Source organism: Ambystoma mexicanum, chromosome 1q (assembly GCF_040938575.1).
Source record: "Ambystoma mexicanum isolate Mex_15411 chromosome 1q, UKY_AmexF1_1, whole genome shotgun sequence".
In the NCBI taxonomy this organism is placed as follows: domain Eukaryota; kingdom Metazoa; phylum Chordata; class Amphibia; order Caudata; family Ambystomatidae; genus Ambystoma; species Ambystoma mexicanum.
The window spans coordinates 434,966,187-435,038,275 of NC_090922.1; the positions used below are offsets into that span (position 1 = coordinate 434,966,187).

The 72,089-nt window shown below is 48.8% G+C and overlaps 1 long non-coding RNA gene across 1 annotated transcript; it reads right to left on the minus strand.

Annotated features, from left to right (window-relative positions):
* Positions 1 to 20,859: 20,859 nt before the first annotated feature.
* On the minus strand, positions 20,860 to 24,005 carry LOC138528354 (uncharacterized). Its single transcript, XR_011284126.1, has 2 exons — positions 22,976 to 24,005; positions 20,860 to 22,120 (listed from the first exon to the last, which is right to left on the minus strand). It is a non-coding gene; the product is annotated as an uncharacterized lncRNA (long non-coding RNA).
* Between the last annotated feature and the right edge of the window lie 48,084 nt (positions 24,006 to 72,089).

Below are 72,089 nucleotides of genomic sequence, written 5' to 3' on the forward strand. Positions count from 1 at the left end.
CATGGTTGCCTCGATTTCATTGCCATCTGTATGCCCCCCTTTATGTACCTGTTTACTCTTTCAACCAGCCCATTGGCTTTGGGATTATACAAAGCAGTTCTTGTGTGTTTTATACTGTATCCTGCAAGGAACTTCTTCATTGCTCCAGACACAAATTGCACCCCATTATCAGACACAATTTCTATCGGCACCCCCTCCTTAAGAAATACCTTTTCCAAGAATCCAATCAACTCTTTTGCTGTGACTTCCCTTACCGCTTCCCACTCAAACCATTTGGAATGAAAATCCACTACCACAAACACAAACTTCAAACCATCTCCCAGACCCGCCACAGGACCCATTATGTCCACTGCTAACTTACTCCACGGTTGGTCCGGTACCACATTGGAAATCATCGGAGCCTCTCTCACCACTCTGCACTTGTCACTTGTTTGACAAATTATACAATCCTTGACACACCTTTCTGCACACCTGTCAATTCCCGGCCACCAATAATTTTGCCTCAATTTCCTCTTCATAGCCGCTTCTCCAGGATGCCCCTGATGAGCCAGTTCAACTAATACTGACCTAAGAGAATGAGGAGGAACAATGCACCTTCCCCTCCTTAACATGTCCTCACATAGGTTTAACTCATTTTTTACTTCCCACCAAATATTGAATTTATCATCTAAATTTTTTTTTTCTGGCCACCCAGTCACCGTCCAACCTTTGACTAGTTTGAGATCAGTATCAGAATTCTCTTCTTTCTCCCATTCCTCTTTACTGACCGCACTTCTCACCTCTGCTACAACAGACTCCTCCTCTATCTCTCTGTCTTCCCTAGATTCCCCACTAAGAGGTAGTCTTGAAAGACAGTCTGCCACAACATTCCGCTTCCCCGGTAAATAACTCACTTCAAAATTAAAGTTTTGGAGTCCCAGACCCCACCTGCTTATCCTAGGAGAACCCATGGCCCACCTCCCACTCTCAAACATCTGAACCATGGGCTTGTGGTCCGACCTGACTACAAATTTTCTACCCCACAAGAAGAACTTAAAGTGGTTTACTGCCCAAAACATAGCCAACGTTTCTCTTTCAATGACTGAATATTTGCTCTCTGCCCCTCTCAGTGTCCTAGACGCAAATGCTATCACTCTCTCATTGTTGTCCTTGTTGTACTGTACTAACGTTGCCCCCAATCCTAACATGCTTGCATCCACTACCAAGACCGTTTTGTCTTTAGGGTCAAACCTACCTATGGATGGTGCTTCGCCCACCGCTTGTTTAATGCACTCAAAAGCAACATTGCACTCCGTAGACCATTCAAATCTCACTCCTTTTTTAAGTAACATTCTGAGAGGCACTGATACTTTAGCAAAATCCTGTACAAACCTATGATAATATTCAGCTAAACCTAGGAAAGATTTCACCTGCTCTTTATCTTTCGGTACAGGTGCACACCTTACTGCTTTAACCAAATTCTTTTTAGGCCTTACCCCTTGCTCATCTATCTCATGCCCCAAATATTCCACACTATGTACCGAAATCTTACATTTGCTCCGCTTCACTGTCAAACCTGCCTCACTCAATCTACTTAACACTTTTCTTAACACTTCATCATGTTCTTCAGTAGAATTGGCATAGATCAACACATCGTCCTGGAACACTATAATGTTCTGTACTCCACTCAACACCGTCTCCATGACCCTTTGAAATACGGCTGCCGCAGATGCCAGCCCAAATGGCATCCTGCAGTATTTAAATGAGCCAAACACCGTGATAAATGCTGTCAGGTGTTGACAATCCTCCTTTAACGGAATCTGATGATAAGCTTGTGAGAGATCGATAACCGAAAACACTTTAGCATTGTTCAGTACTGAGAGCTGGTCTCCTATTATTGGTAGTGGATGCCTATCCACTAATATATTTCTGTTCAGATCTCTTAAATCCACACATAACCTAATGTCTCCATTGGCCTTAGCTGCTACTACCACCGGGGACAGCCATTCTGAACTTTCGCTCTTCTCTATTATTCCTCTTTGGAGTAACAACTCCACTTCATCCTTGAGTTTCTCATTTAGTCCTTGTGGTACAGGTCTCACCCTATGCACTTTTGGACTAGCCCCTGCCTTCAATTTAATTTCATGTTCAAAATCCTTCAACATTCCTAGTTCTTCCCGAAACACCATGGGATACTCCTTTTCCCATTTATCCTTCACTTCAGCTACATCAACTGGTCTCTCCGCGTTCGCTTGTATTCTAATCCCCAATTTCCACTGTTCCTCCCATCCTAGGAGTGAAGAACCTTCTTGGGTAACATATACTTCTGCTTCACAGCTTCTCCCTTTATACTTGATGGAAGCGTGGAACATCCCTATAATTCCAATTCTAACATTTCCATATGCATATGGTTCTATATTATGCTTCTTCAAATTCGTCACATCTCCTTGCATACAACTCAAGAATGTCGCTTTCGACATCAATGTCCATGGTGAGCAACTGTCCACTTTCATTGTCACCACCCTTCCATCAACCATGAATACATCTGTAGGTGCACCTCCCTTGCACGAGACTTCTGTTACTTCCAGTACATGCTTTGTTTGGTTGCATTTTTCCATCTCCAACTCTTCACTTTGTTCCGACAATCTTCTTCCTGCTTCTATGTTCTGCACCATCCCAGACTCACGACAAACTCTCGCAAAATGCCCTTTCTTTTTGCATTTTAAACACGAGATATTTCTGGCTGGGCAAAACATGCTTGTGGAAATATGCCGATTACTCCCGCACTTGTAGCACTTAATTTCTCTATTGAAGCCAGCCTTGCGAATACCTTTCACCGCCGCTACTTCTCCTTCCGACTTATCTCCCTTCATAGTGGTCATATATTTATGGGTCTGCTCCATACTTCTTGCCATGTCTATGGCCAACTCCAGTGATGCATCTTTAGATAGTAACCTCTCTTGTATCTTTATGTTATTTGTGCATCGAACCAGTTGGTCCCTTATAAGAGAGTCAGTGAGTAGCCCAAATTCACATGTATGACTAAGAGATCTCAATGCTGCAATGAAATTCTCCACCGGCTCTTGAGGCTCTTGTACTCTTTGGAAAAACTTGTGCCTTTCAAATGTTATATTTTTCTTGGCTTCGAAATGAATCTCTAACTTCCTTTCTGCCATGGAATACTGGTCCTCTTCTCCCTGGCCTTGTTGTGGGATATCAGGTAATCCATCATAAACACTTCTGCCTTCAGTTCCTAGATTGTGCAACAAGATTGCCTCTTTTCTCGCTGCTGCAAACTTATCTCCTCCAATTGCAATCAGGTACGTGTCAAACAGCTTTTTCCACCTATCCCACCTTATGGGTGGGGCACCAGGTTCTGACAGGAACGGTGGTGGAGGTGACATACTAGCCGCAGCCATTTTCTTGTACCAGTGTTTATTTCACCAATTTTCCTTTGGTGTTTCTGTGTCCTTATCTCCAAAGTTTTTTCCACTTTTATTATATTTTCTATTATTTGCTGGCTACACTTGCTTTCCCTCTTATGCAACTTTTCCATATGAATATGACATATTCACTGTATCTCCGTATTCCTTTTCTATCCAGTACTGTGTAATGTCTATGCAGTTACTTCACTTCTGTAATGTTTATCTTGATACACTGCAATATCTTAATTGTCCACTAGGAGTCACCGTTGTACGGCTTCACTACACTTGTAAAACCTTCTTCTTAATTTAGCTTTTTCCTCGGCTGAATCTCCTCCCTGGGTGTGCCCCCAACCTCCCCCTTCTCCCTGCTCCTCACCTTCTTATCCAATGAGAGGGGGAATGGGCGGCACCCACCAGGAGAAACAGTCCTTCTTCTTCTGGCAGCTCGATAGTGCGTGGGGAGAGCGTCCCCCTGCAGCGCCACGCTCCCAGGCGCCGCGGAGACAGACCCTCTACAGGGCCCCACCTCTTCACAGGTCTCTCAACGTGTCCGGATCTGCTCCCCCAACTGCCAACGACGTGTTCCTAGTCCAGGGAACCGTCACTGGGCTCCTCGGCAAGCTCCGTGTGCTCTCCTCGTCGCCATTTGAAAGGATGAGCCACACCGGAGAATTTGTAAGTTCTTTTATTACGGAGCTCGCCGGTCGCCCCTTTCCCTCACCAGCTTCAACGTTTCTTTCCTTTCGACCGCCGTCTCTCGCTGCGGTCACGCGACTCACGTTCTAAAAGCAAACACGAGAGCGCGCGCGACCGCCGCGAGACACTATCTATTCTCTACACACTTCTCTGTTCTAGCAAGCGTTTCTTTTCCTGGAGGTGCCATGAGCACGCTGCGTGCATTACGTCGGTCACGTAAGCAGTGGTCTCGTGCGTGGCGAGGAAGTACAACCATGGAATCTGGGGTTTATGGTGTGCCCTGCGCTGACGTTCATTCGGACGCCATGGGAGCTTCCAGAGAAGCCAGGAGCGGCGCCTGTCTCTCCACGGGAGTATTCACTGTTGCCCATGTTTGTGCGTGAGTGTTCGCCAGTGCCTGTAATGATATATTGGTTCGGTAGGTCCTGACCGGCTTCTTCTTGTCCTCCCCTTCCAGGGAGGCCCTTTTCTCTGTCTCTGAGCCCACATGCACTTGCAAGCTAAAGCTCAACGCGGCTGTAAACTGGGCCAAATAGTGAATGGTGAAAAGTGAAAACCCAGAGTTTCCACCAAGAGGCTGGTAATTTGAGGTTGTCTTTTATTGTCGAAAGCAACTGCCTGTCTCAGGGTCCAGCTCTATTCCAACAAGCGCCAATCGCAGCCTCGCCAATGGTATGCGATTGTCTCTTACCTGAGGGGACTGCAACTACAACACCCACGGGGGATATGGGGGGGTGAGCTACAACTCCAGAGCATCTCGGAACATAAACACAACAAAGCTATAGTTTGTGGATTAGCAAAATAGAAAGGTTTTAATTTCTTAAAGATGGAGTGGTCTGCAATATTGGGAAGGTCTACTGGCAGGATGGTCCATAGTTCTGCAGCTTGGATGGCACCCGAGCCACCCAGTACTCGGGTCTGATGATAATTAGCAACATTCCTCTTGTATTTGTATGAAAGCCTAAGAGGCCAGAAGGAAGTTTGCCATTTTAAATATTACGTTAGGTAGAGAGAGGCTTAACCGAATAATGCTTTCTGTGTTATGGCTAGTAATTTAAAAGAGATTCTAGCTTTAATGGGTAGCCAAGGAAGAGCCCTGAGAATAGGCAAAATATGGGCAAATCTTTTGGTAAATCCATGACAATACATGCTGCGGTTTTTGCAACAGTTGCATGCAATGAGTCATTGAGTCGATGGCACTTGCACAGAGAGCATTGCAATAGTCCAACCTCAAGTCCACAATAGCCCTAGCTAATGTGCAAAACTATGTGATTCAGACGATAGTGGTCTAATCTGACACAGCAACACGAGATGGAAGTTGGTTGACTAACGTCTATGAACAAGATGAGGAAAAATTAGTGTCTTTATTGCATGTTTGGGTTTCATCAGGTGTCCCGCCAGACAAATTCTGGTAGGTCTCCAATATGGGGCACAATAAAGGTGTGCTAGTCCCTCTGCTCCAATCTGTCTCTACTGCTTTAACTTATCGATGCTGCAACACATGGGGCCTCATTACACAGACGGCGGTAAGGGTTAACGGTCACCGTTAATGGCAACGGTGACCGTTAACCCTTACCGCCGTACTACGAGGTCCCTTTGCGGGTTGGAGGAATTAACGCCTGCTTCTTGCAGGCGTTAAGTACCAACCCGCTAAGGGACCTCGGAGCTAATTACGGCACCGCAAAATTGCGGTGCCGTAATTAGCGCCTTCCCCATTCCCATAGAGCCCTATGGGGCAGAAATGGGAATGGGGAAGGGCAATGGCGGAAGGGGGATTTACCGCCCCTCCAACCTTGGAATGGGGCGGTAAATCCCCTTTCCGCCAAGGCGGTGCCGGTAATTTACCGGCATGGTCCAGGGTGCTAATAGCACCCTGGATTACCGCCTTCCGTGTAATGAGGCCCATGGTCTTACTTCCACCCCATCCAGGCTCACCCTTGTCAGGCAGTGGGTTTGCCCCTTCCTGATCCTGCACTACTTCTCTTTGTATCAGTAATTCCTTATCTTCACCCCCACCCTGACAGTCTCTTTTCCACATAACTACCGAATGATATCTCTTCCCTGTCTCCTTGATGTTCCATCTCCTGCTGAATGCCTCTTCCGATCTCCTTGCTCCCTCCTCCAACTCTTTCTTCCTCCTTCCAACTGCCTTTTATGATGTCCTCCCAACCTCCATTGTAGCGCTCTCCCTTTCTTCCAATCTCATTCTCCCTCCAACCAGCTAGCTTCACGCTCCTTCCACTGCGCTCATCTGCTCTGCCGGTTCTATGTGATCATCTCGAATCTAAAGACCAGATCGGCAGAGTATTAAGTGACAAATTACACAGTAGGCGGTAACCATGGCGCTATTAGCGCCATGGTTGCCGCTGGTACCGTACCGAGTCCGCCTTGGTGGATGGCGGAATTACCACCCTACTCCAAGGTGAGCGGGGGCGGTAATTCCCCATTCACCAAGGCCCTTCCCCATTCCCATTTTTGCCCCCATAGGGCATAATGGGAATGGGGAAGGTGCTAATTACGGTACCGCAAACTGCGGTACCGTAATTAGCTCCGAGGTCCCTTTGCGGGTCCCGTCCTTAACGCCTGGAAAAACCAGGCGTTAAGGGAGGACCCGCAAAGGGACCTCATAGTAAGGCGGTAAGGGTTTACCGGTACCGGTAAACCCTTACCGCACAACGTGTAATGAGGCCCATTGTATTTTTTATTTTCCCGAAAATGAAAACGACCAATTTAGAAAGAACGCTCTGAGAACACCCAGAGCGGTCTTTCTAAATCTTAACTGTCACGCCCTTGCCGCACACGAGTGCACGCAGGGTCTGATCAGCTGACCGAGACGGGTAGGGGAAGACTGGTTTCAGGTGTTTGCTCTGGGGAGGGGCTGGGGATGAGGAGTGTCTGCGGCTGTTGGGGTCATTACGACCCAGGCGGTAAGTACACCAACTTTACCACCATGGTGTAAACTATGTTTACACCATGGTGGATGGCGGATTTACCGCCCCATTCCAAGGTGAGTGGGGCGGTAAATCTCCATTTCCCATTTACCCTTCCCCATTCCCATTTTTGCCCCATAGGGCATAATGGGAGTGGGGAAGGCGCTAATTACGGCACCGTAAATTACGGTGCCGTAATTAGCACCAAGGTGGTTTAGCGCCATGGATTTTAACGGCTGCTAAAAGCAGCCGTTAAAATTGGAATCAGGCGTTAAGGGGTTAACCCTTAACGCCTGATTACAAGGTCCCTTAGCGCCATGGTGATTTTAACGCCTGCTTTTTGCAGGCGTTAAAATCCATGGCGCTAAGGGACCATGGTGCTAATTACGCCACCGTAATTTACGGTGGCGTAATTAGCGCCTTCCCCACTCCCATTATGCCCTATGGGGCAAAAATGGGAATGGGGAAGGGTAAAATGGGAAATGGGGATTTACCGCCCCACTCACCTTGGAATGGGGCGGTAAATCCGCCATCCACCATGGTGTAAACGTAGTTTACACCATGGTGGTATGGGTACGACCCAGGCGGTAACTTACCGCCTGGGTCGTAATGAGGCCCAGTGTTTGTATGTGAGGCGGGGCGGGAAAAGGTGTGTGAGTACCGGTAATATATCGGTACCGGTAAATCCTTACCGCCTTAATACGAGGTCCCTTTGCGGGTTGGGGGATTTAACGCCTGCTTTTTGCAGGGGTTAAAAACCAACCCGCAAAGGGACCCAGGGAGCTAATTACGGTACCGCAATTTGCGGTACCGTAATTAGCGCCTTCCCCATTCCCATTGAGCCCTATGGGCCAAAAATGGGAATGGGGAAGGGCAATGGTGGAAGGGGGAATTACCGCCCCGCCAACCTTGGAATGGGGCGGTAATCCCCTTTCCGCCAAGGCGGTGCCGGTATTTTACCGGCATGAACCATGGCGCTAATAGCGCCATGGTTCTCCGCCATCCGTGTAATGAGGCCCTATGTGTATGTGAGGTGGAGGCGGGGCAGAGGTTGAAAGGGTTCGTGCGTGAAAACCCCGATATCAAAGGGCAGGAGGTTAGGGAGGAGGGGGAATTGATGTATTTCGAATATTAAAGTCGCACAAAATCAGCTGGAAGAAAAAAAAATCGGTCTTTTTTTGTGCAGCCTTTAATATTCGCGATTATCACACAGAACCGGAACGGTCTTTCTAAATCAGTCTTTTTCATTTATGGGAAGATGAAAAAGAAATGTTCCCTTAGTACCGTGCCTCCACCCCCTTCTCTCTCGCTCCCTCTCCAGAAACCTTCAATACTGATTGCCAACTCCATACACTCTTTCTCATACCAAATCGCCTGTTCCTCTTATAGGGTCCTAGCACCCCCAACTCCACTGGCCCAGCCTACTCCGAAGCACGGACACCTCGCATGCTTGTTCTTTTGATGGGATTGGAGAAACGGCTCTGCTGGATTGGATTCACCAGCTTGTAAAGAGTCTCTTTCAAGATGCGAGGCAACACAGACCAAGCTGATGTCAAGCTCCCTTTGATGGCATGTGTGCTTTTCAGATCCCACTCATTTGCCCACCATCATGCTCTCTCTCTCCAGGTCTGGCAATGACCGCATTTGCTCTTCAACAGATGTCATTGGCATACAGTGTACCTCAGTTTGGTTACGAGTTGCAGACTGCTGGTGTATCATCATCAATGCACCCCACTGATAGGCACAGGTTGAAATGTCAGCAAAAACCAATGGAGACACTGAAATCACCCTCCAGCTCTGCCCTGGGGTAAATGTCATGGGGAACTGGCATGGCGCTTTCTGTTCTTCTCACCTAGTGGAATCGTGTAGGTGTGCTAAGAGGTCTATCCTCCTCAGGGGTTTGTCCATGGATTTCAATCCAGTATGACCAACATGAGGAGGTGAGGAGGGAGTCCCCAGGCAGGGACACAACAACACAGAGTGAAGGCCCCTACTCCTGAATTTCTCCCCAGGGCGAGGCTGTAAGCTTTGGCAAGATAAATGGCTCAAAGTAGTTCTCTCTTGCTAGGTAGCTCTTGTTGCCCTGGTACCCATTCGTTTGTTTGCATGGCCCTTCATGTGGCCCTTGTCCAGGGGAGTATCCAGCATTGCAAGAGTGGGGGAGGAGGGGAAAATGACAGACTAGGCAAGTAATACCACATACCATACTTGGTTGATCATGAATGCCCAGAAGAAATTTCATATAACAGTAAGAAAGGGCTAGACTGGCTGACCCAGGCCCGGCTGAAGATGAGTGGGGGCCCATTTCAAAGTGATGGTTGGGGGCCTGCTGCTAAGAGCAAAAACAGTCTGAGGCACCCGTGAGGTGTGAACATTACAATGGTGACAAAGATAAGGTGAAGAGCCGCCAATTATCACTAGACGGCCAGCTAACCTGGAGCATAAATACTAAATGCCCACTGAAGAGCTCTAAATCCTATTGTCAGCAAGTGGCTGATGTGGAGGAACCAGTTTTAGAAGACACTGATCTGATAACACTTCTGTATATACAGTGGAAAGAGAAAATGCAGCTTGTAATGCCTGCACTTTAAAGTCCATATTTTAAGCCCCAGAAGGAAAATAGAGAAATTAATATATTGCCATGTGTTAGGAAAGATTTCGTAATTGTGGGTAATTTTCCTTCCATGTGGCAACCCCTAAACTTTTTGATGTTGTTTTTCACCATGATCTAGACTTTGCCAGAGAAGTGCAGCCTTCTGCTGCACTCCTCTGGGCTTTCGCTCCATTCTTACGGGGAAACTGACATGCCCTTAAGACAGTCAGTACCGGGAAACGCTGTTTTCCGTAGTTTCTTTTATCATGTTGCGGCTTTCGTGCAACATGACACAAGAGGGCACTGTAAGCTAAGTTACTGCTCTCTTGGGTCTCCAGCCTTCTACAGGCCCTAGATACTCTTTTTGGATTGTAACTGATCGGTGCAAGTGAATCACGGACGGGAATGGTGGCAGCGATCGTTTCTTGTGTTTTGAGCTCCTTTTGGCGTTTTAAGCGCGTTTCTCGCGCTTAGCCCAAAATGGTGGCATGGCTTCCAAAATGGCCAGACCACGAGGCTCCTTTGTCCTGTCCGCTGACCGTCTTGCTCCCTTCACCTTCCCCAGGTCGAGCCGACCCGGGGCCTTCCTTATTTGGGCATGTACTTTCCCGCGAAACACGGATGTTTTCGCGGGCTTCTACAGGCCTTGTGTGTGCCTCCAGGATGTGGGCTGGGATGTCTGGTCCCAATACACATCCTGGGTGCCAGAGAGTCTAGGGTGGTGTGAATGCCTGGGACCACCGTGGTCCGTGATAGGTCCACGTATGGTGTGAGTGTTGATGAGCGGATCTCCCATTGGGTCCCCTCCGTTTTGGCACGAAGGGAACCGTGGATAAGAGGGGGCTGGAAACGCCACTACTATGTCGATCTCCTGAGTTCTCACGAACGAAGGAATACAGGAGCCAAGTATCCTGCAACCACGAGGCTGAACCGAGGAATCGCTGGTGACCTGCTGAAGGACTGCTCCTCTGCACTGCTGTCGCCTTGTGAAACCCTTTTTACCTCTGATCGAACGAGAAGGCCTGTACTGGTACTTCGACCCTTGGAATAGCGGGGACAGCTATTCTCGGCATCTTCACCATCTCCTGTTCGTAAGCCTTCGGAAGTGTCTCTGGGCCATCCAGAAGACTGACCAGCCTACACAGGAGTCTTGCTCTGTAACCGCCGCCAGGTTGTGTAGTATTTTGAGTCCTTGTCACTCTCACACGATTCGTACACTTGGCGTTCCCAGGTCTGAAGTGAGTAGTGTACATTTGGCTGAGATACACACGGCCGCTCAGTTGCCCTGCTGTGGTAACAAACTGTGCGGGTTCACTTCGTTTGGGACATCTTTAACTCAACTCTGCTGATGCAGAATCTACACGACGACGAGACGTCCCCTGCTCTCCTGAACCTGCCAGTGACTGAAACTGACGCGGAGAAGCCTGTGTCTGCTTGCATCTGGGACCGGTGAGTAGCATAGCTAGGAACTGGTCGCCCTCCTGCAGGAGCCCATAGCTTTTCCCCGCTGTGTCAAAACAGCACGCCTTTCCATACTCGCGCTCTGCTTCTGCCCACAGTGGAGGCTGCGCTTGAGTCGCGGAACTCTGTTCTTCTTCATTTGTGCACTAAACTGAACTGCCTGATTCCCTCGAAGAGACTCCCCTTTTTGCCCGTTGGCATCAGCGTGTGCAGGTACTTTTGAGCACAAGGCTCCACTCTTCGTAGGGCTCGGACTTCTTTTTAGTTAGGTGCCTCTGAAGGCGGACTGGGTCTAAGCATTATTTCGCACTGCCTGTTTTCCTTCCCTTTTAGGTGGACTACACATTTCGTGCTTCTAATGCTTGAGACTTGTTTGTATTCGTATATATATTGTATTGGTATGTATGTGTTGGTTTACTAGAGTTGTATTGTGATTTCTCACTACGGTCATTGTTTTAAAGGCCTTGGAATAAATGTGTGTATATTTTTAATATAACACCTGTTTGGAGTAGTTTGTAAGTGTCCTTGCTTTGTGTGCTCATTGCGGGCTTTCAGTCACCCTCACCCCTCTTGAGACCTAGTCTTGACCGCCGCGATCGCTACCCTGATTGGTCTGGCTTGTCCAGAGGTTACCCTGTTCCAAGTAATTAGGTTGGCCTTCTGAACTTCTGCGCCGCCAGGACAGAGTTCAGAAATCCGTTTTAACAAATTGGTGTACAGCAGTGGGATACGACTGAAGGTATCCAGTGTTGCGCACGAACTAAGGCATTTCAAGTTATTCCTACCAGGACATGTAGTGAATTGTTATAGTTTAACTTTAAAAAGGCCATAGTCCTATCTAACAGTATGGAAACAAATACCTTGTTAACTTTAAATGCTTCCAAATCAGAAACATTGAAAAAGATGTGTGCGGAGAGAGGTGTTTCCTCTCAAGGCACGAAATTGGATATGATCCAAAGAATCGTGGCGTGGCAAGAAGCGCAGCTTGACGCTATAACTTCTGAGGACAGTGCGGAAGGAGGTGGGGCTGCTCTCACTGGTAGAAACGACGGTTCTGCCGCTGCACTGATCCACCGCGACCACGAGGACAGGGAGGATGTGATGTCTAATGTTTCCTCTGCCAGTGCTGATGGGGAGGCTATGCTTGAATTCAAGAAGCAAGAGCTGCGGTTTAGGCAGAAGGAGCTTGAATTCAGCATAGCCAAACTAAAAATCGAACAGGCAGAAAAACAGAAATACAGGGATCACCAGTTGGAACTGGCCAAGCTTCAGGTTGCAAATGGGTCCAAGGTCCTGGACATGGGTCTGGGGCCTCCTCTCATCCACGGTTTCCGAAAGATCTGCTCAGTGTGTATGAGGAAAGAATGACATTATGGACTGGCTGAATACGTTTGAGTATGCATGTGAAGTTCAAGAAGTTGACAATGCTGATAAGATTGCCTGGTTACTCAGCAGACTGCCCCATTCTGGCTGTAGTGCCATTATGGAAATGTCGAAGGCTGAGCGAGCTGATTTCGCAATGTTAAAGCAAACTCTCATTTTAAAGTTTGGAAAGACTCCGGCCCAATATTTGAAACGATTCAGAGAGTATAAGAAAAAAGAAGGTGGTACTTGGGTATCTTATGTAACTGAATCCTTAAAAAACTTAACTGGCTGGGTCGAAGGTTATAAGGTTTCTACCTTTGAAGGCATGATAAATCTTGTCATGCTGGAACACATTTTTGCATCTTCTTCCCCGGAGCTTAAGCAGCATTTGGCCGATTCGAAGGAGATAGATCCTAAAAAGCTGGCCATTGCAGCAGACTTATGGGTGTCACATCGAGTGTCCCATAAGGACAAAACTCATCCTGGTAAGCAGGAGGAAGGGAAAAAGCCCAAAGATAAGGAGGGTGGAGAATCTGATAAATCTTCTTCTCAAAAGGGCCACAAAAAGAAAAATAAGGGTAAGACACAAGAGAACTCACAGGGTAGTGGAGGTCAGCCTCCGAAACAGAACTCTGGTTACAATAAGCCTCCCTATGTAAACAGACCCAATGGATCTTGTTTTGCTTGTGGAGCAACTGACCACCTGAAGGGGGATCCCCATGTAAGGTTAAACCTTTGGGGGTCCACTCCGCTTATCTGGCCTTCTCCTCCTACGAGGAAGAAGAGATTACAGGAGCATCCTTCTCCTCAGACTTATTTCCCAGCGGGATAGAAGCTGAGGTAGTTTTAGTTTCCCTGGGTTCCTGGGAGCCTAAAGTCGCAGAGGCTTATGCTAGGATTCCAGATAATACCAAGCACTACTTTAAAGACAGCGTGCTGATCAATGGAGTAGATACTCCAGCTCTTAGGGATAGTGGGTGCAGTCGAACTGTAGTGGATTCTACCTTGGTAGACTCAGAGGAAGTTGCCAGAGCTACTCTGATGCCCACTAAATTGGCTGACGGCCCACTCCATATGTTCCCAGTAATATCTGTAAATCTTACTTTAAATGGTACAGCAGTCAGGATTCCAGTGAGCATTCAGAGAAACGTCCCAGGAAAGGTCTTGTTAGGTAATGATCTCAGAGCTTTAGGGCTCGTAGGAGACACTGCCGAAAGACCCTACACACGGTCTCAAGCACGGGCAGCATTGGCCAAGACCAATACGCCGCCCCAGCCGAAGGGGAAACCCAAGGCGAAAGGAGTAAACAAGTCAAGTCGAGGGAAAGAGAATATTCCCCCGAGCTCGCCTACCACTGCGATGGAGGAAGTTGGTCAATCGCCCGGGCCTGACGAGGAGGTGGCGATGCCTGAAGTATTTGACCCCAGCGACCATCCTGAACTAAAAGACTTGTTAGTAGAAGGTGGTCCTGATAGGGACGAATTCAGTAAAGGCCAACGTGAGTGCCCATCTCTGTAAGGCCTAAGGAGACAGGCCTGCTCCCAGCTTGAGGGTGAACCTCCATGGACCCATCGGATTTATTGGGAAGGTGGACTCCTGTATAGTGAGCCCACAGAGTCTACAGAAGGAGACCATAGGAGGTTGGTGGTTCCCCTTGCTGTTAGGCCCTTCCTCCTGCAGTTGGCGCATGAAGTGCCCCTTGCTGGTCACCTTGGTATTAAGAGGACCAAGCAAAGGTTATCCATGCACTTCTACTGGCCCAAGATGGGGGTGCAAGTAGAAAGTCACTGCAGGAGTTGTGCCTCCTGCCAGTTATCTGGTATGGTTGGCTCGACAATCCAAGCTCCATTGGTACCACTCCCAGTTGTGGGAATACCATTCGAAAGGGTAGGGATCAACATTGTTGGTCCCCTTGACCCGCAAACATCCTCAGGCAATAAGTTTATCCTGATGCTGGTCGACCATGCAACCAGATATCCTGAGGCCATTCCATTGAAAACTGTAACTGCCAAGTCAGTTGCAAAAGCGTTACTTGGCATATTTACTAGGGTTGGCTTCCCTAAAGAAGTTGTGTCGGATCGTGGCAGCAACTTTATGTCAAAGTATATGCAGGCTATGTGGAAAGAATGTGGGGTCACCTACAAGTTCTCTTCTGCATACCACCCCCAGACCAATGGTCTGGTGGAACATTTCAACAGAACGTTAAAGAGCATGATTGGTGCTCTGGAAGAACCTCAGAGAAGAAAATGGGATCTTCTTTTACCATGCTTACTGTTTGCCTACCGAGAGGTACCACAGGAGGGGGTTGGCTTCAGCCCCTTCGAACTTCTGTTCGGTCATCCTGTACGGGGACCCTTAGCCATAGTCAAAGAGGGATGGGAGATGCCCACTCCCCCTGTTACTACCAATGTAGTAGATTATGTGCTGGGGCTCAGAAAATGGATGGTACTTCTGATGGGCTTGGCTAGTGATAAATTGAAGGCAGGACAAGCGCTGGTGAAACATTGGTACGACCAGAAAGCTTCCCTCATCAACTTTACACCTGGTCAGCAAGTCCTGATCATGAATCCCATAAGGCCTCGAGCTTTACAGGACAAATGGTCAGGCCCTTACACAGTGGTGGAGCCCCTGGGTGAGGTTAACTATTTAGTGGATCTTGGAAGGCCTGGACAGGCTCCAAACGTGTTTCAGGTAAATAGGCTGAAGGCTTTCGTCCCAAGAGTCGAAATCGCAGCACTGCTACTGGCTTCAGATGTTGAGGAAGAGGAGTCTGAACCTCTCCCCGACCTGTTCCAAAGCGGTCCTTCAGATAGCTCCTTTGAGGGTGTCCGAGTGGCCCCTCACCTGACTTCTGATCAGCAGGCTGAGGTGAAAAGTTTGCTTAGGCAGTTTTCCCCCCTGTTTTCACAGTCGCCTGGTTTGACACCTTGGTGCAAACATTACATAGACACAGGAGACAGTGTACCTACCAAAAGTAGGGGATACAGGATGTCAGACAAAGTACGGTCTTATATTAAGACCGAGGTGAACAAGATGTTAGACCTTGGGGTGATTGAACCCTCTAGTAGTCCTTGGTCCAGCCCTGTGGTTTTGGTTCCAAAGGCAGGCACTTCTGAATTGAGGTTCTGCGTGGATTACAGGGCTCTGAATGCTGTCACCAAGACAGATGCACACCCCTTGCCTCGAACAGATGAGCTGGTGGATACTTTGGGTGCCTCCAAGTACCTCAGCACGTTTGACCTCAGTGCTGGCTATTGGCAAATAGCTTTAGCAGAACATGCCAAGGAGAAGACAGCGTTTTCTACTCCAGACGGCCTTTACCAATTCAGGGTAATGCGGTTCGGGTTGAAAAATGCACCTGCCACTTTCCAGAGGCTTGTGAATCATGTTTTGAATGGGTTGGACGAATTCTGTCTTGCATATCTGGACGATATAGCAGTTTTCAGTGCCACTTGGGAAGACCATGTGAAACACCTCGGGATTGTGCTCCAGGCTCTTCAGAAAGCACACTTGACCATAAAGGCTAGTAAATGCCAGATTGGACAAGGCTCAGTGGTTTACCTTGGACATGAAATAGGTGGAGGGAGGATACAGCCTCTTCCCAGTAAAGTACAAGCAGTACAAGACTGGCCTACCCCCACTACACAGACCCAAGTGAGAGCCTTCTTAGGCCTCACGAGGTATTACCGAAACTTCGTGGCAGACTATGGCATCATAGCTGCCCCTCTGACTGCCCTCACCACTTCGAAGAAACCCAAGAAGGTAACTTGGACCGACGAGTGTGAGAAGGCCTTCAACGGCTTAAAAGACTCCTTGTGCCAGGCCCCTGTCCTCAGGGCCCCTGATTATCAAAGACCTTTTATCGTGCAGACAGACGCCTCTGACACTGGGATAGGAGCTGTACTATCGCAAGTAGATGAGAAGGGTAAGGAACACCCTATTGGTTTTATTAGTCGCCAGCTTAAGGACAGAGAGCTCAGATGGTCCACGGTAGAGAAAGAATGTTTCTCTGTTGTGTGGGCCCTACGGAAGCTGAGGCCCTACCTCTATGGGACCCACTTCACTGTGCAAACTGACCATAAGCCCTTAAAGTGGCTAATGAACATGAAGGGGGAGAATCCAAAGTTGCTCAGGTGGTCCATAAGTCTACAAGGCTTCGACTTCACTATTGAGCATAGGCCAGGTGTCCAACATAGCAATGCTGATGGGTTGTCCAGAATGTTTAACCGACCTGAACAAGAGACTCATCCAGGGGTGGATTAGTTGCCCCTGTCCATAGTCTGGGAAGGGCGAGTGTTAGGAAAGATTTCGTAATTGTGGGTAATTTTCCTTCCATGTGGCAACCCCTAAACTTTTTGATGTTGTTTTTCACCATGATCTAGACTTTGCCACAGAAGTGCAGCCTTCTGCCGCACTCCTCTGGGCTTTCGCTCCATTCTTACGGGGAAACTGACATGCCCTTAAGACAGTCAGTACCGGGAAACGCTGTTTTCCGTAGTTTCTTTTATCATGTTTCGGCTTTCGTGCAACATGACACAAGAGGTCACTGTAAGCTAAGTTAGTGCTCTCTTGGGTCTCTAGCCTTCTACAGGCCCTAGATACTCTTTTTGGATTGTAACTGATCGGTGCAAGTGAATCACGGACGGGAATGCTGGCAGGGATCGTTTCTTGTGTTTTGAGCTCCTTTTGGCGTTTTAAGCGCGCTTCTCGCGCTTAGCCCAAAATGGTGGCCTGGCTCCCAAAATGGCCAGACCCCGAGGCTCCTTTGTCCTGTCCGCTGACCGTCTTGCTCCCTTCACCTTCCCCAGGTCGAGCCGACCCGGGCCTTCCTTATTTGGGCATGTACTTTCCCGCGAAACACGGATGCTTTCGCTGGCTTCTACAGGCCTTGTGTGTGCCTCCAGGATGTGGGCTGGGATGTCTGGTCCCAATACACATCCTGGGTGCCAGAGAGTCTAGGGTGGTGTGAATGCCTGGGACCACCGTGGTCCATGATAGGTCCACGTATGGTCTGAGTGTTGATGAGCGGATCTCTGGCACGAAGGGAACCGTGGATAAGAGGGGGCTGGAAACGCCACTACCATGTCGATCTCCTGAGTTCTCACGAACAAAGGAATACAGGAGCCAAGTATCCTGCAACCACGAGGCTGAACCGAGGAATCGTTGGTGACCCGCTGAAGGACTGCTCTTCTGCACTGCTATCGCCTTGTGAAACTCTTTTTACCTCTGATCGAACGAGAAGGCCTGTACTGGTACTTCGACCCTTGGAATAGCGGGGACAGCTATTCTCGGCATCTTCACCATCTCCTGTTCGTAAGCCTTTGGAAGTGTCTCTGGGCCATCCAGCAGACTGACCAGCCTACACAGGAATCTTGCTCTGTAACTGCCGCCAGGTTGTGTCGTATTTCGAGTCCTTGTCACTCTCACACGATTCGTACACTTGGCGTTCCCAGGTCTGAAGTGAGTAGTGTACATTTGGCTGAGGTACACACGGCCGCTCAGTTGCCCTGCTGTGGTAACAAACTGTGCGGGTTCACTTCGTTTGGGACATATTTAACTCAACTCTGCTGCTGCAGAATCTACACGACGACGAGACGTCCCCTGCTCTCCTGAACCTGCCAGCGACTGAAACTGACGCGGAGAAGCCTGGGTCTGCTTGCATCGGGGACCGGTGAGTAGCATAACTAGGAACTGGTCGCCCTCCTGCAGGAGCCCATAGCTTTTCCCCGCTGTGTCAAAACAGCACGCCTTTCCGTACTCGCGCTCTGCTTCTGCCCACAGTGGAGGCTGCGCTTGAGTCGCGGAACTCTGTTCTTCTTCATTTGTGCACTAAACTGAACTGCCTGATTCCCTCGAAGAGACTCCCCTTTTTGCCCGTTGGCACCAGCGTGTGCAGGTACTTTTGAGCACCAGGCTCCATTCTTCGTAGGGCTCGGACTTCCTTTTAGTTAGGTGCCTCTGAAGGCGGACTGGGTCTAAGCATTATTTCGCACTGCCTGTTTTCCTTCCCTTTTAGGTGGACTACACATTTCGTGCATCTTACGCTTGAGACTTGTTTGTATTTGTATATATAATGTATTGGTATGTGTTGGTTTACTAGAGTTGTATTGTGATTTCTCGCTACAGTCATTGTTTTAAAGGCCTTGGAATAAATGTGTATATATTTTTAATATAACACCTGTTTGGAGTAGTTTGTAAGTGTCCTTGCTTTGTGTGCTCATTGCGGGCTTTCAGTCCCCCTCACCCGTCTTGAGACCTAGTCTTGACCGCTGCGATCGCTACCCTGATTGGTCTGGCTTGTCCAGAGGTTACCCTGTTCCAAGTAATTAGGTTGGCCTTCTGAACTTCTGCGCCGCCAGGACAGAGTTCAGAAATCCGTCTTAACACCATGTTACAAGACTATTTGACTGGCAATATGGGGGCAGTTGCTGGGGACCCCCCTGAGGCTCGAGGCCCATTTCATTTGAAAAAATTGAGAGGCCCGGACGCTGTCCCTGAAATGCCCCCAAATTCAGTCTAGCCAAGAAATAACACAAATCATACTTGGTCTGGCATTTGGGGGCAGCCAGTCTAGCCCTTTCTTAATGTGGCATTACAACGCATCTGTGCATGTATGATAGATGCCCAGAAAAGTACGTCACCAGACAGTGCTCCTATGTGCAGAAAGAAATGATCTGACTTCTTTCTGAAGTCGGACTAGTAGTGAATGTGCTCGGACTGGAACTGGAGGGGCACACAGGAGCACTGGTGTCCGTGTCCTGCTCCAGCTGCTGCAGTGACTTCGAGCGGGTTGGGACACATACACCTGTTTCACGTGTGGTGTGCTCCTGCTCAGCACCGTCCTTGTCCTGGCAGCGGGACACCTTTGTTTTGGCAGCCATATTGTCAAGGAGGATTGCAGAACAGGAGGTGTCCTGCTGCCAGGCACAATCATTCATTGTCCTCCTAGAAGCCGGACACCTTTTCCGTGTATCACCCGCATTAAGGTGCCGGCCAGCCCAAATGTCCCGGTCTGGCTACTGAAAGAGCCACTGGGGAGTGGGCAAGCTGCCCCCCCCCCCACCCTTCGCTCGGCACGCCACATCTGTAAAACCCACCATGCGCGCTGCCTGCAGACAGAGAAAAGCGACTAAGCTAGCAAACCTGGTAGCACGGTGCAAAAAACAATAGTGCTCACCTCAGTGCCTTAGTGAGAACCACGTGCAAAAGGCTGGAAAAGAGAGAAAGGCTTGCAAAGAATGCAGTCAGCACAGGGTCCCTGCTCGGAGCACTACGTGGCCCAACATAAGTAAAACATAGGGAACATGTATGCTCTGCTCTAACGGAAATAGGTTAGGATGCAAAAAATAGGAGGAGCATAGGGATACCCAAGTCAAAAAGGAAGATCATCCTGGAATCATTCTGGAGTCATCCGATGACTCCATTCTAGAGTCATCCATGGATAGTTCAGGAAGATCATCCGAAGTATTCCAACAGGCCAAAATATGTAATGAGATGATGACTCTAGAGTTATCACAGAAACTACTACAGGATGAGTTTGGATTACTTCCAGTGATGATCTTGGATTACTCCAGGATGACTCCATGTCAACTTCAGGATGAGTGGGGATTACTCCTGGATGACTTTGGATGACTCTAGGATGACTCCATGACAACTTCAGGATGAGTTGGGATTACTCCAGGATGACTTCCGATTACTCTAGGATGACTCCATGACAACTTCAGGATGGGTGGGGATTACTCCACGATGATTTTGGATTACTCTAGGATGACTCCATGACAACTTCAGGATGGGTGGGGATTACTTCAGGATGGTTGCATGAGAACTTTAGGATGGGTTTTGAATTGTGAATGATTCTTGCAGACCACTCCATGATGAGTTTAAAAGATTTCAAGATGCTTCCAAAACATTTAGGAAAAGGGGTTTGATTACCCAAGGATGTATTCCTTTTGAGTAAGATTGGTGGCATTACTTTAGAATGACTCGTTAGACTTATGGATAGTTTACTGGAAATAAATCTAATGAATTTTGCAGCTGTCACTGTCCATCTTTGCTAGAGCACCCAAATGTTTTTAACCAAGTTCACCGATTTAGTGCACAAAACTACAACCGCCCCCTCCCATGTCACGAACCAACCTGTAAACTCCCTAATTTCAATTCTCACCTCTAGCCAACAGGGCCTCACACCCAAAATTACAAAGCACTGCATTGAAACACACACTTCCAGTGACCTAAACAGAATCTGTTAAAGGTCTACCTGCATGACAAACTGCCGCCAGTCACTTCACCCAATATCACTGAGAGCAGCCAACATTATTATGATAGTAAAATACTGCAGCTATACATTGTTGATATTTTATTATAGTATTGCTGTGGCTATAAGATGTCTTCAATCAAACATAGGCTCAGAAAGTGTTCAAAAAATGTTTTATTTAACAAATGCAGTTTAACGGCATAGCTGTATTCTATAAGAATAAATCAGTTTGCAAAAATACAAATGAATAATCATTGATCCTGCATTTCGAAAGGCGGTGTCTTCTTTAGGCCTCTTCTGGCATTGCAGATTTTGGTGGCAAGCTTCCTTCTCATCACCTGGCCGTCCATAGTAGGCCAACCGTTAGCCTTGCAGACAGATCTCAAACATTCTACAAAAACAAGAAAGGATATATGAATATAAATGGACATCAGAAGAGGCATTGTTAAATTACTTATTGTAGAATAAATACAGGATTAACAAATGTTAAAATGTCAACCTACAAATGTGTCACTACATTTAAATGCATTTGTACACAACGGTTGAAACAGGCTTAAAAGAGATTTGAACTGAAAATGAATCATGGTTTTCTATGGCTGCATTCAGAAGATTTATGGTCTTTAATGGTCAAAGGGGTTAAAATGTCTTTGAGGAGATGTTGAGCCAGGCACTGAGTCGGTGGGGATGGGAGACAGGACAATCATGCAGAAACAAGATTGACAGATTCATTGTGTAGATACAACAGTTTGACTTTTAAATTAGAAACTATCACACAGTTAGAAATAGAAAGCATAAGTGGATGTGGGGAAATAGTCTTTTAAACCCTTTGCTAATTAACATAACCAGAAGGTCCGGAAACACATGACCCCAGATATACCAAAGCACACCTTGCTTACATGGGTGACCCAACGCCTCCTGCCTGAAAACCATGCATCACTGATTTGTTACATACTCGAATGGACTAACAAATATACAACTCTCCAAAGATAATACCCACTCCCTGCCTTTAATTACCCCTATTATGCGTGGAAACCAGGAATGGCCAATGTGCAATGAATGTGAGGGACAGGTTTTAAAATGTATTAGAAACAAATGACTTATTAGTCTAGAATAGAATTTGTTCATGCAGTAGCGAATTGATACACCAACAGCTCTCGCGTAACGGCCACCATCTATATATGGTGTCCACTCAATGCGGAAAAGGTACTCTCAAAAATAAGTTAACTACAGTTTTTAAATTGGGAATGGTTCTGTTATGAGGGGAATATCACCTTCTGTTGTGTGGATGATCCAGTGTCCATTCCCAACGACTTCTCCACTGATTCTGGTAATGAATCGGTCCTGGTAAGCGCCGCCAGTGATGCCTGCAAATGATGTATTGCCAACTGATTGTGTCTTTGCGTGGCTTGTAACTGTTCTACAATTTAAAAAAAAACAAAAAACAAAAGTTAAAGGCACCTACTTTCTGGCCATCAGACTAACTAACAGCGTAGACAAGAACAATAAGGCAAATTGCGCAGGATATCACACTGCGGTAACAGTGGGAGAAGACACAATTACAACTTGGTCCACTGCCCCTACCAGTGAGCAATGGTGTCAGGTGGAGATCCAGCCCAGGGAGTAACAGGGAAGGAGAACCTGAGAACCAGCCAGGAAGTCAGATGGGCGCCCTGACCCTGCCCAGAGAGTCAGTTGAGGGCTATCGGGTGTCACTGAAACTACTGGAATAGAGTACAGCTAGGGGGGAATGTCATAAAAGGAGGGACACAAAGCATGCAGATGTTTGGTTATTTGCCCACTTATTGACTGGCCATGGCCATGCTAATCCCTATAGCCATTTACACCCAGATCCTGCGCTTGCCCCAAAATACCTTCTCATGGGAACTCTTTGAGCTCGTATTAATCAAGCCATCCCAACAAACGGTGCATTTTTTTTCAAAACAGTCTTCTGAGCGTTAATAACTTAATTGGAGTAGTAAACCCACTACTGGTGTAATAGAAATGTCTTAACCAGGTCTGCCTTCAGCCACTCGATTTAGAACTGGTGCAGCAAACTTGCTGCTTCAGCTAGTTCACACTGAGACAAGTTGTGAGGTGAATAGCCAGTGCTGTGACCAGTGTAGTGCGGAACAGAGCTCCAACACTGGGCTCTTCGCTTATGTCTTGCTAGTCTCAGTTGGCAAGAGTGAACCCCCATGTGTCAGTGCGCTCTCACCGTTCCTGCCCTTGCCATTACGCTCACAGTACTCCAATCCCAACAGGCCCAACTCACCTTCACAATATATATGAGATGATTGTAGCAGTTTTCCAGGAGTTTGAAGAAAAGTTTCTTGAGAAAGAGCCGGACGTTCAGTGCAGAGTGCCTTTCTCTCGTCGTCGCCTTGGCCTCTTGCTTTTTCTTTGGGGCCCTTTGAACATCCATCTCATGGCTGTAGTTCTTAAACTGAATGACCCAGATTCAGAAAAACAGTAATCTTCAGTTTTGAAAACAGTGATCAGACATTCTAATCCCTCGAGACCAAAGTAAAACTTCCGCTTTTCGGTGCCTTCCTGTTAAGGACAGACAGCCCTGAGGAATGAGCAATCCCCCGAAAAAGCCACTAGGACAATCTTCTTGTGCTCGTAACACCATTAAAAGAGATGTCCTTTGCCAAGAAAATGTTTTTAATCAGTGTATATGTGTATTTTAGCACCATACGCCCCCCCCCTTTGTGTGGTGAATGAGTAACTGTATTAAAATATGTATTAAAATATTTAAGTGCTGCACTCATTCCCAGCAACAATAAAAGCATTCAAGCCTGTGTGTGTACTACATATTGGCTTGTTTATTTGAGCGGTTTTACTCCACACTAGTTGACCTAAGATGGAAGTTCAAATTGAAATATAAAGACACTGAAACTGTGCACCATCTCTCCCAACATACTCCCCATCTCCCTTCACCCCCAAATGGCCTCTCCTCCTCGACTGCCCCACCAGCCGCTTCCCCGTCAACTACTCCCATCCACTCTTTGCCCCTTAACTGTGAAATGCCCCACCTCATTCATCCCCTACCTGCTCCCTCTCCCCCAAGTGCATCCTTTTCCATCAACTACCCCACCACCCCCCAACTGCCCCTTTCTCCCTCAACAGCTGCACCACCCCCTTCTCAAACTGCCTCCTTCTCCATCAACTACTCCCAGCCACCATTCACCCCAACTACCCCCTTATCCATCAAATGCTCCACCCTCAACTGCCCACAGGACCCTACTGCCTTTTCCCCCTCTACTGGCCCCACATCTCATTCTCCAACTAATGTTTGGGGAGAAGGGTGGCGGGTGCAGGTAAGGGAGAACCCTTACCTGCACCCGCCACCCTTATCCCCAAACTGCCCCACACACCTTCTCCCTTCAAATGCCCCACCACTTCTCCAACTGCCACATCCTCTGCTCCCTATCTGCCCCCATCCTGTTTTCCCCATTTTGCACAAATACCCGAAACCGCTCCACCCCTTCAACTGCCCCCAGGCTCTTCGGCCTCAATTGCTCCCCACCCCTTCTCCATAAAATTCCCCCTTTTCCTTTAACTGCCCACTTCTCCCATCGGACTCATACACCTTTCTATCACACACCACGTCTCTCCCAACTACCCCCATCCCCCTTCACTGCAGTTACTCCATTAACTGCCCCGCCCCTTCAACTGTTCCATTCCATTCCCCCCAATTGTCCCTTCTCCCTCAATTGCTCCCCACCCCATTTCCTTTCATTACTGTCTTCTCTCCCAACTGCCCTGCCCCTTCTCCCACAACTGCCCCTTCTACCTCAACTGCCCGATTTCGCCTCCAACAGATCCCACCCCCTCTCACTCAAATGCCCCAACCCCATTCAACTGCCCCAGCCCCTTCTCTCCAAGTGCCCAACTTCCTCAACTGCCCCACCACATCCTTCTTCAATTGCCCCTTATCCGTCAACTGCCGAACCATCCCATCTCCTCCTACTGCCCCACCCCCTTCTCTCCAACTGCCCCTTCTCTCTCAACAGCCCCCTCCTCCCCCAACTGCGCAATATCTCTCCTAACAGCTAAGACGCAGACCCAGTCCCAGGCGCAAAGGGGAGGGATACAGGTCAATGGAGCAAGAGAGTCAGAGTGGGGAGAACACAAAGCCATGCGTGGGAGTAAGGGGGAGGAGGGGACCCAACCGGAACGCAGGTAGCAAAATGGCCGGGGAGAGGGGGTTAGAATAAGCCCAGGCAGCAATTCATAATGCAATAACTGAATGTTTCGAAAAATAAGAAAGATTTTGCATTCCTTAAATTGCAAGGAGACGCGCATGAAAAGAGAAGTCGGGTGCCTTCACCTCACACTCAGCCAAAAATGCTCTCCGGCAAGCCAGTGACCACCCCAGGCCTCATGCCTTATGCAGAGACCCCCCCCCACCACCCACCACTTAGACACTAAGGCATGGACTTTGCAAACTGCAACAATACCTCAGAGAAGGCCTTTTCGTTCAGCATCCAGGCCCCCCTGAACAGCACAAACAGCACCAAGGAACAACCCCACACACACTCGCCCCTACATTCCCACACATTCAGACCTACCCAGAGACACACCCAGACCCCTAAAACATCTCCACACACTCATCACCAGTCCCCCAAACACACAGCCCCCACAAACACAGCACCACCTCACCCCCACACAGCACACCCTACACACACAGCAGTAGGCCCCCCACACTCAGACCCACCACTCACACTCAGCACCCAGCAATCACCCACACTCTGCATCCACCCTCCACTATTCTTCTCTAACTGTCCCCCTTTTTCCTGAAATTGCCCTCATCCCTCTTGTCCTCCAACTGCACCCCGCCCCTAACCCCCAGAACCTCCATTAACCCACTGCCCCCCATCAAGGACTTCCCCCGCCCTTAGCCCTCCCCCTCAAGGACTCCCCACACTTAGCCCTCCTTCCCCTAAAGCCTCTGCCCAGCCTCTTCTCTCAAAAGACTTTGACTGCATTAACACACCTACCCTCCAATGACACCCCAAACCTTAACGCCCCCCCATGTCTCTCCTGCCCTTAAACATCCCCAAACGCACGCCTGCCCCTATCCACACCCAAACTACTCCTGTGCCCTTAACCCAAGACTCCCCCACCACCCACGTTTTGTTATACCCGTTCTACCCGTGAACCCCCTCTTAATCCTGTCACAATTCTTCCAAACTCTTAACCCGCAACCCAAAAGACACCCTCCCCATGTTTAACCCTCTCCGCTCCAAAGACTTCCACCCAGCTCTTATGCCCCAGACCCCAAAGATTTCCACTGAACTTAACTCATGTCCCCGCCAAAGACTTACACCAAACTCTTAATCCCCCACACCAAGCACTTCTACCCACTCATAACCATCACCCCAAGGTCTCCCCTCACCCCCTTATCCCTTAGTCAAAGAATTCACTCCCCTTTAATGGAACCGCCCTTGGACTTACCACCTTAACCCCATACCCAAGGTCTGTTTCCCCACACTCAGCCTCAGGTGCACCCCCAACCACCCCACCCAGCCCAAAGGACGGCTGCCCCCTCGCTACACTTGGCCCCAAGGATGCCCCCATCACTACACTGTACCCCAAGGATGCCCACCATCACTACACTCGGCCCAAGGACACCCCCCAACACTACACTCGGCCCAAGGACACCCCCCATCACCACAATCAGCCCCAAGGATGGGCCCCCATCACCACAATCAGCCCCAAGGAAGCCCCCTCACTATACACTTGGCCCCAAGGATGCCCCCCCATCACTACACTCTACACCAAGGACACCCCCCATCACTACACTCGGCCCCAAGGATGCCCCCCCCATCACCACATTCAGCCCCAAGGATGCCCCCTAAAAACACTTGGTCCCAAGGACGCCCCCCATCACTACACTTGGCCCCAAGGACGCCCCCATCACTACACTCGGCCCCAAGGATGCCCACCATCACTACACTCGGCCCAAGGACACCCCCCAACACTACACTCGGCCCAAGGACACCCCCCATCACCACAATCAGCCCCAAGGATGGGCCCCCATCACCACAATCAGCCCCAAGGAAGCCCCCTCACTATACACTTGGCCCCAAGGATGTCCCCCCATCACTACACTCTACACCAAGGACACCCCCCATCACTACACTCGGCCCCAAGGATGCCCCCCCATCACCACATTCAGCCCCAAGGATGCCCCCTAAAAACACTTGGTCCCAAGGACGCCCCCCATCACTACACTTGGCCCCAAGGACGCCCCCATCACTACACTCGGCCCCAAGGATGCCCCCCATCACCACATTCAGTCCCAAGGATGCCCCCTCACAACACTTGGCCCCAAGGACGCCCCCCATCACTACACTCGGCCCCAAGGATGCCCCCCCATCACCACATTCAGCCCCAAAGATGCCCCCTCACAACACTTGGCCCCAAGGACACCCCCCCATCACTACACTTGGCCCCAAGGACACCCCCCCCATCACTACACTTGGCCCCAAGGACACCCCCCCCATCACTACACTTGGCCCCAAGGACACCCCCCCATCACTACACTTGGCCCCAAGGACACCCCCCCATCACTCTGCCCCAAGGATGCCCCCTATCACAACAATATTGAAGAGACAATTCATCGGCCCAGAAGTATCGCCATGATATGATATGATATGATATGGCATCTATAACGCGCCTGTACACAAGTGTTTTAGGCGCGACAAGGCAAGGAGGGGGAACAGAGCGAGGGCAGGGAGGACAAACCAACGATTTTACTAGGCCGTGTGTCATTCAGATTGGGCAAGTGCAGGGAATTGGAAGGGGAGGAGTGCTGAGCTGCTGGGGTTTGGGGGCGAGGGAGAAGTGCAGGTAAGTGCAGTTTAAGGACTTAAACCGGTGCCAGTACATTTAATGCACAGGTCTCACTTCCAACATTATTTTACCAGATCCCTGCCCAAACTAAAAATCACAGAATAGAAAGATATTAGAACATAGGTGTTTACTACATATGATTCATCCTTTATTAGTGGATGCAAGAGCATCTTCAGCTCAGTCCTGGAAGGGGTGTACTCCTCTGATTAAGCAGGAATGGCTGTGGGAAGGGGAGGAGCTATACTATACGGAACAAGCATTGGCAATCCCAACAGTTTAGGCTTTTGTGTAGGCATGGCAAAGGCATTTGCCAGGCACCGCCGTAGTGATATTACCTGGCTAATGGTACCAGCTGCAAAATGGCGTGTGTAGCTGGGTCTAGAATAGCAGTGCTTGCAAATGCCTATTACATACACAGAAGCCAAATGTGTTGGCCTTGCCACTGTTGGTTTTGAACAGGAGTTCAGTGAAGGACATGCATAGTGCTTATAAATCGAGTAGCTGAAGGCAGACCTGGTTAAAACATTTGTATTACACCAGTAGTTCGTCTACAGCTCTAATTATGTAATTAACTCTCAAAATACTGCTTTGAAATAACACTGACAGGCATTTTGAGCACCAAGTTTGATGGCAAGGCTTGAAAAGGGTAACTCAAATAGATCCCAGAGAGATGTGCTTTGGCAGGGATGGGCAGGAATTGAATGAGAATGGCCATAGGGTTTATTTAGCATGGCCATGGGTAGTCAGTGGGTGGGTAAATAGTCAAACAACATCTAAAAGCTGTGTGCCCCGTCTCATGTGCCAATTTTCCTTAGCTGTACTCTAATGCAACAGTTGCCCCATATAGGTGGCACTTTAGCGCCACCTAATAGCCAAAACAAAAAGTGGGCACGCTGCTTATAAAAATCTGGCCAAAACATAGTGATGGAATGGTACCCTGTGTGTGTGAAATATGGAATAGATGGCATGGGTCAAAGCACGGGCTCATGGGAATATGAGGGAGTGGGAGAATGGAAGATGGGAGAGAGGGGTAGTCGAAAGTTAAATACTCATAATACCAAAAACACAGGCTTAGGAAGTTCCCGCTTAGTCGTGGTATTGACCTATGATTATGGAGGTGAGATGCTGTCCAATAAAGGATGCAAGCTACTCTCAGATGGAGTGGGAGGGAACAGGGGGTCAGTGGGGGTGAGGGGGTTAATGTAGATAATAATTAAGAAATGTTGATGAATATGTGCATGGACACAATTATACTGATGTTTAACACATTTTCGTATTGTAATATGCAGGTTTAAAACAATCTAATAAAGAATGAAATTGCTAAAAAGATGCTATTAATGTACCGAGGCTACTAAATCTTCTCGGAACAAATTGTAAACATTTCCCATCGCTGTCATCGCCGCCCCAACACTGGAATCGCGTTCTACAGATTGGCCTCGGCTTCAGCAGAGCCGGTGTTCTGTAATATTTGGTATCGCATACCGATCCGGTATCCCCTGGTCCTCCGGCCTTAGGGGGTCGGGCCGGGCGGCCGCCAGGGGCGCCATTGGCCCCCAACACGCCACCAGCTCGGGGAGTCTTCGGGGAGTCTTTCAAGGGCTCCCCGAGCTGGCGTTGTGGGAGAAGGCGCAGTAGGCGCCTGCCTTTTACTGTGAAATGTGGCCGCGGCGGTGCCGGGTGCATTTAAATGCGCCCCTCCGCCACGGGCACTTTTCATAAGAAAAGGCGCCATTAGCCCCCCATCACGCCAGCTCGGGGGAGTCTTTCAAGGGCTCACGCGAGGTGGCAGAAGGCGTGGCAACACCCGTAGCAGCGGGCACATTCAATGGCAATGGGGTGCTAACGCGCCCTATTTAACCTAAAACGCGCCCTATTTAACCTAAAAAAAGAAAAAAGAAAAAAAAAAGCAAGTTGCCCATCCTGGCCCCTGTTAACCAAGGGCGCTCAGTGGCCGAGGAGGTGAGGGGGGGGGGGCGCCATTTCGCCCAGGGCCCTGGCTGTAAGGTATGTATGTCCGAGACGAGTGACTGACATGCATGTAATAGTGTGTGCCCTGATGTGCGAGTTTGTGCTGGGAGCTATTGTGTGTTTCCTTAATTCTATATAGTTTCCCTGCCCCTAGCAGCTGATCAAATTCTTATTACCGAGAAAACAATGTCATATGTATCCACAGATAATTCATTTATTTAGATGCTTTTGACACCCATTCAGTTAGATGATGACTTCAAGGGAAATTATCAAGATCTGCAATGCGCTTAGTCCAGGTTTTAAGTGATCACGGGTCTTAAATGGTTCCAGTGAAAATTGAAGCACGCTTTTCTACACCTGCTGTTGCCTAAGAATGTCCCTTCATGCACACAGTAGTTAGGCGGAACGGAGACTGCATTCCTGGGCTCCAGGTCGATCCTATTTAATGTGCAGGCTGGCACGGAGCCCCGATGTTGCTGTCTGACTGTTGGTTCCTTCTCTGTGGTACCAAAATGGGACCCACTCAGTGACACAGGGAACAGGCCTTAATTTCCTTGTTGGTTTTTATCTGTCTCTAGTTCACATACATCTCGCGAATGGTAATTCAGAAGAGGAATGAAATGGTCAGCACTGACTTATTTCAATGAATGCCAACAAATGCAGACGAATCATGGGATGGTGACGCCACCAGGGATCAGTGAGGAACTCTACACCATGCTGGGGAGCAGAGTGCTTGGACAGTTGAAAATAAATGGGAGTCCTGCTAGAGGTGCATCATTTAGGGTCCGAATGAATGAAACGCTTTGTTCAGCAGTTCATTACCTCGCATTGGACCATCACGCCGTCAATGCCCCGCCACAAGACCAATGGCACACATTGTATTGACTTAGTTAGCCCTACAGATAATGGGTGTATCAGCCACTTTACTCCCAAAAATAAAAATATGAACCAAAAATACTCCCAATCACAAAAATAGACACATAGGAACCTAGCCCCCTGCTTTCACCCACACCGCTCCATGTATGTTTTTGGATGACTAGTACACACAGAGCCACAGGAAGAAACTCTTTATTATTGCAGCAGGATCTAAAAAACATAAACCCGTATCTTTTAATGTGTATGAATAACTAGGTGCAAATAAATATTATGAACCCATTTCTATTTTACAGTCATAACACGTTTTTACTTGCTTATAAAATACTCCCATTGGGAATGGAACTTACTTTTTTATCCCCAAATTAAATCATGAGGTAGTGAAGTAATTCTAATTCAAAATCTTAACTGGAAGGCAGGACTGATATATGATTTTCACAATTGTTTGGAGTAATTGCAAGAGTATATGGCAGTAATGGCTTCAGGATTACTTTTTTATTTGGCAGACACCATGTATGAATTAATACGGGGAAAAAGCAGCGTGGCAAGTCTTGCTTTTTAGATCCCTGTGATGACCCCTTTTAAAAAATCTGACATGTGGTGTCAGAAGGGGATGCAAAAGCTAGGAGAAGGGTATTCATTCCCTAAATCAAAGTAGGTAATTTATGGGATAATCCTGTTCTTGTCCTATCCCAGGCATTGCTGCTGGTCTTCACAGGACACGCTCCTACCCATGACATTAGAAACACCAGGTACTGATAATCCGAGTTCTGATTCTCGGTCTTCCCATCCCCTGGATCACTCTGCTCGGCTGGGCTGGACCAAGGTCATGATTCACTTGTTTTGCTGCATCCACCCTGTCCAGTGGCTGCAGACAGATGGATAATGGCCCTGTCCTGGAGGGTGCAGAGGCTGGAGCCCGCAGGGGTTGCAGGGTGGGTGGAAATGGCTGGTGCCCCAGTGTTAGTGAGCAGGGAGGAGAGGGCTAGGGAGGGCGGATTTGGTCAGATTGAAACAGGGAGTGACATTTTCAGAATTCAAAGTAGTGATATACTGACGTTGGGAAGGGGTTACCTCGTTTTTTCCACTATCAGTGACAACTGCTCTGGGAGAGAATGATGAGGTGCTGAGTAGACTTGCTAGGATTCAAACCTGTGACGATTAGGTCTAACACAGATCCCTGTAGTTGTGGGTGCATTAGTTCACAGATTCAGAGACCCGATCTTGGGCCTTAGAATTACCAAGCCGTTTTCAGCAATGTGGATGGAGACTTGCTGGTGGGTGTCCACTGAACACGCAAAAACAAAGAGGTGATGGCTGGAAGGTTTAGAATGAATCTTAACCACTGGCATTGCTCTGGGCAACCCTCCAGACCACTGTTCTTCGCCTGCCAAGCCATTACAGAAGGGGAAAGACCATATGCAAATCAGGCTTTGCCCCACCCCAAAAGGGGCAGTCCAGCCCGAACTGCTAGGCCACATCCCTTCTGCACGAGACCACAAGCATCCCCAAACATGTTTCGCCCTTGTTGGGGCTCATCAGTGAGGAGTAGCTTGGGTCTCTAGGCCCAGCAGGCACGGGACCCACGTCTGGGCATACCCGTCCCACTCGGGGTGACAAAGCAAAAACAAAGAGGTGATGGCTGGAAGGTTTAGAATGAATCTTAACCACTGGCATTGCTCTGGGCAACCCTCCAGACCACTGTTCTTCGCCTGCCAAGCCATTACAGAAGGGGAAAGACCATATGCAAATCAGGCTTTGCCCCACCCCAAAAGGGGCAGTCCAGCCCGAACTGCTAGGCCACATCCCTTCTGCACGAGACCACAAGCATCCCCAAACATGTTTCGCCCTTGTTGGGGCTCATCAGTGAGGAGTAGCTTGGGTCTCTAGGCCCAGCAGACACGGGACCCACGTCTGGGCATACCCGTCCCACTCGGGGTGACAAAGCAAAAACAAAGAGGTGATGGCTGGAAGGTTTAGAATGAATCTTAACCACTGGCATTGCTCTGGGCAACCCTCCAGACCACTGTTCTTCGCCTGCCAAGCCATTACAGAAGGGGAAAGACCATATGCAAATCAGGTTTGGCCCCACCCCAAAAGGGGCAGTCCAGCCCGAACTGCTAGGCCACATCCCTTCTGCACGAGACCACAAGCATCCCCAAACATGTTTCGCCCTTGTTGGGGCTCGTCAGTGAGGAGTAGCTTGGGTCTCTAGGCCCAGCAGGCACGGGACCCACGTCTGGGCATACCCGTCCCACTCGGGGTGACAAAGCAAAAACAAAGAGGTGATGGCTGGAAGGTTTAGAATGAATCTTAACCACTGGCATTGCTCTGGGCAACCCTCCAGACCACTCTTCTTCGCCTGCCAAGCCATTACAGAAGGGGAAAGACCATATGCAAATCAGGCTTGGCCCCACCCCAAAAGGGGCAGTCCAGCCCGAACTGCTAGGCCACATCCTTTCTGCATGAGACCACAAGCATCCCCAAACATGTTTCGCCCTTGTTGGGGCTCATCAGTGAGGAGTAGCTTGGGTCTCTAGAACCAGTAGGCACGGGACCCACGTTTGGGCATACCCGTCCCACTCGGGGTGCCAAAGCAAAAACAAAGAGGTGATGGCTGGAAGGTTTAGAATGTATCTTAACCACTGGCATTGCTCTGGGCAACCCTCCAGACCACTGTTCTTCGCCTGCCAAGCCATTACAGAAGGGGAAAGACCATATGCAAATCAGGCTTGGCCCCACCCCAAAAGGGGCAGTCCAGCCCGAACTGCTAGGCCACATCCCTTCTGCACAAGACCACAAGCATCCCCAAACATGTTTCGCCCTTGTTGGGGCTCGTCAGTGAGGAGTAGCTTGGGTCTCTAGGCCCAGCAGGCACGGGACCCACATCTGGGCATACCCGTCCCACTCGGGGTGACAAAGCAAAAACAAAGAGGTAATGGCTGGAAGGTTTAGAATGAATCTTAACCACTGGCATTGCTCTGGGCAACCCTCCAGACCACTGTTCTTCGCCTGCCAAGCCATTACAGAAGGGGAAAGACCATATGCAAATCAGGCTTTGCCCCACCCCAAAAGGGGAAGTCCAGCCCGAACTGCTAGGCCACATCCCTTCTGCACGAGACCACAAGCATCCCAAACATGTTTCGCCCTTGTTGGGGCTCATCAGTGAGGAGTAGCTTGGGTCTCTAGGCCCAGCAGGCACGGGACCCACGTCTGGGCATACCCGTCCCACTCGGGGTGACAAAGCAAAAACAAAGAGGTGATGGCTGGAAGGTTTAGAATGAATCTTAACCACTGGCATTGCTCTGGGCAACCCTCCAGACCACTGTTCTTCGCCTGCCAAGCCATTACAGAAGGGGAAAGACCATATGCAAATCAGGTTTGGCCCCACCCCAAAAGGGGCAGTCCAGCCCGAACTGCTAGGCCACATCCCTTCTGCACGAGACCACAAGCATCCCCAAACATGTTTCGCCCTTGTTGGGGCTCGTCAGTGAGGAGTAGCTTGGGTCTCTAGGCCCAGCAGGCACGGGACCCACGTCTGGGCATACCCGTCCCACTCGGGGTGACAAAGCAAAAACAAAGAGGTGATGGCTGGAAGGTTTAGAATGAATCTTAACCACTGGCATTGCTCTGGGCAACCCTCCAGACCACTCTTCTTCGCCTGCCAAGCCATTACAGAAGGGGAAAGACCATATGCAAATCAGGCTTGGCCCCACCCCAAAAGGGGCAGTCCAGCCCGAACTGCTAGGCCACATCCTTTCTGCATGAGACCACAAGCATCCCCAAACATGTTTCGCCCTTGTTGGGGCTCATCAGTGAGGAGTAGCTTGGGTCTCTATGTCATGCCCCGCATTCCTGCACACGGACGACTAGGGCCGTCCGTTTCCATGTGGAAGTTGCCTTGGCGACTAAATCCAAGCCGCGGGACGCGCTGCACTACATTTCCCAGCATTCCCACTTTTTACGATCACGTGACACGCCGGCAACGCGTGTCACGTCCTAGGAAAGTGAATCGTATTTAACTACGCTTGTCCATGCAATAGGTGCTCCTAAAACTAAGCAGTTAGTTTAAGCGCCCGATTCAAGTTATCCTGTTTCCTGAACCTCCTAGACCCGGCTCGTGTTTAAAGGATTATTCTATACGTCTCAGCCCTTACTATTTCTGAAGCCAAAACCCCCTTCTGATTTCCCTTTGGCAGTCGAACTCCTGGCTTTGTATAACGGATTGCTCTCTCCTACTCCTGTTTGTTGCGACGTTTTCGGATTTGCTTCTCACCACTGAATTTCCAGATAAAAGCTTCCATTTGTCCCCCCTGAACACTATCCTCACGGACTTCCTAATTCCCCTTCTTCTTCCACGCATCGACGTGACTATATGAACGCTCTCCTGATTTTCCTGGTCACTATTGGATCGCTCACCTTCACTTCAAGGACGCTTTGCTGAACTCACCTTTCACTTCAAGGACGCTTTGCTGAACTCACCTTCATTTCAAGGACGCTTTGCTGAATGGAATAAAGGATTGCCTTTGGACATTAGCTGCGCCCTCGTGCCGTTCGGGTTAGGTGAAACTCTACGCTAACTCCTACCAACTGGAACCTTCTTCCTGCACCACCTGGTTGTCGTAGAGTGCTTTGGACTCACAATAGGTTGTGGGATTTCTCTCTAGCTAAGCAGGTAAGAGAGGGTATTGTGGGTGGCTGGTCGCTGCACATTTGGGTACAATTAGTTGCTCTCTTAAACCATTGTTTTTTCTTGTTTGTTCCCTTAGCTCTGTTGTCGCTGCTCCTGCCTTTTCGCCCAAGCCCCTGGCCTGTTAGTTATTATTAAATCCCTACAGGCTACGCTCTTGGGGGGGGAAGTCTTGTTTAGCATCACGCGCAAGGTGTCCCGGAGGAATCTGGTTCGCTGCACGTTCAAGATACCCGAAAACGGAAGGGCTCCCCGAAAGTGTATACTGACTGTATCCTTTACACGGCTGTATCCTTTATAAAATTTGTCTAATCTGTGACAGATTTAGGAGCCTATTTTTTCTTGCCTGTCGGTCATGGAAACCGGAGCCGATCAAATGGCTGCCTTGCTGCAAGCCTTTGCGGCTTTACGTACCGACATGGCATCAGCACATGCGACCCTCCATCAGCGCATGGATGTGCTACAGAGTTTCGTGCAGCCACTACCACCCGATGAGGAGTTTGGTGATGCTATTGCAGCAGCCCCTCCTACGTCCCAAGTTCCATCTCCTGCTTCAGCCCCCATTGTCCTTCCGGGACCTTTCCCTTTGGCCCCTCCGGAACGCTTTTTTGGAGATCCAAAAACATATCGGACCTTCATTAATCAGTGCCGTCTGCATTTTCTGTGTCGGCCGCTGGCATTTCCTGACGCTGTTACTAAAGCGGCGTTCCTTCTTTCCCATTTGGGAGGTACGGCAGCGGCTTGGGCTAACCCGTTGCTCGAAGCCAACGACCCAGCCTTATATGATTTCGATACCCTTATTCAATCCATGAATAGTGTATTCAATATGCGTTACAAAGCACAGACTTCTGATCTCGAGTTCCTTGCTATCAGCCAGGGCAAATCGGACCTTATATCCTACCTCGCCCGCTTTAATCAGTTGGCAGCGGAAACTACCTGGCCCGAACAAAAGAAAGCGGCCGTCTTCTATAAGGGGCTTTCGGAAGAATTAAAAGACGCTTTATCAGTGGTACCGGCTCTACCGTCCGGTTTTCCGGAACTGGTGGACTTGGTTTTACAGGTCGATGCTAGGTTACGGCAGAGAAGGGGCGAACGGCGTGTCCCTGATCTTCGTCTTTCAGCCAAGGCAGAAAGCCCCCCTTCTGCCACTTCAGGAGAAGTCGAACCAATGCAAATAGGGGCTATCAGAGGTCCATTAACCAAAGCAGAACGTGAACGGCGTATGGTTAATAATTTATGTTTCTATTGTGGCCAGTCAGGTCACTTCATCCGTGTCTGCCCCAGGCGACCTGTCAAGACGGCGGGAAACGCCAAGACTCGTCCTTAAGCCGAGCCCTAAGGATGGGTCACCAAATGGATGGCTCGGAACAATGTCCTCCCTCCTCACACATCTATCTGGCAATGTATTTTGTGATTCCCGGTGTTGAGCCTTTCACCAAACCAGTCATGATTGATTCGGGGGCTAACGGTAACTACATGGATATACAGTTAGCTCAATGCCATGGTGTAATGGTAGTCCCTAAAGCTAGACCTGAGGAGGTGCATGCTGTAGACGGTTCTCGTCTGATATCCGGATGGGTAACGAAACAGACAATCCCGCTTTGCATGTCCACCCAAGAAGGCCACACTGAACATATAGTGTTTGACCTTATTTCGGCCCCTCAATTTGGGATCATTCTTGGTCTTCCCTGGCTTCGGACTCACAACCCTGTAATTGACTGGGTCCAACGGACGGTGCAGTTTTCTTCCGTGTTTTGTATCCAACATGGTCCTCAAAACCCGGATATGTCGCCTGCTTCTCCTTGTTTGGCATTGTTGTCTAATGTCCCCTACATTAATGCCACGCTAAAGGATCCAACACCCGAACTGCCGATGGTATACAAAGAATTTTCCGATATCTTTGACAAAGGACTATCAGAGATATTGCCCCCACACCGTTGTTACGACTGCCCCATTGACTTGGTACCTGGGGCAGTGGTGCCTCACGGTCGTGTCTATTCCTTAACCGTCAAAGAAGAAGAACATCTGAAAGGGTATGTGGATAAAGCATTGCGTCTGGGTCATATTCGACCTTCCCGTTCCCCTGCTGCCTCTCCCATATTCTTTGTGCCAAAAAAGGAGGGGGACCTGCGTCCTTGCGTAGATTACAGGGCCTTGAACAATATAACGATCAAGAACCAGTACCCGCTACCTCTCATAACGGAACTACTTGATAAGATGACATCTTCCACCATTTTTACCAAATTAGATCTCAGAGGGGCATATAATTTGGTCAGAATGCGAAGCGGTGATGAATGGAAAACCGCTTTTAAAACGAAGTTTGGGCTCTACGAGTACTGTGTCATGCCCTTTGGGCTTTGTAACGCCCCAGCCACCTTTCAGCACTTCGTTAATGACATCTTTGGAGACATGCTGGATTGTTATGTGGTGATCTACTTAGACGATATCCTGATATTCTCGGATTCACTCGCTCAACACATCCAACATGTCCGCTCCGTATTGCGGCGTTTGCGGACTCACTCCCTCTATGCTAAACTAGAGAAATGTGTGTTCCACGCCACCTCAGTCGAATTCTTAGGTTTTCAGATTTCGGCAAAAGGGGTGCTCATGTGTACTTCCAAAGTCAAGGCTGTAATGGACTGGCCGGTTCCGGACTCAGTAAAAGCGCTCCAGTCTTTTCTGGGTTTTTCAAACTTCTACAGACGTTTTATCGCCTCCTTCTCTGAAATAGTGGCACCTCTTACCCGTCTCACTAGTCCCAAGGTCCCCTTTGTTTGGGACAACGAAGCCCAGTCGGCCTTTGAGGCATTAAAAAAGGCCTTCACTACAGCTCCTGTTCTACAACACCCGAACTCCTCTCTCCCTTTCATAGTGGAGGCTGATGCCTCCGCGATAGCGGTGGGGGCCATCTTGTCTCAGATCTGCCCTGCTACACAGCGGTTACATCCGGTGGCCTATTTCTCCCGAAAACTATCTCCGGCTGAACGCAACTACACCGTCATGGAGAGGGAGTTTCTGGCAATTCGAGCGGCTTTCAAGGAGTGGAGACACCATCTCCTGGGTGCTCGACACACCATCACGGTGTACTCTGACCATCGGAACCTTCAAGCTCTTTCGCATGCAAAATGTACCAATGCCCGTCAAATACGTTGGCATTTGTTCTTCACACTCTTCGATTTCACAGTTACTTATCGCCCCGGCCTTCTACATGGGAAGGCGGATGCCTTATCCCGTGTCGGTACTGATTTTAACACCCAGGCCTCGGTGTCACCTATATTGCCCCCAGGTTCTGTAGTATGTGTCTGTTCGGTCTCCACCTCATTCCTTGACCATGTACGACAGTGGACCAAAGATCATGTTTCCTTTCTCAATACCCTAGATGCCCATATTGTTACGGGTCTTCCTTATGTTCACGGGCTTTTGTACTTACCTGACGACCAAACCAGACGGAAGGCCTTGGAATGGGCACATGATACCCCGTTGGCTGCGCACCCTGGTCAGCTTAAGACATATGACCTTTTACACCGATGGTGCTGGTGGCCGGGTATGAAGAAGGATTCTGATTCGTACGTATCCAAGTGTGCGGTGTGTATTCAATGCAAAAGACAACCTGGGAAACCTTTCGGTCTATTGATGAAAATGCCTCTCCCACCACATCCATGGCATACGGTCACTCTCGATTCCGTGGTGGAACTCCCTTCGGTCAGGGGGATGTCAACTGTACTTGTGGTTGTGGATGTTTTCACAAAAATGGCACGGTTTATACCATGTTCTGGACAACCTACTGCTCCATCGTTGGCTAAACTATTCTTTGATCATGTGGTGCGTTTTTTTGGTCTTCCCACAATCATGATTTCCGATCGGGGCACCCAGTTTACCTCACGGTTCTGGAAAGCCCTTACCCATTCCTTGGGCATAGATGCACGGCTCTCGTCATCCTACCACCCCCAAACGGACGGACAAACCGAACGCACCAATGGCACCATGGAACAGTACCTTCGTTGTCTGTGCTTACAACATCAGACCGACTGGTTGTCCGTTCTGGGAACCGCGGAATTTGCTTACAATAACTCTCGGCACTCTTCAACAGGTTGTTCTCCGTTTTACGCATTGTATGGTGTACACCCAAGGATTCTTCCACATGTCCTACCTTCACTGGACCAGATCCCTGCTGCAAAATCTACAAGAGACACATTGGTTGCCATACGCGACTCGATTGTGTCTCATCTATTGGCTGCGCAGTCCCGGACAAAAACACAAGCGGATAAGCATCGTTCACCTGCCCCCTCCTATGCACCGGGTGATCGTGCCTGGCTCTCGACCAAGCATCTTAACATTCGGGGTAAGCGAAAACTATTGCCTCGCTATGTAGGTCCCTATAAAGTACTGCACTGTCTCAATCCTGTTGCAATCCGTTTGGACATTCCGTCTCATTGGCGGATTCACCCTGTTTTCCATGTTTCCCTCCTCCGTCCCTTTGTACCTGGCACTCGACTTTCTGTTGCTCCTGCTCCCATCAATGTGCAGGGGGAAGACGAATACGAAGTACATGCTATACTGGACACTCGTCTGCGCCACGGAGTGCGATCTTATCTGATTGACTGGAAAGGTTACGGCCCCGAAGATAGAACTTGGGAGCCGGCCTCGAATGTGCATGCTCCCCGGCTTTTGCGTGCCTTTTTTTTGGAAAGATTACGTGCCAACCGGGGTAACCACTCTTTGCGGAGGGGTACTGTCATGCCCCGCATTCCTGCACACGGACGACTAGGGCCGTCCGTTTCCATGTGGAAGTTGCCTTGGCGACTAAATCCAAGCCGCGGGACGCGCCGCACTACATTTCCCAGCATTCCCACTTTTTACGATCACGTGACACGCCGGCAACGCGTGTCACGTCCTAGGAAAGTGAATCGTATTTAACTACGCTTGTCCATGCAATAGGTGCTCCTAAAACTAAGCAGTTATTTAAGCGCCCGATTCAAGTTATCCTGTTTCCTGAACCTCCTAGACCCGGCTCGTGTTTAAAGGATTATTCTATACGTCTCAGCCCTTACTATTTCTGAAGCCAAAACCCCCTTCTGATTTCCCTTTGGCAGTCGAACTCCTGGCTTTGTATAACGGATTGCTCTCTCCTACTCTTGTTTGTTGCGACGTTTTCGGATTTGCTTCTCACCACTGAATTTCCAGATAAAAGCTTCCATTTGTCCCCCCTGAACACTATCCTCACGGACTTCCTAATTCCCCCTCTTCTTCCACGCATCGACGTGACTATATGAACGCTCTCCTGATTTTCCTGGTCACTATTGGATCGCTCACCTTCACTTCAAGGACGCTTTGCTGAACTCACCTTTCACTTCAAGGACGCTTTGCTGAACTCACCTTCATTTCAAGGACGCTTTGCTGAATGGAATAAAGGATTGCCTTTGGACATTAGCTGCGCCCTCGTGCCGTTCGGGTTAGGTGAAACTCTACGCTAACTCCTACCAACTGGAACCTTCTTCCTGCACCACCTGGTTGTCGTAGAGTGCTTTGGACTCACAATAGGTTGTGGGATTTCTCTCTAGCTAAGCAGGTAAGAGAGGGTATTGTGGGTGGCTGGTCGCTGCACATTTGGGTACAATTAGTTGCTCTCTTAAACCATTGTTTTTTCTTGTTTGTTCCCTTAGCTCTGTTGTCGCTGCTCCTGCCTTTTCGCCCAAGCCCCTGGCCTGTTAGTTATTATTAAATCCCTACAGGCTACGCTCTTGGGGGGGGGAAGTCTTGTTTAGCATCACGCGCAAGGTGTCCCGGAGGAATCTGGTTCGCTGCACGTTCAAGATACCCGAAAACGGAAGGGCTCCCCGAAAGTGTATACTGACTGTATCCTTTACACGGCTGTATCCTTTATAAAATTTGTCTAATCTGTGACACTCTAGAACCAGTAGGCACGGGACCCACGTTTGGGCATACCCGTCCCACTCGGGGTGCCAAAGCAAAAACAAAGAGGTGATGGCTGGAAGGTTTAGAATGTATCTTAACCACTGGCATTGCTCTGGGCAACCCTCCAGACCACTGTTCTTCGCCTGCCAAGCCATTACAGAAGGGGAAAGACCATATGCAAATCAGGCTTGGCCCCACCCCAAAAGGGGCAGTCCAGCCCGAACTGCTAGGCCACATCCCTTCTGCACAAGACCACAAGCATCCCCAAACATGTTTCGCCCTTGTTGGGGCTCGTCAGTGAGGAGTAGCTTGGGTCTCTAGGCCCAGCAGGCACGGGACCCACATCTGGGCATACCCGTCCCACTCGGGGTGACAAAGCAAAAACAAAGAGGTGATGGCTGGAAGGTTTAGAATGAATCTTAACCACTGGCATTGCTCTGGGCAACCCTCCAGACCACTGTTCTTCGCCTGCCAAGCCATTACAGAAGGGGAAAGACCATATGCAAATCAGGCTGTGACTGAACACCCCAGCAAGCAACCACACTTCTAGAAACAGATAATACCAAGCCAACATTTAAAATGGAGAAAACAATCTACTCCAGGACTACAACACTACAAACAAAAACAGTTATTGATAACGCATCTGTAGCGTTCTAGTTTTTTGTCATAGGCATTGTGAAGGCATCATGAGTCAGACACAGACAACAGGTTCAAGTTTTCTCAACACAAATTTATTAAACTTAAAAGGTAGGGTAGGTAAATGCCTAACTTGCCCTATGCTAAGGTGGCATTGCCCTACCTGAAGAAAACAAAGGATAGTCTTAAGTCAGAAAGTCTAAAGCAAAATATCAGTCTGTGTCCAAAACCTATACTTCCCCTCACAACTAACTGCATACAATGTGTAGGGATGTCAGCATAAAAAAGCAATAGTGTTCAAAGTAAAGTTCAGAGCTTCTTCTAGCTCTCGGGCTTGTAATCAGCTCCCCTTCCCCAAGTTCAAAGTAGTTAATCAAATACAGGGGTTCCCTTCCCCAAGTTCAAATCTTCCAGCTTTTAAACAGAAACAACAAAGGGGGTCTCTTTCGCCAAGAGTTCAAATTTTCCAGTTTTCAAAACAACACTTGACTTGCATGTCACAACAAAGTCTTTGCACAACATAAGCATCTGTAGAGATGTTTTCAGTGGCTTTTTCATTCAGGGTACCCACTCTAGGCACAGTTGTCGGACCACACGGTCCACCCATTACGGGTCACACAACCGGTACCCTTCCTTGATGCTTCTCCCCAGCAGTGAGGCTTGCCTCAGTCACACGTGTCACACTCTCCTGACACTGTGTGGTGTAGTTAACCACCTTGCACTTTTTACACCTACTGATATTTCCTTGGCTTTTGCCAATGCCAATATGCAGCTTTGTTCCGTTGTAAGAGTCACACTTTCCTGACACTGTATGGTGGCTGGTCTAACCACCTTGCTCTTGCTCCACCTTCTTGGGTTTCCTTGACTCTTGCCAAGGCTTGTTTCCTTATAATATACAGTTCTCTGCATTCCCTTTGCTGTGACCAGTGTGAGCTTTCTTATATCCTGCATTCAACTCCCTGTGTTCTTTTGACTTTGCTGGCACTTGCTTCAGTTAATGAAGTTCTTTATTTTCAGGTGGTTCAAAACTTTCCTTTCAGTAAAGTTCGCAATCTTTCTTTCACGTCTTTCAATACGCCAAAATATTTTTAACTTGCTTTCAATTCGTTTGGTATTCAAAATGTGCTTTAACTTGCTTTCATTTCTTTTAATATTCAAAGTGTGCTTTAACTTGCTTTCATTTTGTTCGATATTAAAAATGTGCTTCAACTTGCTTTCATTTTGTTCAGTATTCACAATGCCCTGTTTTCCTCTCATTCAGTATTCAACATATGCTTTAACGTGCTTTCGTTTCATTCCGTATCACCACCTGCCAGCCCGGTGTTCCCCCTCTCTGGTTTCACTCACTGGTCGGTCTTACGGCTCCCCACAAGTCCTTCTAACGCTATAGGTTCATGTTTGTCCATGCAGTCATTTGCCTCTATTCCCGGCATTCTTCTTGTGGCTCACGCACATCAAGCAATGCTTCCATGGTGAAGCAGTTTATCTAAAATCACTTCCGTCGTCCAACCGGCCGCCCTCCTCACGGCTTGCCACCGACCTCCAGCTTCTTCTACCACCTTTACCTGCTGCATACACTCTGCACTGCTTCACAGGCCTTCAGCGCTCCTCCTGCCATGCCACCTCATGGGAGAGGTCTCCCTGCACACAGCTGATGGTTCTCCCGCAACTGATCATGCTTCCACACCTCACACCATTTGTGACAGGCTTCTAGCTTTTAAAGCTCCCAGCTTCATTTCCATTACAAAAAGGACTAGACCGCTCACCAGCAAAGCGGTAGTCCTGCCTTGCCCTTGTCCTCCTCCTCGTCCATTGGGACTGATAAGTGTGTGTGCTTACAAAATGAGGATGTGTTGGTCCAGTTGTCCTCTTCTTCGTTCCAGTACCACATTGATACAATTTGGGGGATACTTTAGGGGAGTTACAGGGAATGGGCTGACAGAAGCCTATGAAGGCTTGAGGGATGGAGGGTTCATGATGAAAGGGAAATGGGGGATACCATGTCTCACCTAAGGACGTCCTCTCCCCACTCCCCAAGTCTCCTCCACCCAGGTGATCCTCCCTCGCATATCGACCCCCAGAGTCGGGATCCAAAAGCGATGACCTTTCCCATGCCACCTGACAAGAGAGTACCATGGGTAAAGAAGTGAGGATGCCCTCAGGTTCCTCACAGCATCAGTCCTGTTTCTCTGTCTTGTGTTCAGAGGACAGAAAACACGTGACCGGCTGTAAGGAGGGCAGTACCTTTGGCAAGTTGAATAAAGAAGACTTATCAAGCACACTTCCCTGTGTGGCCTTCTTTTACTGTGAGACTTCTCTGATCTTCCACGGCGTGGCCCGGCAAGGGCGGAACACAACAATGGTGACGAGCGGTGATGGGTATGTGAGCCCGCTCTGACCGCTGCAAGCACGTGGTATTCGGGGCCGACGGAGCCAGCAAGTGTGCAGCCCAGACAGCTGCTGCCTGCAATACTGTGAGCATCCACCCCACAAGATCATATAAGAGTGACACAGGGCCTGGCCACTCTACTGCGACAGGTCCATCAACCGCTCCACAAGAGCATGTAGTGAAGTTGGCACAGGGCCAATTCTGCTCTGCAAACACCGGCTCACCTGCTCCACAAGAGCATGTGTGCTGTGACACACGAAGGCCCAGGTGCTCAGCCGACACACACAAGTGGCGGAGATCGATGCATATGGGCACAGGGAGTACTGCTGAATATGAGGAATAATGTGGCTTGCTTCAGAGACAAGATTCAGAAAGGCTAGTCAGTGTGAGGCCAGCTGGAAGCTGTGTGTGAGAAGGAGGTACAGGTGCAAAACGCAGATACCACTAGACCAGGTGAGAGGCACAAGAGCACTTACAATGTCAGCTGATGACTCCATAGCCTCCCCCAGCTCTGCAGCAACCGCCGTGTTCTCCCTGGTACTGCCCACCCACCATGAGGAGCTCCATTAAAACATACAGCTGCAAGTGGTGCGGCCTTTCAACATAACCGATACCAGCAGTCTAGGGCCAAGATGGGCCAGATGGCTGAAAGACTTTTAGGTCAATGGGGGTGCGAGAACAATGACACTCGAGGCATTTTGATGCACTCGCTGGGTCCCACGGTGGGACAAATGGTATACAAAATGCCAGAGGATGCCACAAACACATACACTGGTGTCATTGACTCTCTCAATGCTTATTTTGCCCCACATAGAAATATAGACTAGAAGCGCCACCTGTTCCAAATGACAACACAAGACAAGGGCGAAACACTGGACATGTTCATCATGAGGCTGAGTAAAAGAGTAAAATATTGTGACTTTGATCATTTTTCTACCGAAGTAGCTCTCCAGCCCCAGGTGATAGCAGGATGTGAATCAGGTGATTTTCGCAAAAAGCTGCTTCAGAAAAGAAGGTCGCTAGAGGAGATCTTAATGCTAGTGTACACTGAGATGGCCATGAGTATGCAAGCTGAATCATTGGGTAAAATAATATCTCAAATCCCCCCCGACCCCAGTCTGCCAAGTACAATCCACGGATAGGACGGCCAAGAAAGAGGCACTGAAGTGCTAGAGTTGTGGATTCGATTTTCCTCATGAAGGAACATGCCCCCGCCATGGGACACAGAGGCGACACCTGTGGCGAGTGGCAAGGAAAATCACTTTCGATCTATTTGCAAGACTGTGAAATATAACCAACACAACTCGTAGAGGAGGTACTCCAGCCGAGAGTCAAAGCGCCGGTGCAGCTCCAACCAAAAATCCCCCAACTATCGCACAAGAAGATTGTGAGACAGATAGACCTCGTCACCTCAGAGCCCTAAATGACCTTCAGGAAGACATCAAGAATAAAGGCGAGCCAATGCGTCCAAGGAGCAGCAACAGAAATCAAGGCGTCAAAAGATTCAATATATAGAAGTGTCACCCAGACGCCAGACAGAGTCTGATTCTTCATCCAGCGGAGAGAGAAAGAGAGGATATGTCCATGCCATTGGAAACAAGACGGCCGCTTAATATAGCCCCATGTTGTTGCTAAACATCAACAGAAGCACCCAGGAATTCCTCATAGACAAAGGGGCCACAGTGTCATGCACCAGCCCTGGAAATTCATGCATAGGTGGAAATACCACTAACATGGTTCTGATTGTTCCAGGTTGAAGGTCTAGTGTTTTTCCAACATGGCCGCCGGGAACTATAAACAACGATGCAAACTGGCGCTTAGCGCGTTGTATCGACTTCGTTACGTTCGCTGCCAGTTTCGTTTCCAGAGGCGACTTGCAGTTCAGAGCTAATTCTCTCCCTGTCTCCCTTCTCTGTATGTGTTTCACCCTTATTCCCTCACGTGGGTGTTTACAGGTTAAGGTAAGGTAGCGGTTGGTTCTGTTTCTCTATTCGTTCATACACATAGCGCTAACCTCCCTTTGTGTCTGCCGCTATTTCCCTATAAGTGTCTACATCGGCTATCTCTCTCAGCCTTTTCTCTTTATTTTACCGACGTCCACTGTATCGGAAGTCCTACCTTATTCTATTTCTTTCCCGTTATCTTTTTCTTACCTATTTCTTTCTTTTGTGGAAACTACTGGACTCTGATTTCTATATTCAACCCATCATTAACTCCATCAGAGGAATTGTTGGAGAATTTGTGTACTGTTTCCAAGGACAATTGAAAGATACTCTCAAACAAACACTCACCGCATCTACAGACGGACAGTTACGATCTCTCAGGGTTTTTTTGCCTTTGGGCTTTTTCCCAGCATGAAGGGCGTGCTCCTCGGGTTTCCCCAAGATCTGTAAAACACCCAGATCAAGGTGGCCACCGAGGGAGCGCGTCCTTACTTACGTCAGAAAAAGGAGAAGAAGTCAGGAGAAAGCGTAAGAACTAGGAAGAAGACAGAAGCATTAAGGTTGGAGGAGATACAAGAAGACCCAGGTGAGGAGGAGAAAGGGGTAGAGGAATCCAGTTTTGACAGTATACAACGCCAAATCAAACCTATGGCGTCTCCGGAACAGATACAGGAGATGTGCAACGCCATACAAGGACTCAGAGTGGAGATGCAAACCCTACATGCTGAGAACCTTCTACTTCGTCAACAGGCTGCAGCTAGAACAGAGAGTAGAGATGATCTACCACCTATGCCATTCTCATATGGTAAATATGAAGGAAACCCCAAGACAATAAAGGAGTTCCTAGATGCCTGTGCAGTATATTTTTCCTTCAGACCTAGAGCTTTCGAGTCTGAAAGGGCTCGGATAGGATTTATCATTGCTAACTTAGCGGGTAGTGCTCTGGCCTGGGCGACCCCCCTGGTCACTAACCAGGATCCTTTGGTTAATGATTATGCTGTATTCATACAGGGCTTCAAAGACCGTTTTGAACGTCCGGAGGTCCAGTATACCAAATACGAAGCTTTCCTCGATGTAAGGCAGGGAAATCAGGACCTTCAAGCTTACATTGCGCAATTCCAGAGTCTAGCAGTATCCGCTGGTTGGCCAGATACAGCGCAACAAACGATCTTCAGAAGGGGATTGAACGAAGAAATGAAGGACGAATTGGCCCGCGTAGCTCGTCCCAACAGCTTTCGTGAACTAGTTACCCTCTCCCTCCAGATCGAATTTCGGATCCAAGAGCGACGTTTGGAGAGAAGGAGAGGAAGAGGCTATGTCCAAAGGTATAGTCCTCCACAAGGAAGAAGAGAGCGCCCAACCCTAGAGGAACCGATGCAGATAGGATCTACCAGAGGACCCTTAACCAGGATTGAAAGGAAGAGAAGACAAGAACTGAACCTCTGTATGTACTGTGGATCCTCTAGACACAGCCTCAAGGACTGTTCTGAAATTCCCTCCAGAAGACAGGGAAACGACAGACCCCAGGTCTATGCAAGGGAGATCGTGGGGACAACGGCTCAAACCCTTGCAATCTTACCAGATTCAGTCAGGAAGGAATAGAAGACAACCGTTTAATGGTATTTCAGGTCTTGTTTTCCTACAACTTGAAACAGAATATCCCTGTACTAGCCATGCTAGATTGTGGAGCTGCGGGAAATTTCATTGATGTCAACTGGGCCCAAGAAAACCAAATTCCACTCCAGAAAAAGACAACCCCTCTCCCAGTTGAAGGTGTAGATGGACGTCCTTTATCTTCCGGAGTTATTACGATGGAAACGGTTCCTATCTCATTGGGAATGGGACACCACACGGAGAACCTTAGCTTTGATGTCATCAGAGCGGCACATTTCCCTCTGATACTAGGTATCTCCTGGTTACGACGTCATAACCCCACAATAGATTGGACAGCTAACAAACTCAGCTTTGATTCTGAATATTGCGGAGAACATTGCATGAAGGGACTCCAGGTTGAAGTCCAAGCTAGCATTTCCAAAGGACTATCCCACATTTCTGTTTCCTCTATCCCCGTACAGTACCAGACTTTTTCTAAGGTGTTTGAAGATATAAACCCTAGACTCCTCCCACCTCACCGAAAAGAAGATTGTAGCATAGACCTCAAGGAGGAGGTCTCTCTTCCATTTGGACGGATGTACCCTTTGTCCTTAGCAGAAAAGGCTACTCTGAAAGAGTATCTAGATACCAACTTGGAGAACGGACTGATCCGACCATCAAGGTCTTCAGGAGGAGCATCATTGTTCTTTATATCTAAAAAGGACTCAAAGGAGTTACGCCCATGTATCGATTACAGGGGTTTAAATAGCCTGACTATCCGTGACAGATACCCAATGCCCCTTATTCGAGATATTCTCGAGGCTGTCCGGAATTCCAGAGTATTCACCAAGATCGACCTAAGAGGGGCCTACCATTTGTTAAGGATTAAAAGAGGGGATGAGTGGAAGACTGCATTCAGAACACCAATGGGGTTATTCGAATACTGCGTGATGCCATTTGGATTAGTGAACGCCCCGGCGATATTTCAGAGATTTGTGGACAAGATCTTTGCAGATCTTCTATATACATCTGTCGTGGTATATCTGGATGATATACTGATCTTCTCACCATCCTTGGAAGAACATCGAATTCAGGTTAATAGGGTTCTACAGAGACTACTAGAGAATCACCTCTTTGCTGAACCAGAGAAGTGCGTCTTCGACGCTTCCGAAGTCTCATACCTCGGTTTTATTTTGGCAGCCAATGGGGTACGAATGGATCCTAACAAGATCCGGGCAATAGACCGATGGCCAGATCCTTCTTCTGTTAAGGAAATACAACGCTTCCTTGGTCTGGCAAATTTTTATCGTCGGTTTATTCCTAATTTTTCAGACCTGGTTTTGCCCTTAACCTCACTCCTTAAAAAGGGAGTAGTTTTTCACTGGGATACAGAAGCACAGGAGGCATTCAAGAACCTCAAGAAACGCTTCACTTCTGCTCCAGTTTTGTTACAACCTGATCAGACTAAACCATTTGTCCTGGAGACAGACGCCTCCGGAGGTGCCTTGGGGGCAGTATTATTACAAGAGAATCAAGAAGGGGAAGAACACCCCATAGCTTACTACTCCCGCACCTTGACGGGAAGCAAAAGGAATTATTCTGTGCTCGAGAGAGAGCTATTAGCTACGCGAGCTGCCTGTCAAGAATGGAGACACCTTTTGCAAGGGGCAGCGCAACAGTTCACGATCCGCACAGATCATAGAAACTTGAAGGTACTCCAACAGATGGAGTGTAGAAATTCGAGACATGCTCGCTGGGCATATTACTTTTCTAATTTCGACTTCCAAATCACCTACATCCCTGGATCTCAGAACAGTGTTGCGGACGCATTATCCCGAAGCTGGGAGAATGAGAAGCCAGAATTACAGAGGGAAAGAATCCTACCGAAGCATCATTTTTATATGATCGCAAATCTTTTTCTACAAGAAGTTCATAGTGGATTGGAAGAATTTACACAAGAAGTAAGAGAAACCTATCAATTGCAAGACATTGACGGATTATGGTTTCGCCAGTCTGCACTATTTCTACCCACCTCAACTCTTCAGAACCAAGCCATCCACTTTTGTCATGATCTACCCTTGGCAGGACATAAGGGGGAAAAGGCAACTTATGAACTGATATCCAGAAGTTTTTGGTGGCCATCTATGCGAAAAGATATCACCTCCTATGTTTCTACTTGCCCCATCTGTGCTATCAATAAGACCCCTCGTCAAAGACCATTAGGACTCTTACATCAAGCCAAGGCACCGACACGTCCTTGGGAAGACCTTTCGATGGATTTTGTAGTAGAGCTACCAACTTCAAATGGTAAAACAGCAATTTTGGTAACGATTGATTCTTACACAAAGCTAGCCCACTTTGTAGCGTTACAAGGAGTACCCTCTGCCTCCGAAACGGCTACCATATTCCTCAAGGAGGTTATAAGACTACACGGCTTACCCCGAACCATAATTTCGGACAGAGGAACCCAATTTACCTCAAAATTTTGGGACTTCCTTTGTCATCAGCTTGGAGTTCAACGAGCTCTCTCCTCGGGGTATCATCCTCAATCAAACGGACAGACGGAGAGACTGAACGCCAATTTAGAACAGTACCTCCGTTGCTATTGCAATAGAGAGCAAGACAACTGGGCTTCTTTGCTACCCATGGCAGAATTTGCCTATAATAACACTTATCATACAGCTATCAAGATGAGTCCCTTCAAATGTACCTACGGGTACCATCCTCATCACTTACCAGGAATCATAGCTCCAAGATCTAAGATATCCACACCAGCCATTGAAGAGATGTTAATGGATCTCAGGGTCTCACACAAAGAAGCATTGCGAGCATTGGAAGACAGTAGGAGGAAGTACAAGGTGTCAGCCGACACCAAAAGAAGCCCCAATCCATTATGGAAACCAGGAGATCGAGTCTGGCTCTCTACTCGGTATTTACCTCGTTGGATCCATATGGGTAAATTTGCAGCCAGATTTATAGGTCCATATCGCATTCTATCCAGGATCAATCCAGTTGCATTCAAGTTACAACTACCCAGCGCCTTAAGAAGAATTCATCCGGTCTTTCATTCGTCTCTTCTAAAGGCTCATAAGGACGATCCTTACAAGAGGACAAGAAGAAGCCCTATTACTGCCCCTCCCGAAGAACCAAAAGAGTATGAAGTGGCCAGATTGGTTGATTCTCGTTATAGAAGGGGAACTCTTCAATACCTGATTCATTGGAAGGGATATCCGATTGCTGAAAGAACATGGGAACCCAGATCACATGTACATGCCCCTCGACTGGTTCAACAGTTCCACCGACGGAATCCGGGGAAGCCTGGAGGAAGCAGGTATAGAAGGGGGCATACTGTCATGCACCAGCCCTGGAAATTCATGCATAGGTGGAAATACCACTAACATGGTTCTGATTGTTCCAGGTTGAAGGTCTAGTGTTTTTCCAACATGGCCGCCGGGAACTATAAACAACGATGCAAACTGGCGCTTAGCGCGTTGTATCGACTTCGTTACGTTCGCTGCCAGTTTCGTTTCCAGAGGCGACTTGCAGTTCATAGCTAATTCTCTCCCTGTCTCCCTTCTCTGTATGTGTTTCACCCTTATTCCCTCACGTGGGTGTTTACAGGTTAAGGTAAGGTAGCGGTTGGTTCTGTTTCTCTATTCGTTCATACACATAGCGCTAACCTCCCTTTGTGTCTGCCGCTATTTCCCTATAAGTGTCTACATCGGCTATCTCTCTCAGCCTTTTCTCTTTATTTTACCGACGTCCACTGTATCGGAAGTCCTACCTTATTCTATTTCTTTCCCGTTATCTTTTTCTTACCTATTTCTTTCTTTTGTGGAAACTACTGGACTCTGATTTCTATATTCAACCCATCATTAACTCCATCAGAGGAATTGTTGGAGAATTTGTGTACTGTTTCCAAGGACAATTGAAAGATACTCTCAAACAAACACTCACCGCATCTACAGACGGACAGATACGATCTCTCAGGGTTTTTTTGCCTTTGGGCTTTTTCCCAGCACGAAGGGCGTGCTCCTCGGGTTTCCCCAAGATCTGTAAAACACCCAGATCAAGGTGGCCACCGAGGGAGCGCGTCCTTACTTACGTCAGAAAAAGGAGAAGAAGTCAGGAGAAAGCGTAAGAACTAGGAAGAAGACAGAAGCATTAAGGTTGGAGGAGATACAAGAAGACCCAGGTGAGGAGGAGAAAGGGGTAGAGGAATCCAGTTTTGACACACAGTGAATGTATGAGCGAAGAGTCATATGAAATGCTAAAACACCCAACCTCCCAAGCTAAAGACACCTGACATGGAGATATGTCTCGAAGGTTCAAGCACATCTCTTCCCTGCAAAGGAATTTTTTTTTTTTTTGAGTCTGTATACTCATACAATAACAAAGCGGAAAAGATGACAATCTATGGAGCTAAAGGTGACGTATCTGGAGGAAGCATTCTACGTTTTCAGTTGGCCATGAAAATGGGCCTGTTGTATATTATGTAGCAGTTAATGTCTGCATGCACCTAGTAGTCGAGCTATTTCCCTCGTTATTCAAAGGGCACGGGAAGCTAAGAGACAAACAAAACTTCACATCAACAAAGATGTCAAACCGATAGTTCAACATTAAAATAGATATTCCTCTAAACATTCAGGCTCAGGTGGAAGAGGAGCTACAGTCAGTGGTTGAAGTGTACAAAATGAAATAGTGGAACTATGTTCCCTACTGGCCTGCCCCTGCTCCCCACAAACCCTATCGCCACGTCCACTCCCACGCAAAATAAAACCCCCAAAAGCATGTGCCTGCTGTTTAAGGGAACGTTCAGTGCAGTGCACTGAAAGTGCAAGTTTCAACTTTTTCCTACACTTTTATTTTAAAATGAAACCATCCGGTATGGTTTCTTTTTAAAATAAAAGTATAGGAACAGTTAAACTTAATTAAAAAAAGTAGAGGAGCACTACACCCAATTTCTCCCACCCACTTCCACCACTGGCTACAGTCACTACTTAATCAGGTCATAAACAAATGAAGGGGCCGTCACCCTCGGTTTTCCCAATTGTACCTATGCCAAAAAAGAAACGCCGAGTGAAGATACGAATGTGCGTAGACACGCGCATTACGAATTAGACCATCCAAAGGGAGAGACACTGGACCTTAACAAAGGTTACCATCAGCTTGACTTTAACCCAGAGAGTTGCTACCTCATCACATTCATTAACCACATAGGTTTGTTTAGATATAAACAGATAGGTTTTGGTGTCTCATCCGCGGAAGACATTTTTCAGAATGCAATACATCCGGTAATTTGGCCCACCCCCCACTGCCTACATTATAGTGACAATATTTTAATCTTTGGGGTAATCCAAGAATCACACAATGACACGTTAAGGAAGGTTTGCATGCCGCTAGAGGAGGCAAAGTTGACACTCAACATCAACAAATGTGAATTCAGCAAATCCACGCTAAAATTCTTTGGCCATCCATATTTTTTCAAGTGAAGGTCTCAACCAGATCCCTTGAAGGTACAGGCCCTGGTCATGACACCTACACCATCTATCTCAGCTGTCTGGTCATTCCTGGGAATGGTCAGCTACTATACAAGGCACATTAAGGATTTTGCATCAGTCAGCACGCCTTTGAGGTTACTCACAGGGCTTTCACTGAAATCAAGGCACACATATCGTCAGTTGCATGCATGGCACACTAAAATCCTGAACTAGAGATCGAGCTGACGGTGAATGCGAGTCCCGTTCGATAAGGGGCCCTTTTGGCACAATACAAGCAAGGGTCCCACTCGCCCAGATGCATCAAGTTATATGCCAGCAGAACACAAAAGTGATGGGTGGAAGGTTTTGAATGAATCTGTACCACTGGCGTTGCTCTGGGCAACCTTCCACACCACCGTTTTTTAGCCCGTCTGCGCCATTGCAAAAGGGGTCCAGCCATATGCAAATCAGTCTGGTACTGCCACCAATGGTAGCAGCCCAGCCCGAACTGCTAGGCCAGGTCCCCTCTGCATGGAAACACAAGCAACCCCTTACATGTTTCGGCCTTGTTGGGCCTCCTCAGTGAGGTGCACCTTGGTTCCCTATGGCGCAGCGAGCAAGGGACCCACGTCTGGGCATACCCTCTCTCACATAGTGAGACAAACTGTGACCACACCTTCCAGCCATCACCGCTTTTGTTTTGCTATTGTCACCCCGAGTGGGACGGGTATGCCCAGACGTGGGTCCCGTGCCTGCTGGGCCTTGAGACCCAAGCTACTCTTCACTGATGACGCCCAACAAGGCTGAAACATGTCTGGGGATGCTTGTGGTCTCGTGCAGAAGGGATGTGACCTAGCAGTTCGGCCTATACTACCCCTTTGGGGGTGGGACCAAGCCTGATTTGCATATGGTCTTTCCCCTTTTGTAATGGCTTGGCAGGCGAAGAACGATGGTCTGGAGGGTTGCCCAGAGCGATGCCAGAGGTTAAGATTAATTCTAAACCTTCCAGCCATCACCTCTTTTGTTTTGCATATGCCAGTAGAAGCCTGTCCGCCACTCAGTGCGCCTATTCACAGCCAGAAAAGGAAAGTTTGGCTGTCGTGTGGGCCTGCAAACAGTACCATTTGTTCCTGTATGGAAAAAATGCACGGTTGCGACGGATCATCAGGCACTTACCACCATCTACGTGAAACCAAATGCAAAAATGCCACCCTGCATCGCTCACTCGGGTCTACTCTTGCAGTACTGTTTTGACATCATACACTAGCCAGGGAAGGAACAGAACCCTGCTGGCTTTCGGTCCAGGTTCCCACTGCCCGTCATGAGACATGCACAGATGTCGAAAGTGGATCAATATGCTAATTACATCATCAGTCTGGCACTCCCAAAGGCTCTGAACCTGAAAGAAATACTTCAAGAAGTGAGCTAGGGCCTCCTGCTATCCCACGTCAAGGAGAGGGTGCTGACTGGAAGATGGCGACATCAGACCATGACTAGACAGGCCCTTTCAGAGGAACAGCAGAAGATGATGAAAACATTCGCCCTCATGAAGGATGAGCTCTGTCCTCGCAAGGTCTTTTGCTAAAGGAAAACAGGATAGTCATCCCCATGCCCATACAGGAACACGTAGCGACTGTGCGCATGTGGGACACAGGGGCATCATATCCACAAAAAGGCAGCTGCAGACAAATGTATGGTTTCCGAAGATGGATGCAAAAATACAAAAGACACTGGAAACCTGCATTGACTGCAAGTCAGTGGCGCCCACACATTCCCAGAACGATTGAAAATAATGGCAATGCCTTTGAAAGTGTGGGATGAGGTTGCCGTTGATTTGTTGGGTCTGTTGGCCAACAGCAAATATGTTCTCATTGGCATTGATGAAATGTCATGCAACCCCAATGTCCATCTGGTGTCATCCACAAGCGCCCATGCGGTCCTTCCTGCGTTTGACAAGATGTTTGCAACATATGGGGTTCCTGCCAGAGTGAAGTCTGACAATGGACCCCTGTTCAGTGGACAGGACTTTGCCCGGTTTGCCGAGCATCTTGGTTTGCAGCATAGGAAAATCAATCCCTTGTGGCCACAGGCCAATGGCACAGATGAACGCTTAATGACAATTGTCAAAAGCACGCTAGTGTGCACTCTCACCAATGGGCTGTTCATGCAGGCCATCTGCACTCTCCTGAGAGATGACATGAACACGCTATATAACACTACTGATGCGTGAGTTGATGTTTAATCCAAAGAGTTTGCCCGGTTTGTCGTCCAGTACCAGTGGAAAAAGGAGACGACTGGTACGATGAATACTTTGCAGTAATCATTAATCCCTGGCCTAAGGTCTCCACCCATGTGGCCATGGGAAGGCAGCCGCTACTTGATCCTGACCCTGGGGGTGGTATTCTGAGGGTGGATCACATGGAAGGAGATGGCTATTGGGGAGAGGTGATGGCTGCGACAGGAGAGACATGGTATTCTCCTCTTATCTGTGAAGAAGAAACCCTAATCCCAATGTTTCTAATGGCCTGTTGTCATTATTCAGAACCCTTTAATTAGAAGATCTGGAAACCTACTTCTGTTAAACATCTTAAGTAGAACTTCATTAATTCTTCACATGTGCATAACCCCTCTAAAAAACCATTTGACATCTGATGGTTATGATGAGTGTTATGTAGAGAAGTGTTCAACAATAAATATTTAAAATACTGTGAAAATACTTTGGACTCCACGTCCCAGAAAGCTTAAAGTACTGGGATGAAGAAGAGGAACAAAGAGTCAATGAAGATCAACAGTAATACCAAGAGTAACGTGCGGTTTAGTTGTTATTCAATCAACTGCGCAGGACATTTAAATCAGAGAAACACCTGCAGACGGGAGAGGGTGAAGGAGAAGTCGGAACGAGCTGCCGAGTGGAAAGCGTATTCGCGGAGAGAGGCAGACGAATGAGAGTGAACCTGGCTGAAGGAAGGAGGTGCTCCTGGACTGCCACTGGCGGGAGACCCAGGGCAGAGAGATGAGCTCCAGGGAGGTACCGCAAAGACACCGGCAGCCGCAGAAAGGTTGTCCCCAGTGCTGTCAAACTAAACAGCAGTAACCTTACTGGCGAGAAACCACAAGGCCGACAAAGGAGCCGAGAGAGGATTTGACAGGCTACCAAAGCCATTCCTGCCGCAAGACTGTGTCGCTGCAAAGTGCCATGAGTCAGAGATACCTATGAGTTGGCCCAGTGAAAGTGGTGATCTTGGGGCGTTCCGACAGGCACGTGGACAATTAAGTGAAGGTTATTGTTAGGCAGAAACCTGTGCAGTTCCCTCTGGGACCACTGCAAAAGATTTAAGACTACAGGTGTTTGGCAGTAAACCCACTTGGTAGCAGTATGTACCACACAGATTCACTTGGTAGCTGTGGCTGAGCAGTCAGACTTCCCTCAAGAAGAGTTAGGCAGTCTACAGAGTATTCACAATAGGTCAAAAGAACACAGTAGAACAAGTAAACACTGACCAGAGCTTGGTGTAAAAGAGATATAATTATTTATTTAAAAACCACATCTAGAAAAACACACAGGCACTAATAGTAAGCAGTTCAAAAACACGGTCACTAAAAGATATACACTGCCATAGAAGAATATCAGACAAGTGTTAAGTAAAGCCCCACTTATTTTCAGACAGCGGTGAGCGCTTAACGCAGATGGCACTCTAATAATTCGTTTTAAAAAGGAGAGGAAAGCAGAGTATAATTTGAAACAGATCCCAACACTTTCACAAGAACAAAACAAGATAGGAAGGCAAGTAAAACCGTGAAGTTAGAGTTCAGTAGGCCGGATCCACTTTAAGAGGATCAGAACGAAATGTGTCCAAGGTCACACGGTTGAAGTGCACAAGAGTCTTGCAAAGGTTCAAAAAGAGTTGGACCAAAAGAAAGGGACCAGTTAGAAGGTCAAGGCGGCCAGCCCAGTCCAGAAGGTTAAGGGATTATTAATACCTTGTAGCAATCTTTAGAAAGGGAGGCCTGGCGGACACGGTACCTGAAAGTGGTGAGAATACTCTAGCGGGGGCAGTTGTTCCTGGCAGCGAATGCAAGTCGGTGCTTCGTCCGGGGGAAGAGAGGATCTCGTCGGGGAGGAAGACAGGAGTCCGTTGCACTGCCATGGAAGAAACCAGCCGCGGAGTTCTCAGGTAAAAGGAGTGGTCCTTTTATTTGCGGTCCAGTGGTAAGTGGCTATCCGGTTGCCGGGGTGCTTGGTACGGGCAATTTGACCACAAGACATTCTGGGATGCGAAGAAAAGAAGGTAAACTGGTTGTCCCACCAGTCAGGGGAAGAAGCCTCTCCAGCCGGGAGATCTTCTCTGTCGTTGGGAAGTGGTGAGTCGGTTCCGCAGGGCTCCACCGGTGGTGTCGTCGTGGTAGGTCAGCTCAGCTTCTCCCTCGTTGGATTCTCAGGTCCTGTGGCAACTTCTGAAGTTCCAGTCCCCAAAGCCCTGCTTTTATGCAGCACACCCCCATTCACTCAGCCTAGCTGTCAATCAAACATGCTAAGTGGTGAGCCGGCCTGCTCACCACTTGGGCCAATCACACAAGAGTGCGACTTGAGTTACCAAGGTAACTCAGTCCAGGGTGCCTAAACCCCCTCCCACACCCCCTGTGGTACCCAGACAGAGAGGCACCACTTTTGGAGGCTTCTGTGGAGAAGCCCGCCAAAAAGTGGAACAAAGGGCTCGACTTGGGTTGGAGTCACAGAAGAGAACACAAACGCCATTTTAGAATCGAGTCCTGGCAAAAAATACCAACCGGCGAATTAATATTAAATAAATAAACCGGCGGTATGTTCTAGGCTATGAGAATTAAATAATTAAAGTTGGTAGCCTCTCACAATGGGAAAATTCCATAGGCATATATTCGCGGTCGAATATAAAAAGTAGTATCCACTGCCACCAGCCAAAACTCGATCGGGGGGACGGAGACGTGCCCCCTCGACTAACAGACCCCTGGGCAATCGAATTGCCCCGACCAGTACGTCCACAATATGATGGTTTGTACTGGTTTCCGTACATAAATTGGGACTAGTAAAGCCAATGGTGACTTTACATGCCCTGGGAGACAGTAGTCAGTCCCAGGGTATGGAGTCTATGGTGGGGCGTCTCTATGACACCCCTGTGTTACTGCACGGAGGGTGCTGTGTAACACACATAGTAAAAACACATGAGACCCTATGGAGTAAAGGACCCCATAGCCCATAAAACACATTGACAGTCAAAGGAACACCATAAAACATGTCCAAGAGTGGGAGAAAAAGAGTCTCACTCTTGGCAGGAGAAAAAAACAAACTCCAGAAATCCAGCAAAGCTGCTGGGGGACTCACTAGGTTAGGAAATTCAGCCTAAACAGAGAATTCTCCCTAACAGTTATGGATACCGACCAATTAGATTTCAAGTACAAAAGAAAAAGTGGTACAATTCCCCTTATATGGGATGCCAATTTGGGGAAACTTGGAAATCACATTATCAAATGTTAAAAGACTTTGACGAAGAAACAAAAGGGCAAAACGATGTATTATTCTCTTATGCGAAGTGTCAATTTGGGGAAACCTTGAACAAGCATTGCCAAGATCCAATCGATGTTAGGAAAGAAGTTGATATATAGAACTTGAACAAAAACCTGTGTATGGGATGACAGTGTGGGGGAAGTTGGAACACATTTTTCTGGAGCTAACAAAGCTTAACCATTGAATAACTACAAGTGTGGGATACTTTAAAGAGGAACATTGCAAACAGACCTGATGCAAGAGGTACATCAGGTAGTAAATCTTTTTGGAAATAGATACCTGGCAGGAGAGTATACTAGGGGATATGATATGATATGTCATTTATAACATGCCTATACACAATTGTTTCAAGGTGCGACGAGGCAAGGGAGGGGGAACAGAGGGAATACAGAGACAAACATCTTATTAGGCCAGGTGACATTGAGATCACGCAAGTGCAGGGGACGGGGGAAGGGAAATGTGCAGGGGAGAGGGGGCAGTGCAGTACATAGGATGACAGTAAAATAAATAGACAATAAATAAAATGTGCGGCCAGCTGGTGGCAGTGCAAGGGTAAGTGCAGACATCAGGTGTCAAGTGCTGGTAGGGGGCAGTAGAGATACAGAGACAGTCCGAGTTCAAGGGTTGCCAGGGGGGCAGTTCAGGTGTGCAACTGGCAGGGAGGGGACCTGGGCCCGAGATCAGAGGGTAGCCAGGTAACCAGTGCAGTTTCAGCCAGGAGATCAGCAGGGGAGAGGAGGAGAGAAAGCAGAAGCAAAGAGGAAGATCTAGAGCTGCTTCCGTAACTGGAGATGGTTCTCCTCAAGTTTTAGAGAGGCAGGGAGGCTGTTCCAAAGGGAAGCCACAGCAGAAGAAAGAGATCTACCACCAACTCGTTGCTTGGAGAAGCGACTAACCCTAAGGGAGTTGGACGTGGATGAGCGAAGAGCTCGAGAAGGAAGATATTTAGGATGAGAGAGTTGAAGGTATTGAGGCCCCAGCACCTAGAAGGCCTTGTGGACAATGCAGAGGGTTTTGAACTTAATTATCGCCGCCATTGGGAGCCAGTGCAGAGATTTCAGTCCTGGAGAGATACGATCCCTGGGCTTGAGGCCAAGGACAAGTCCGGTTTTGGATGAGTTGCAGAGGGCGGAGAGTAGAGGCAGGCAGATTTAGAAAGAGGCTGTTGCAGTAGTCCGGCCTAGAGTGAACCAGAGCTCTGGAGACAGTGAGCTTCTGGGGGAAGGAGAGGAAAGGAAGAATATCTCTGAGCAGGTGCAGCTGGTAGTGTGACTTCTTAGAGACGTCAGATGTGAGGAGAGAAGGAAAGTGTGGAGTCGAAGATGACCCAGAGGTTTTTAGCCTCACAGGTGGGAGCAGGAAGAGGACCAAGAGTAGCCGGCCAGAGAGTGACAGGAAAGGAGGGAGCAGGTGTGCCGATGAGGAGAATCTCGGTCTTACTGGCATTAAGGCAGAGATCATTGGCGGCACACCACTCCTGGATAGCAGACAGACAGTTAGAGATGAGAGATGGAGAAGAGGTGGCGGAAGGGAGCCTGAAAATGAGCTGAGTGTCATCCGCATAGCACTGAAAGTTGGGGCAGAGAGCGGCAATGCAGTGGGCAAGAAGTGGCAGGTATTGGATGAACAGCTAGGGAGAGAGGTTATACCCCTGGGGAACACCACAGGTAGAGATAGAGATAGAGGAGAGGAAGGACCCAAGTTGCACCTGGTAGTGTCGAGCGGAGAGGAATTAGGTCAGCCAAGCCATGGCCTGATCATTGATACCCAGGTTGTCACAGAGACGGTTGAGCAGGATGGCATGGTTGACCGTGCCAAAGGCAGAAGAGAGATTAAGTAAGATGAGGACACAGGAGGTGTTGGAATCAAGGTTGGAGAGCAGGTCTTCATGGATGTTCAGGACAGCAGTTTCCATGCTTCTGGCAGCTCTGAAGCCAGACTGATGGTCATGGAGACAACCAACAGATTCAGTGTGAAGATTAAGCTGGGAGATGGCCAGCTTTTCCAGGAGTTTGCCCAGGAAAGGAGTGATGAGATAGGGCGATAGTTAGCTGGGCAGGAATGTTCGGCAGAGGGTTTCTTAAGAAGAGGGTGGACAAGAAAGTGCCTCAGGGAGGAAGGGAATACTCTAGTGGCAAAGGAGTGGTTTCAGAAGTCAGCCAGAGCAGGAGCCAGGGTGTCAATGTGGTCCTTGATGGTTTTGGAGGAACAGGGGTGAACCTGTTTTGACGAGACTTTCATTGATCAGACTTGTCTAGAAACCTTGTCTTGGGAGAACAGGGGAAAGGTAGAGAAACCTTGTCTGCGGAGAACAGGGGAAAGGTAGAGAAGGAGGGAGGAGAGGTGGCGGAAGAAGGGCCAGGGAAAGAGTAAGGAGTAGAGGGAGGAGGGAAAGAAGAGAGAGAGGACAGGATGTCCTGAGTTTTAGAGATGAAATGAGAAGCCAGGGCTGTGCAGAGGGGTTGGGAGCGGACAGGAGAGGTAGAGCCTGCAGAAGGATTGGCCAGCTCCTTGCAGATTTTAAAGAGTTTGGCCGAGTTGTTAGATGCCGCAGGGACATGGGCTTGGTATGGGCTCTCTTCTTCGTGCGGATAGAGAGCCGGTATTGCCTTTGGAGCAGGTAGCAGGCCAGTTTGTCAGAGGATGCACCTGAAGCACACCATTTGCTCTCAGCCACCCTGCACTTGCGTTTAAGGGTGACAAGGTCTGAGTCATAGGACACAGGGCGGGCGCAAGACGACAAGACAGAGAGAGACGAGACAAGTAGACTAGACACCAGGAGCTTAGATAAAGGTAGAAAAGTTTGCTAGATGAATGCTTTGCTAGGAGGCAAAAACCACAGAATGGCACTACTTCCACAATGCAGTTTAAATACAGGTGAAAAAAAACACACCGAAGTCTGAGAGTCCTGTATAGTGGGGAAAAGGCCTAGGTTTCACAATGCAATTTTAAATACTTTCACAATGAAATTTAAATACCGGAGAAAACACACCTAAGTATGAGAGTCTGCTATGTGGCCAGGTTATTAGGGTAGAGTGAAGCCTCTATTCCTAAACCGGGCCACTTCTACCTTACTTAGTCGCTGCTAATCGGATCTACAAAGACCAAGAGGGAGATATTCCTGGCAGAAGAGTAAATCAGGATATCCATTTCAGTATGAGTTCCTGGCAGGGGAGTATACCAGGAAATCCAGTATTGTGTTGAATAGGAACTTTGTATATCAAATCTTTGTTGAAACTGAACATTTTGCTTTGCCATTCTGATCTGAAGATCATACAATACGTTCTTTCAGTATATTTCAACCTGTATTGTATAAGGAACATTTGCTTTGCCATCTTGAAGAGTATACCAGTGAATAAGACATTAGGCCTCATTACGAGTTTGCTGGTAAGAAACCCTAATTACCGGCATGCCGGTGCGACCGTGTCTACAAACTTCAGCTGCCGGAAACACTGGTTGATTCCGTTTTGGCGTGCACGCGCATTCCGGCATGCCGGATACGGTGGCAACGGCATGCCAGTAATTCCATCAACCCACCCCCAAAATGCTGGGTGCCGGTGTCTCCGATTCTGGCATCACGCACCAGGGGCCAGCGGCACCGGTAACAACGGTGGCACAATCATTGTGACCAGAAATACAGTGATCGCCGGAACAGATCGACCGGCGGCCATTACTAAAACACAATCCATTGCAATCCTGAGAGCACAGAACACACACCTCAATCCTGAGAAAATAATTTGACGGAACAAGATGATATCAAGAGACGGTGCAACTCGGAGGCACAAGCCATACTCCAGTGAGGCTGAGCTAAACATGTTGGTGGACACCATTGTCCAACATGCAGACCAACTGTTCTCCATCGACCAACTCAGGGAGGCGCAGCTCCGAAAGAAGGCCATCTGGGAGAAGGTTGCACAGAAAGTAACAGCAGTTGGCACAAACCCCCGCACTGTGTGTGACTGCCACAAAAGGTGGGATGACCTGCGCTTGAGGGTTGTGCAACCTCCTGTCGGCACAGCGCAGACAGGGCATGGCCACAGGTTGCGGCAGCGCATCCACCATCCATCTGCAGCCCTGGGAGGAGACGTGCAGCATTGTGCTGCACCTCTAGTCCATAGAAGGTGTTGGTGCTGTGGAGGCCCGTGCCATGACATCAGAAGAGGCTGGTGCGTACACGTAACCCCAATGTCAAATCAACCTCCCTGTCCACCCTGCACACACTACAGCTGCTAAACACGTCAAGCGCCTTGTGCACAACACCAATTCAGACCTGTTGGACCCCCCGCCCCTCCCCAACCTGCAACCTAGTTGCACACGACGACAAACACCTTCACCCCAAACCTCACTCATACCCCAATCACACATAGAACATAGCACAGTCACCCTGTATCGCCAATATAACATGCTCCTACTGCCACTCAGACACACATGCCCCTGCCACAGCATAATTGGTGTGTACTCGCCGTGCTAGCCCAGGCACAAAGTCACGTCAGTGCCAAGCACCTACAACACCCACAAATTACCAGCATCACACACCAAGGATGCATGTGACTCCCTCGTTCCAGCCAGCCCGACCCATGAGCACACATTTCCACCGATCCCTGTAAGTGGTATGGACCCCATCCGTGGTACAACCCTCCCTAACAAGACCACACTCCTAACACCCTACCCAGAGGTTTCCAGTACACCACTATAGTATCTCCGGCACACCACACACCATGTAGGTACATCACACATCCACCCGCATAGTATCCATGACACAAGCATGTGTGCACCATGCCATGTCCCCCGCCATGTCCCCGACAAAGCACTGTCATCAAAATGCTTAATAATTAATGTCTGCCTCATCAATCCACACTCATCATTGACGCTCTGCCTTTCTGACTTCCCCAGGGCCATCATCTGGCAATGAGGATGCCCATCCCAGCACATCAAGGGACACCAGGCGTCGACACCGATGGACCACCACCACCACAACACAGGACTCCACAGCCTCAATAGGCAGACGTGCAACTGCAACCCCAGCTGCATCCATCCAGCAACTGCATTCGCCCGTGGTTCCTCCTGCATTGCCACCGCAGGCCCCTGTGGTTGCTCTTGTATTGCCACCACAGGCAACCGTGCTTCCTCCTGCATTGCCTCTGCAGGCCCCCGTGGTTCCTCCTGCATTGCCACTGCAGGCCCCACAAGCTGCACCCACTCCGGCAGCCCCAGAAGCAGCAGCGCCACCACCACCACTGCTGCCACAAGTCTGTGCACATGCGTGCTTGGGAGACGACACAGCGGACGAGGGTGTTCAGGAAACTGGAGACACAACAGACCAGAGCATTGAGAAACCCGGCTCTTCAAACCCATGGGCCCAATGAGCCCCCAACGTCCCCCCTTCCCCAGAGTGAGGGATATTGAAGGCCGCCTCACTCACCAGTATGGAGCAACGGCAGGATGAACTCACATCCCTGGTGCAGCAGCGCCTTCACGAGGCCCAGCTAATGTGCGAGAGCATGCAGTGAGGCCAGCGGAAGACGTAATGCACGTGCACTTGGTCGCTGCATACGTGCCATTGTCCAGATATCACATAGGGTAAGGGAGGGAAACAGCATGAGGTCCTCCATCGCTGAAACAATGGCCATGTTGCACCAGGCTTCCCTGGACCATCAGCCCATGGCACTACCCACCGCACCATCAACAAGCACAACACCTGGTAGTTCTGTGCAGAGCAGCCCAAGGCGGCATTCCATGCGGCTATCCCGCTCAGCACACAGCTGCACACCCGAGCCAAAAAGGGGATGCAAATAGGTAATGGCCGCATACAAGCCCTGTTTGTGACTCATGCTAATGTACAATGCAAAACATGACAGGAGTTAACTAGATTTGAAAGAAAGGGCACCTGGTTAAGGCCCAGCTCTACCCAGGTAGGTAAACATTTATAAAACACAATTGAGCAAGGTTATGGAACCCAGATAAACACTAGCTCCTGATTGTCAAAACTCAAATGGTAACAATGACTGCTACATTTTGTAAAATTTAATACATAAGAAGCATATGTCGTAAATACATCAAAAATTATAGGACACTCGAAAAATTACAAATAACGTACACAAACATTTGTCTCAGTTCTTCACTGATGCACCGTCCAGTTCAGCGACTTCTGCACCTTGTGTTACAATTGCAAATTTGTTTCTCATGATTGTCCTGAGCAAAGGACAATAGAAAATGTATTTGTTGTGAATTGTGATCCAAAGAACTTGTTTTGGATGAGCACCTTTTTGTACCATCTTGTGTATGTTATATGTAATTTTCTATTCCCAAATTATAGTTGGTGTTGCAAGAAAATCATGACTGGACATAGATTTTTCAGTGCGAGTGATTTTATTTATGTGCAGTACCCAGTGCGCTGGCTGGCCTATGCCGCGTGTGTAACAGGTGATTAGAAATAGTGGTGTATAAATTCATCTCGTGTAAAACGTCCATCCATGCCATCACGGCGCTGTGCAATTGCCAGCTCGTCATCACTGTCGTCCTCAGCCTCTGGCGGGTTCATGTCCATGTCGGGTGGCAGTGGGACGTTGCTGCGCCTGATACACATGTTGTGCAACATGGCACAGGCAAGCATTATCTTTCCCACATTTTCAGGGCTGTACATTAGTGCTCCCCCCGATCTGCTCTGGCACCGGAAACCTCGCCTTTAACAGACCGATTGTCTGTTTATGTACATGTCAACGGTTGTATACCTGCTCTTGGATGTTGTGTGGTTGCCTCACGGGCATCATCAACCATGGCATCAGGGGCTAACCAGCATCACCTGCACGGGGACAACAGAAAGTGCACAATGTCATACTTCTGCCCATTTCATGTTGGCACAGGGTGTATAGTGTTCATTTTAGAAGACAAACATGCACATGCAAAAGGAATTGTAGCTAGAATATGTCTTGTTTTGGGTACCAGGAATGCACATTGTGATAATGCGCATTGGGTGTGTGATGTGCAGTGGCATTCGCATGGCCCATTCACAGACATGACCTCTGACCCTTTTAGTACAACTCCCACACATGGAAGTGGTGTGTGTCATTATTGTGTTACAATGCAGTAATACAAATATGTCAATGAAACAAAACCTGACATATGTACTAGAAAACATTTAGATTTCAAATGAGATGCATGTGTGGTTGTGCACTTCTAACAGGCAGGGGACCTGGACAATTGGTGTGCAGACAAATGGTGTTATGTGGGTGGGATCATACGTATTCTCTGTGCATCAGGTGTTGTGTGTTTCATTGACTGTGCTTCTTTTTGTCACTTTGTTGTGGTGCATTCTGGTACAGGTAGTCTTTTTTTTTTTGCATATTGCTGTACGGAATTGATGTTGTCATGCACACACTGGATCCTTTTCCTAAATTGAGATACGCCTGTCAAGGCCTTGCACTGAGGCATGCTATTACTGTGTTGCACCTTAAGACACCTGTACACTTGCACGTTTAATGCACTAACAAGACAAAGTAGGTTCGTCTTTGACTTTTGTATCTTTCCTTGTTATACTATTGTCACAATTAATGATCTTTGCTCTTAGTCATGGTCTACCTTCCCCTTTATCCACCCTATCCGGCCTCTGTGCACTTTCTTGGTGTTTTAGTAATTGTATGAGCACATAGAAGTAGGAGAAATAAAGGACTGATGCATACACTGTGCACAGCCACTTGTGATGGGTGTTATACATGCCCATAATACAACAGTGCACATGCCCTTGTCGTTAGACTCACCCAGCAGCCAGGTACGCGGTCCACCGTGACGTGCCATGTACAGAGGCAGCGTGGAGTTGCGCAGCACCATGGAGTTATGTGTTGAACCGGGAAATCTTGCGCAGCAATGGGTGAGGTGATGGCGGACATCACACACCATCTACACGTTCAGTGAATGATTACGTTTTCTGTTGCGGTACACTGCCTCGACAGCATTCCTGGCCACCAGCTCCACATGTGTGCAGTCCAAATCACTGATGACGTTTGGCATGCCTGCAAGGGCATGGAAGGCTATTTTTGTGCCATTAACCTGGTCAGCTGTCTTGGGTAGGCCGATGTGGTTTCTAACACGACACAGAAGTGCATCAATGGCCTGGAACAGGACACACGAAAAACAGGGTTGCAATATCACATTCAACTCACCCACAGTGTGCTGGGTATGTGCCTGTGGCTAGGAAGTGTAGCACAGACGCTACCTTGAGCAAGGGGGGGTGGCTGTGCGGATATTTATGAGGCTGACCAGGTCATCATGGATCAGGTACTCTATTGAAGTGATGGTGTCCCTGTCTAGCCGGTACAGGGTGTGGATCTGGCTGTGGCTCAGGTTGAAAGGTGTGGCCCTTAAGCAGGAAATTGGTGGCTGCCTGCATGCTGCAACATGCTGGACATTGGGGTTTTGCTGGGCCCTGATGGCCCTCCTTCTCCTCAAGCGCCTCTGCTGCATCCTCTGCATCCTTGCCTCTTCAAGTAGTATGCCTGCAGGCATGGCCTCCAGCTCCAGTACTGCTACTGCTAGCATGGTGGTGTTGTAAGTGGTGTGAGAGTGGTCCTTTTATGCTGTAGTACTGCTCATTGGGACCACCTGTGCTGATTGTGGGTACCTGTGGTATGTTTCTACACACCTGAATCTATTTAACGCCTGATCTGCGATGCCAGTGTTTCCAGCACTGTTTTCACATTGCTACCGGAATGTCCATCGCAGTATTTGTGTGTCCGTGCATCTCAAAATGTGCACTTATTTTTTTTTTATGTGTTTATTTTAAATCAAGGCAGGTTGACAAGCATAAATCATAAACAATAGCAGAGACGTGTTTACCCCCAACCATCTCCCTCCAGACCCGTCCTCCCTGCCCTCCATTCCCCTTCCGAGGCCTCCACCCTCTGGGCCGTCTGTTCTGTGGGCCCATAGTCTATGTGTCCCCTCCGGGGTCTTCCTGGTCTCTCAGGGCCCATAGGGCATTGATGGGTTTGTAGGTTAGAGCGGGAAATCGCTGGTCATATTCCAGTACCGGGCCCCAGATGTTCTGGAATCGGTGGAGGACCCCAGCCTTTGCTGCTGTCACCTTTTCCGCTATCAGTATGTCCCATAGTTTTGTCCACGACTGAGCCACGCAGGGGCCGTCCGGGGACTTCCAACAGCGGGCCAGCACCGATTTCCCAGCTAGAAGGCATTGGGTCAACAGTTTCGCCCTATTCCCGGAGCGTGGGTAAATCGCAGGTACCGGGACCCCCAACAGGACGGGCCCCGGTTCCAGCGGGACTGCTGCTCCGGTGATTTGTGCAATACTTCCCAGGCATAGTTTCCAGAATTGCTGGATTTTCGGGCATGTCCACCACATGTAGAAGAAGGAGCCTGGGTGACCGCATCCTCCCCAGCAAGAGTGGTCCACCTTGGGGTTCATGTGATGAAGCCTAAGAGGGGGGTAGTACCACCTCAGCATCATTTTATATGCACATTCCTTATTGGTGACACAGGTGGACGAGGAGGGTGCTCGGGTCCAGATATCCACCCATGTTTGGTCCTCTATCGGGTGCCCCAAATCGGCCTCCCACTGAGCCATGCAGCGGGTTCTCTCTGCCAGGAAATCGCCCAAAAAGCACCTATATAAGGTGGCTATCCTGCCTCGAATCGGGGGGGGTCCTTGAGCGTTAGTTCAAGAGGGGTGAGAACTCGCGTTGCTGCTTGTAGGGTTTGGGAATGCAAGCACCAGTGACGCAGTTGTATGCAGGTAAATCTGTCTTTTTCCTGAAGTTGGTACTTTTCCTTTCATTGTTCAAATGTGCAGGGTGCATTTCCCTCGTACAGCTGCTCTAGGGTCTCAAGGCCACTGTTTATCCAGCGTTGGAAGTTGCAAGGGTTTGACCTGGGCGAGAAAGCTGGGTTATGGAAAATCGGCGATTGTGGGTTCAGGCCCCTCGGGACGCCCTTCCGTTTAAGTGCCCAGTCCCAGGTATTCAGGGTGTGTTTGGTTGCTCCACAGTGTATTCTGAGGGAGGGCGGGATGTGTGGCAGGAATCGTAGGGGTAGGGGCAGCTGTGATTGTTCCAGTTCTTTTGGGTCTGCCGGAATGTAGACCCCTAAGTAGGGGATGGCCCTTTTTTCCCACTTGATTGGGCTCATCTTGATCAGCGTTTCCCGCTCCTCCAGGGCGAGGCCAATGCCCAAAGCCTTTGATTTAGCGAAGTTGACTGAAAAGACGGACACCTCACCGTAGCTGATTATTTCCGCTAAGGCATGCTTCAAAGAGGAGCGGGCTTCCGAGATCATAAGCAGGACGTCGTCGGCGTATAAAGCGATTTCGTGTTGCGATGGGCCGACCTGCGAGCCTTTAATCTGGGTGTTTTGTCTTATTTTCTGAGCGAAGGGCTCCATGGTGAGTGCAAAGAGCAGATAATGGGCAGCCCTGTCTAGTTCCACAGGACAGTGGGATTGGGGCCGAGATGGATCCGTTGGTCCTCAGAAATGTTTTTGGTTCTTTGTAGTTGGCCAGAACCATCGTCTGGAATGCTGTTCCGAAGCCAAAGGCCCCCAAAGTGTGTTTCATGAACGGCCAGTCCACCCTATCAAATGCCTTGGTTGCATCCAAGGCCATCAGTACTAGTTTTGGGGAGTTTTCGGACGGCAAGGTCCACCAGGTTTAAGGTCCTCTGGATATTGTCCCCTGCTGACCGGTTTAGGATGAAACATACCTGCTCTGGCTGGATTATCTCCGGCACGATGTGACCCAGGCGATTTGCAAGAATTTTGGAATACAGGTTCGCGTCTATGATCAGTAGTGCTATCGGTCTGTAGGAGGCCAGGTCTCTTGGGTCTTTCCCTGGCTTGGGCAGGAGAATGGTGGTTGATTCCTGCATCGAGGGGGTCACCGACCCTGTTTCCCTGAAGGAGTTGAAGAGTGTCACCAAAGGAGGAATCAGCTGGGGTCTGAATAATTTGTAGTACCTCGTAGAGAATCCGTCCGGGCCTGGGGCCTGTGTTCTGAGAGACTTGATGGCTTCCTCGACCTCTTCCTCTGTGATTGGTTCTTCCAGGGATTCCCTTGCTGAGCTGGATAGTTGGGGCAGCGCCACGTTTTGCAGGTATTCCTCTTGTTTAAGCTGGTCTTGTGGAGTCGCTGTCATGACCTGGGTCAGGTGGGCTACCGCCAGTTGCTGTTTTTTAGGTTCTGAGTATTGGACTACTCCCTGAGAGTCGCGCAGGCTGGAAATAGTGTTAGTTTGTTCTATTTTGGCCAGTTTGGCTACCAGAATTTTGTTTGCCTTGTTGTTCTTTGCATAATAAGATTGTTTGGCCTTGGCCATTAGTTGCGCGGTCTGTTCCGCATAATGGGCTTCTAGTTTCTTTCTGGCCGTGCGTAAGGCTCGTTGCGTTTTGGGGGACCAACCTTTTTTCTTGTGGGATTTCTTCGCCGCTTTAAGTTCTTCTTCCAAGGCCGTCCGGGTCTGCCACCTGTTCTGGTGATAGGCCACCCCCTGTGCAATCAGAACGCCTCTAATCACTGTCTTCAAGGCGTCCCAGTTATTCGCCGGGGAGGTATCGGAGGCTGGATTTTCTTCAAGGAAGTTCATGATCGCAGTTGCGATTCTGTCCCTGGTCGACATGTCATTGAGGATCGGGCCATATAATGACCATTTACGTGGGGAATTAAATTTGGGGTTTTGAGCCCGAATCTCCATGATCACTGGGGCGTGGTCGGATAGGATTCTTGAGCCGATGGACACTTCCTTAACGAAGGTGAGAGTTTGCGGGGACGCCAGGAGGAGGTCAATCCTTGAGAAGGTTTGGTGGACATAAGAGTAAAAGAGTATAAGAGTCTATTTCAGTGGGGTGAAGGACCCGCCATGAGCCTACCAGCCCCAGGGATCTAAATAAGTGTAGGAGGCTCAGTGCCTGGGCGAAGTCCTGCGGGGTCAGGGGGTGCGATTTGTCTCTTATCGGGTCTGGTACTCCATTGAAGTCCCCTCCTATTATCGCCTGGCAGTCTATGAAGCGTGAGAGAGAGGAGCGTAGTGAGTCGTAGAAGTTCTATTGGCCAGAGTTGGGGGCATACACAGAGATGAAGGTGTATAGGTCTCCAAGCAGGAGGCATTTGACTGCAATGAAACGGCCTTCTGGGCATGTTTTTGTGTCTAGGATTTGGGGATGTAGTTCTTTCCTGAAGAGGATTGTGGTGCCTCCTTTTTTAGTCTCTCCTGAGGTGAAACATTGGAGTTGATACAGCCGGGAGCGGAGCTGCCCGACATCCGCCCGTAGCAGGTGAGTCTCCTGGAGCATAGCCACCACGGCCTCCTCATCCTGGAGTTTTTGCAGGATAGTTTTCCATTTGGTGGGCAAGTTCAGCCCATTGACGTTGAGGGAGAGGAGTTTTAGATTTTGGTGATTCGGGGCCATGTTCTCCTCCGCCATCCGGTTTGGGGGGGTGGTCGATGGTGAGCGGGTCAACCGCCATCTCTGGTGAGAGCTAAGAAAGGTTCATCCTGCACTTGGGATTTTAACACGAGCCCCCAACAGGAGGCCGTAACTTTAACCAGCGGGTGGGCGGTGGGCCGACATTGTGTGTGCGGACACACCCTTGGCCAACAGGGCCAACAAATAACTCGGTACTGTGGGTTTCCAAGGACTCAGGGTTGGAACGTCCCTTGGAATGGGCATGAGCCATGGATATAGCCCGCCGCCATAGTTAGCAGCGCACGTTCCTTACACTGGAGATGATGGATCCCCGCGAGGCAGGACCAGACGTTCGGAGAGTATGTGTGATGAGAGCCTACTGGGTGCGTGCCTGTCCTCGATTATCTCTTCCTGTTGCTCTGCTGCACCTTTGACCAGGACGGCCGCCTAGGCTTTGGGGAAGGGGCTGGATCCGGGGGCCCAGTTACCTCCGAGTCTGACGAGGCAGATTCTCGGGGCGAGGTTGGGTGCATGATTTTGCTAGCGTCTTCCAGGTGACTGATTCGTCGCACCGCACCCTTGTATGAGAACTGCAGGGCCGTTGGAAATAGCCATCTGTATCGCACCTTTTGGTCTTGGAGAAAGAGTGCCAGGGGCCGGAGCGCCCTTCTTTTCTGGAGAGTGAGCATTGAGAGATCCTGGTAAATCTTGAGTGACGAGCCTTGGAAAGAGAGTTTGTCCCCAGTACGGCTGACAGCCCAGATGGCCTCTTTAGTAGTGATGAAGTGGACCCTGGTAATGACATCTGGGGGAGATCTGAGTCTATTCCCTGGCGTGGGCGTAGTCTATGGGTGCGGTCCAACAAAAGCTGGGATTTGTCCAGCTGTGGGAGCAAAGACTGAAAGAAGTCCCCAACGTATTCCGCCAGGTTTTTATCGGGTATGGAGGACAGGATCCCTCGGATCCGGAGGTTGTTGCGGCGGGCCCTATTTTCGAGGTCCTCTTGCTTAAACTCTAGAATCTCACACTTGTCTTGTAGGGCTCCGATTGAGCGCTGGACTTCCCCCAGTGTGGCTGTGTGTTCTTGTGA